We start from the raw sequence: 52,181 nt of genomic DNA, 5'->3' as shown, positions 1-52,181 counted from the left end.
AACTCTTTGTTGTAATAAATTTGTTAATTAATTGAACAAAAATTTATTCAGTTCCTACTATGTGCTATTTTGTTGGGAAGAGTTTTCTAAGCCTGACTTTAAGGAAGACCGTGGATTTAACCTGCAAGGTGTCCACTGCCAACCTTGATGAGGCCTTCTGGAGCAGAGTGAGGTGAGCGTTGGGAGCTTTTTTAGGCATCCATAGCCATGTGCTACTGTCCGTGGTCCTGAAACACCACCCTTGCTCTTTAGGACATGAATGCTTCTTCTAACACAAGAACATTGGTGACTTGTGTCCAGCATCTTTCAAAGATCCTGAAATAGGTAAGGAAGAAGAAGGTAGAGGAATATAGGATATGCGGGTGGGAAGAGAATATACAGAGGCTCTTAGAAGGCACAAACCCAAGAGAGTGTCAGGGAGTTCTTAGGCTTTGAAATATTAATATGTATTCACTTCCACCGTGAAGGAAACCACCTTAGACCTAGACCATGGCCAAAACACTGTAAAGTTGAAGAATAGGGAGAAATGTCTGCATGAGGCTAAGCAAAGGTGAGTGAGTATGAACAATATTGGGAGAGCAATATTAAGATGGCTCAAGTGAAATACTAGTTATTATATCAAAGAGTTCATAATAAAATTAAGCCATATGGAAAATTTTACATATTTATCACATATTCATTATATAATATGTATAACATAATATGTAAATTACATATTTTATGTCATATATAATACATTGTACATATTTTATATGTAATGATAATATACACTACATGTAATATTCCTTGTAACATATTCATTATAAAATTAAGCCATATGGAAAAGTTTAAAGAAGAAACAAACTACCCAGTTCTGCCACTCAGAAATATGATAGGTCAGTCTGGGCGTGGTGGCTCACACCTGTAATCCCAGCACTTTGGGAGGCCAAGGCAGGAGGATCACAAGGTCAGGAGTTCAAGATCAGCCTGACCAACATGGAGAAACCCTGTCTCTACTAAAAATACAAAAATTAGCTGGGCATAGTGGTGCTCGCCTGTAATCCCAGCTATTCAGGAGGCTGAGGCAGGAGAATCTCTTGAGCCTGGGAGGCAAAGATTGCAGTGAGCTGAGATTGTGCCACTGCACTCTAGCCTAGACAACATAGCAAGACTCCGCCTCAAAAAAACCCACTATAATAGTTCATCAAATCTAGGTTTTGATTATACTTCAAATCATTTTTTGTATCACCAAAAAATCTACCAATTAAATCATAGCAAAATGCTTTACATAACCTAGAATTTTTATTAAAAGAACTAAACTTGTATAAATATATATTTTATAGCATGTTACTCATATACAAATATAAAAGACAAATATAAGAAATAAATTGGTCCAATATATTTCTAAAACATCTTCACATTTAGCATTCAACTCTTCTGAATCACCTTTTTTTGACTCAGTCGTTTGTGCTTGTGTGTGTGTGTGTGAATACAATATCCTTTGTGCATCAAGAGTATCAGTGATGCAGCATTTCTTGAAAGAGTGCTCAGCTTCACGCCTGTAATCCCAGGCCTTGGGAGGCCGAGGCGGGCGGATCACGAGGTCAGGAGATCAATACCATCCTGGCTAACGCGGTGAAACCCTATCTCTACTAAAAATACAAAAGATTACCCAGACGTGGTGCCGGGCACCTGTAGTCCCAGCTACTGGGGAGGCTAAGGCAGGAGAATCGCTTGAACCAAGGAAGCAGAGGTTGCAGTGAGCCGAGATCACACCACTGCACTCCAGCCTGGGCAACAAGAGCGAAAATCCGTTTCAGAAAAAAACAAAAACCAAAACAAACAAACAAAAAAAAGTGCTCAGTTATTGTCTCTGGACTTTATTTCCAACGCACTGCTTGAAGTTTTGATGCTGGCACTTGCTTGATCTTACCAGAAGATGTCAGCAATGACAACTACCTGGCAGCCATTGTGTGGTCACTAGATTTCAGAGTTGTTTATATGTGAAAAAAAAAAAACAAAAAAACAAACAAACAATAAAACCAGTATTTTAGAATGGGTGAAGACAGTAACTGGTAAATATTATTTCAAATATCTTTCTATGCTTATAAACAAAAAGAAGAAGAGATGGATAGAAAGAGAAAGTTTTCGATAAAGTTAGACAAAAATGATTTTGTAAAAATTAATCCCTAGTCTACATTTTATCAAAAATACAAATTAAGCTTCTGAAAGTTTAATGAAATTCAACAGAAGAAAAATGAATTGAAGTAGATCTGAAGGAATGGCTATACTTTAAATAATGTTTCCACCCCAGGAGATATTAATTACTAAAAGAATTCCTGTAAGGTTAAGGACAAGTGGTTATGAAAACCATAAAATCATAAAGAGGCTGGAGTCACTGATTTTTCAAACCTCACACATTTCGATTTCTGACAGTATTGATTGATCCCCCGCTATATAAGGTGAGATGGTTAGCACGGTTACACTTCCTCCCTCCTCCCTTTGCCAATCTCCCAATTTTGTTATTTATGTTGATTTTTCTCTTGTTGGGATTTACATTATTTATACTCTGTTTTGTAATTGTAATTCCTAGCATTTATAGTTAGTGTCTAAAGCTGACTTCCCAATCTTTTTTGCACTGTCTTCATTCCTTTTTCTTTTCTTTTCTTTTTTTTTTTTTTTTCTTTTTTTTTGAGATGGAGTTTCGCTCTTGTTGCCCAGGCTGGAGTGCAATGGCGCGATCTCAGCTCACCACAACCTCCGCCTCCTGGGTTCAAGCGATTCTCCTGCCTCAGCCTCCCAAGTAGCTGGGATTACAGGCACGAACCACCAAGCCCGGCTAATTTTGAATTTTTTTTTAGAAGAGACAGGGTTTCTCCATGTTGGTCAGGTTGGTCTCGAACTCCTGACCTCAGGTGATCCACCTGCCTCGGCCGCCCAAAGTGCTGGGATTACAGGCGTGGGCCACCGCATCCGGCTCTTCTTCATTCTTAAGTCCTTTTGGCTTTGCAATGATATCTTTTCAAAGTAAGATATGCACATAGTTTAAAAAGTCAAGTTTTACCACTTGACCCTAAATGAAAAACTGCATTTCTCTGCTCCATATTTTCACTTATCCAAACCTCACAGCTCTGAGGGAGTAATTCCCACCTCTTACAACGATCTCCTTTGCTGTCATGTTCACAGCCCCCAAACAGTGACTTCTTGCTATGGCAGTTGAGCTTTTCGGATGATTTACTTGACCCCTCCTCACACACATATACATACGCTCAGCCTCCTCTCATCCTCCACATATAATTATCACCACTTTTCTTTAAATCAAGATCCAGAGCACAGCCTGCCAACATACGTGACACCTGTGCTGTATCACCTCCTAGGTGATAAAAAATGACAACTTTATAATAATCATGAAATAAAACAAATATGTAATAGTAAGGAAAAGAAACAGTGAACCTTTTTCTTTTATTGAACTTCATATAAATAATAACAACAGTAAAAAATAAAAAAAGAATATTGCAGTACTAAAAAAGAAAAAGCAATCATCCTAATATTGTGTTGTTTTTAGTGTAGGTGCTTTGGGTTCTCCAGCTTGTAATTCTTTAGCTTTCTCAGTAACTTTATGTAATGTTGAAGGTATTATATATTTCAAGATAGAGCCATACATTGCTTTTTTAAATTTTTTTCCTTACTGAAGTCCACTGGATTAATATTGTTTCATGTCAGTATGGTTTTCAAATTTCTTTATAAAATTCAGAGTAATTACAAACTGAATCAGTTGCTGGTTTCACAACAGTATTACAAATGACTGCAAGTTCTTCCAAGCCCCTGCAGAACAAAAAAGTACAACTATTTATTAAAGAATTCTACCTAACAGAATTTTTGTCCTTTAGTTACAATCTGATATATTAATATTTTAGGTAAGTAATTGTTCAATAACTATTAAGTGATCTTTACACATAAAACAAATGTCTCCAAAGGGTACCATTTAGGAAATTACTAATAATAACACCAATTATACATTAATTTTTTCTGGATTCATTCTTTAGTTTTAAAAACTAATAATTAACAGCCAGGCACGGTGGCTCACGCCTGTAATCCCAGCACTTTGGGAGGCCGAGGTGGGTGGATGAGGTCAGGAGATCGAGACCATCCTGGCTAACATGGTGAAACCCCGTCTCTACTAAAAATATTAAAAATTACCCGGGAGTGGTGGTGGGCGCCCGTAGTCCCAGCTACTCGGGAGACTGAGGCAGGAGAATGGCAAGAACCCGGGAGGCGGAGCTTGCAGTGAGGCGAGATCGCACCACTGCACTCCAGCCTGGGCGACAGAGTGAGACTCCGTCTCAAAACAAACAAACAAACAACAACAACAACAAAAAACCCTAATAATTAAAAAAAAAAAAAAAATTTTAGGTTGGGCATAGTGGCTCAGCCCTGTAATCCCAGCACTTTGGGAGGCCGAGGCGGGTGGATCACCTGAGGTCAGGAGTTCGAGACCTGCCTGAACAACGTGGCGAATTCCTGTCTCTACTGAAAATACAAAAATCAGCTGGGCGTGGTAGCAGATGCCTGTAGTTCTAGCTACTCAGGAGGCCGAAGCAGGAGAGTCACTTGAACCCGGGAGGGGGAGGTTGCAGTGAGCTGAGATGACACCATTGCACTCCAGCTGGGGCAATAAGAGCGAAACTCCGTCTCAAAAAATTTTTAAAAATTATTTAAATTAAGTAAAGCATATCATATATGAACAAAAACTGGCATTTACCAACAAAAAATATTATATTGTACCTTTTTGTTTGCACTGTTTCATGATTTTAAATTCCAAGTGATTTGCACAGAATGACAAGATGAAGTAACTCAAGTTCTGTTTCTTTGTCGTTACAGTACTGTGCTTGCATTGTTTTTAATCTACTGTTTAAAAGCAGGAATATGTGGAACCACAGGGGTGGAGACATAAACTGCACTAGAAATGAACCTGAACAATGATTCTGAACCATTATAAGTTTACTGTCAAACAATTGCCTGTAGCTGAATCTGTGTGTGTTGGAGATGGAATGTACAACTGGGAGTTGCTCAATTAGTTTTCATGTAAAATATAAAATGTTTATTAAAGGATAAATAAGAATGTGTTCATTCGAAGCTTGCAAATAAAATGTTAAAGCTCAACAGTAACTTCAGAAATTATTTATAAATTATAAATTAGACAAGAAATTTTCAGTGGGGGGAAAGAAGAATTTGATAATTGACATTATTTAGAATTGCTAGTGCACAGTGACAATGAAAACCAGACTGACTTCTAGTTTTTTTTTTTTTTTTTTTTTTTTTTTGAGACAGAGTCTCGCTCTGTTGCCCAGGCTGGGGTGCAGTGGCCGGATCTCAGCTCACTGCAAGCTCCGCCTCCCGGGTTTAGGCCATTCTCCTGCCTCAGCCTCCAGAGTAGCTGGGACTACAGGCGCCCGCCACCTCGCCCGGCTAGTTTTTTTTTTTTTTTTGGATTTTTTAGTAGAGACGGGGTTTCACCGTGTTAGCCAGGATGGTCTCGATCTCCTGACCTTGTGATCCGCCCGTCTCGGCCTCCCAAAGTGCTGGGATTACAGGCTTGAGCCACCGCACCCGGCCTATTTTATGATTGCTTTAAAGTTACCCTCAGTAGTGCACTTCTTATTGCCAGCACTTGAGGCAGACTGCTCTCACCATCCATCTTTGGCATGCCGTTGGTTCAGTGTTTATATTATCAAGACAATGCAATTAATATTGATAGGTGAGTCATATACTGTACTATAATTACATTCCAACTTTTTTTTTTTTTTTTTTTTTGAGACAGAGTCTGGCTCTGTCTCCCAGGCTGGAGTGCAGTGGCCAGATCTCAGCTCACTGCAAGCTCCGCCTCCCGGGTTTACACCATTCTCCTGCCTCAGCCTCCGGAGTAGCTGGGACCACAGGCGCCGCCACCTCGCCCGGCTAGTTTTTTGTATTTTTAGTAGAGACGGGGTTTCACCGTGTTAGCCAGGATGGTCTCGATCTCCTGACCTCGTGATCCGCCCGTCTCGGCCTCCCAAAGTGCTGGGATTACAGGCTTGAGCCACCGCGCCCGGCCACATTCCAACTTTTTAATTTCCTGAAGTTAATAATTGCCTCCTTTTTTTGTTTGTGTTGTCTTTATATACTAGTTCACTCTGAAATTTTCCACGAGAACTGAAAGTCTTCTTTGAATTTTTGTTCAGACACCCCAAATGATCTATCAATTCTGCTTTTCTCTTGATATCGGTTCTTTGGGAGTACTAGGTCATCCTACTACAAACTGGACAGGTTACTTCTTAGACACACTGTCTTCCTGGAAGTACAGCCATCTTCCTGGTACTTCTCTTCACCATTGCTCAAGAAATTTCCATCATTTTCCTTTTGTGTTGATTCTCATGTCTGGATCCCGTGTTTTTCTTCTTCTTGTTTATTCTCTTCATCATGCTGTCACAAAAGCACATCTTTCAGTAGCTTTTGGAGAAAGGGGATGTGGGAGGCAAATTTTTAAAACCTGGCATATCTGAAAATATCTTCGCCTTTACAGCTTTCTGTTTTAATTTTAATTTTGAATTAACATTCAGTAAAGTTGACTTTGTAGACAATTTTATAATTTTTTTTTTTTTTTTTTTTTTTTTTTTTTTTTTGAGATGAGGTGTTGCTATGTCACTGGAGTGCAGTAGCATGGTCACAGCTGACTGCAGCCTTGACCTCCCAGGCTCAAGCGATCGTCCCACCTCAGCCTCCCAAGTCACTGGGAGGCTGCCACCACACCTGGCTAATTAAAACATTTTTTAAAATTTTTGTAGAGACAGGGTCTCAGTATGTTGTCCAGGCTGGTCTCAAACTCCTGGACTCCAGCAATCCTCCTGCCTTGGCATTCCAAAGTGCTAGGATTACAGGTGTGAGCCACCATGACTGGTTGCAGTTTTACGAATTTTAATACACATTGATTTAGGTAAGCACCCCAAGATACAGAAGAGTTTCATTACCTCCGAAAACTCCCTCATGCTACCCCTTTGTAATCACACTGTCCTTCCCATCCCTAAGCCTTGGCAACCACCGATCTATTCTCTATCACTGTAGGCTTGTCTTTTTGAGAACGTCATATCAATGGAATCATACAGTATGTAACATTTTAGGACTAACTTCTTTCATTCAATAAGGCCTTTGAGATTCATCTAAGTGGTTGCATGTATCAATAGTTCATTGCCTTTTATCACTGAGGAATATTATGTTTATTCATTCACCATCGAAGGACATGGTTGTTTCCAGTTGTTCATTGTTGTTGTTTTGGAAATTATAAATGGAGTCATTACAACTATTTATTTACAGGTTCTGGTGCAAAAATAAGCTTTTAAGTTTTCTAGGGTAAATACCTAAGAATTGTTGCCATATTATAAAATATATTTAACTTTGTAAGACTGCCAAACTGTTTTCCAGAGTGGCAATATCATTCTGTAATCCCACCAGCAATGTCTGAGAGTTCCAGTTGCTTCTCATCCTAGTAAGCACTTGTTATTGTCAGTATTTTCATATTTTTAAGTATGTGTGTGTGGGTGTTTTTTTGTTTTTGTTTTTGTTTTTTTTTTGAGACATAGTCTCACTGTGTCACCCAGGCTGGAGTGCAGTGAACTCGGGGGGGCTCACTGCACTTCCGCCCCCCGAGTTCAAGCAATTCTCCTGCCTCAGCCTCCCATGTAGCTGAAATTACAGGTGTGTGCCATCACATTCAGCTAATTTTTGCACTTGTAGTAGAGACAGGGTTTTGCCATGCTGGCCAGACTGGTCTTGAACTCCTGGCCTCAAGTGATCTGCCTGCCTTGATCTCCCAAAGTGCTGGGATTATAGGCATGAGCCATTGTGCCTGGCCAAACTTTTATTTATTTAATTTAATTTTTACTTATTTATTTATTTATTTATTCAAGACGGAGTATCACTGTGTCACCCAGGCTGGAGTGCAGTGGCGTGATCTCGGCTCACTGCAACCTCTGCCTCCTGGGTTTAAGTGATTCTCCTGCCTCAGTCTCCCAAGTAGCTGGGACTACAGGCACCTGCCACCACACCTGGCTCATTTTTTGTATTTTTAGTAGAGACAGGGTTTCACTGTGTTAGGCAGGATGGTCTCCATCTCCTGACCTCGTGATCTGCCCACCTCGGCCTCCCAAAGTGCTGGGATTACAGGCATGAGCCATGACGCCCGGCCCTTTATTTTCATTTTTTGAGACAGAGCCTCACTCTGTTGCCCAGGCTGTAGTGCAGTGGCGTGATCTCAGCTCACTGCAACCTCTGTCTCCTGGGTTCAAGCAATTCTCCTGTCTCAGCCTCCTGAGTAGCTGGGATTACAGGCACACACCATCACACATGGCTACTTTTTTTTTTTTTTTTTTAATTTTTAGTGAAGAAGGGGCTTCACCATGTTGGCCAGACTGGTCTCGAACTCCTGACCTCAAGTGATCCACCTGCCTCGGCCTCCCAAAATGCTGGGACTACAATTACAGACATGAGCCACCAAGCCTGGCCTAGGCCAACCTTTTAAATACATGTGCATTTAAATCACATGAGTGCCCTCATTATGATTTAATTTACAATTCCTTAATGACTGATGGTGCTGAGCATCCTTTTGTGAGCTTATCGTTTATCTGTATGCTCTCTTTTTGTGAAATGTCTTTTGCCCATTTCAAAATTGGGTTTCTCTTACTGTAGAGTTTTGAAAGTTATTAATATATTCTGCATACAAATCCTTTGTTGGAAGTAACTTAGAAATATTTTTTTCCCAGTCTGAGGTTGTCTTTTTGTTTTTTCAACAGGGTTTTTCACAGAGCACACATTTTAATTTTTTTTTTTTTTTTTTTTAGATGGAGTCTCGCTCTGTTACCCAGTCTGCGGTGCAGTGGCATGATCTTGGCTCACTGCAACCTCTGCCTCCCAAGTTCAAGCAATTTTCCCACCTCAGCCTCCTGAGTAGCTGAGATTACAGGCATGTGCCACTGTGCCTGGCAATTTTTATATTTTTAGTAGAGATGGGGTTTCACCACGTTGGCCAGGTTGGTCTCGAACTCCTGGTCTCAAGTGATCCACCCACCTCCGCCTCCCAAAGTGCTGGGATTACAAGCAAGAGCTACCGCACCTGGCCCAAATTTTGATAAAGTTCAATTTGTAATTTTTTTTTTTCATGGCTTATGCTTTGGTGTCATATCTAACCTCAGGTCACAAGGACTTTCTTCTTTGTTTTCTTCTAAAAGTCTTACATTTAGATTTATAATTAATTTTAAATATATTTTTGTATAAAGTGTGAAGTGTGTGTGTGTGTTTCAGTTCATCTGTTTGTACATGAATGTTCACTTGTCCCAACATCATGTGTTTGGAAAATTGTCCTTTTTCCATTGAGTTACCTTCACACCTTTATCAAGAATCAATTGGCCACATTTACACTATGTGGGTCTATTTCTAGACTGTCTATTGTATTCAGCTGATTTGTTCATTCACCAATACCACACTGTATTGATTACTGTAGCTTTATAGTAAACCTTAAAACCAGGCAGTGTGATTCCTCCAACATTATTCTCTCAAAATTATGTTGGCTATTCCAGTTCTTTTGTCATTCCGCATATATTTTAGAATCCTCTTGTCAATACTTGCCAAAAAGCCCTGGAATTTTGATTGAGGATAAATAACATCTTAACATTGAGACTTCTGGTTCATGAACATGGTATGTCTTCCCATTTATTTAGGTCTTCTCTCGTTTCTTTGATCAACATTTTGCAGTTTTCAGCATACAGATCCAGTACACATTTTTGTCAGATTATATGCCCATGTTCATCACTTTTAGAGCTATTTTAAGTATTTTTCTCCATATTTTGGTATTCAGTTGTTCATTGCTAGTATCCTACCCTCTTGCTAAACTTATTAGTTGTTAGGAGTATTTTTGTAGATTGTTTGGGAATTGCTACCTAGATAATCATGTTGCTTGAGAATAAGGATAATTTATATACCTTTTGATAGGGTTTGGCTGTGTCCCCACCCAAGTCTCATCTTGAATTGTAGCTCCCATAATCCCCACGTGTCATGGGAGAGACCCAGTGGCAGGTGATTGAATCATGGGGGTGGATTTTTCCTGTGCTGTTTTCATGATAGTGAATAAGTCTCATGAGATCTGATTTGATTTTTTTTTTTTTTTTTTTTTTCTGAGACAGAGCCTTGCTCTATCACCCAGGCTGGAGTGCAGTGGTATGATCTCAGCTCACTGCAACCTCCACTTCCTGGGTTCAAGCGATTCTCCTGCCTCAACCTCCCAAGTAGCTGGGATTACAGGCGCCCCCCACCATGCCCAGCTAATTTTTGTATTTTTAGTAGAGATGGGGTTTCACCATATTGGCCAGGCTGGTCTCAAACTCCTGATCTCAGGTGATTTGCCCGCCTGGGCCTCCCAAAGTGCTGGGATTACAGGCATGAGCCACTGTGCCTGGCTCATCTGACGGTTTTATAAAGGACAATTCCCCTGCATACACTCTCTTGCCTGTTGCCATGTAAGATGTGCCTTTGCTCCTTTTCGCCTTCCACCATGATTGTGAGGCCTCCCCAGCCATGTGGAACTTGGTTTAATGAATCCATTAATCCTCTTTTTCTTTCTTTCTTTTTCCCTTCCTTCCCTCCCTCCCTCCCTCCCTCCCTCCCTCCTTTCTTTCTTTCTTTCTCTTTCTTTCTTTCTTTCTTTCTTTCTTTCTTTCTTTCTTTCTTTCTTTCTTTCTTTCTTTCTTTCTTTCTTTCTTTCTTTTCTTTCTTTTTTCTTTCTTGTTCTTGTTCTTTTTTTTTTTTTGAGACAGAGCCCCTGTCGCCCAGCAGGCTGGAGTGCAGTGGTGTGATCTCAGCTGACTGCAACCTCCACCTCCTGGGTTCAAGAGATTCTCCTCCCTCAGCCTCTCGAGTAGCTGGGATTACAGGTGTGTGCCACCACACCTGGCTAATTTTTGTTATTTTAGTAGAGACGGGGTTCCATGGTGGTGAGGCTGGTCTTGAACTCCTGATTTCAAATAATCCACCCACCTCAGCCTCCCAAAGTGCTATGACTACAGGCATGAGCCACTATGCCTGACCTTTTAAACCTCTTTTTCTTTATAAATTACCCAGTCTTGGGTATTTCTTCATAGCAGTATGAAAATGAACTAATACACCTTTTATTTCTTTTTATTACCTTAATTAACTGGCAGAGAATTCCAGTACGTTGTTGAATAGGAGTAGTGAGAGTAGCCATCCTTGCTTTTTTCAATCCTCACAGCATCTTACACATGAATGTTTATCCAGGGATCTTTACATATTTGAGGAAACCATCTGAAAAACAGGTCAATGGCAGTCCTTACATTATTCCCTCTCCCTTCCCCTTCTCCCTCCCTCCCTTCCTTCCTTCCTTCCTTCTCTCTATCTCTCTCTCAATAGGGTCTCACTCTGTTATTCAGGTTGAGGCGCAGTGGTGTGATCATAGACCACAGCAGCCTCAAACACATGGGCTTAAGCGATCCTCCCACTGTAGCCTCCCGCAGCTGGGACTACAGGCATACACCACCAAATCTGGCTGAAGGTATTTCTTAATTTCCCTTTAGCATCCAGTTTGTTCTTGAGTAGTCTGAAGCTGTTATGCTTCTTGTTATTTTGTGGGTGACCTATTCCTTATCTCTGGAGACTTTTAGGACCTTTTTATACATAATGTTTTGAAATTTTATGAAAAGTGTTTAGTGTGGATTTAATTTCTTCCGATGAAGTTTTTTTTTCAATCTGAGAGACTTTTATTTCTTTGATAATTTTTTCACCTTTGTATTTGCCATTCTTTTGGGAATTCCTATCGAAATAATTTCTAAGCCTCTTACGTATTTTCTTCAGTTGTTTACCTGATTTTTTATTCTACATTCAGAGGAGATTTCCTCAACTTGATTTTCCAATCCCTCTGTTGAAGTTTTAATTTCTGTAAACATACTTGAATTCCCAAAAGCTCTTTTTTTGTTTTCTAGTTTTTAAATATAATTCTATTCTTCATTTATAGGTATTATATCTTCTTGCTTCTCTCTAAAGATACTAATTACATGAACTAGCGGGTTTTTTGTCAAGGTTTCTTACAGTCTCTGTATCATTTTTGTTTTCTTCTCATCCATTTCTCTATTTATTTTGTTTTTGCTTTTTAACATTGAAGGCCTTTCTTAAATGCCTAGTAATCTTTGGTTGCCTGTATCCATTTAGGAGGAAGGCGCTAAAATTAGATTGGAACTTCTGTGTAGAGGCAGAGCTCTTATGCTGATGGACTTCACTTTAGGGGAGCAGGTGGAAAATTGGCAATTCACTGGAGGACCCCCAAGTGCCAATATATAGAGGCCTATTTTTCTGGGGTTGCTGTTTCTCCAGAGGGGGAAATACTGGTTTCCTGTCTTTAAGTTAGATGCTAGAGTTTTGCACTGGATTAAGAAAGAAGATGAAATTCAGTTTTCTTTTGGTCAGGGAAGTTCCCACCTATGTCCTTCAATCATTTACATTACCTACATTTGAGTCTGTGACCCTGATATTACAAAAATTTTTCCGTTCAAGACAGACTTGCATCATTCTTAAGGGTCTCCTGCTTTTGGCGTATCACATTCATTCCTGTTGTCAGGTACTTTACTATAACATGGTGGACACTGCAAGTTGTCTACTCAGCAGTCATGCCTAATTCCTTCTTCCTTGCCTGATTCCTGCTAAATTACCTGAAAAGGCTAGGTATTCGTGTTGCCAGACCATTTAGCAGCTAGTAGTCATGTGATAAATCCAGTAATTATCAGTAAGACATAGGGGCATCCACTGCGGAGTTTGGGGAAAAGATTTATTCTCCATGATTAAAGGCAAAAGATGCAGGAAGACACTGTCCACACTCCTTTCCTCACTTCTAGTATTGAATGAGATTGCATGAGGACATACATGATGATTTAAGCCATGGAAACCATCTTGGATCATGAGGGAAAAAAACAAGAGCATCACAGATACACTGAACTGGTATTTTGATATCATCGAGTCACTGGGTCACAGCTGGCTCATTGACTTTGATCCTCTGAATTTACCTAATTATTATTTTTTAAATCTTCTTTCTTCTTTGTAATTAAATATTCTGTCTCATTTTCTATTTCTCCCCTTTTTCTTCTCTCATTCTTTCAGATCTTTAAAGAGTCTGAAGCTTGGATGGGAACACAGGCAAAGTTGTAGCCCTTACCTGTTCTCATTAGGTCTTTTCTGAAACAAGATGGGACACGAATAAGCAAATGGGCTGCTCCCCATATGTCCAATAGAGATGTCCAAATGAGATTCTCTCGTCTTTCTTCTTCCTTGCTGCCATAGAGGCCTTCATCTGACTAATACAATATGGGACCAAGTTTTATTCCCTCCCCACCAAAAATGCTCATAAAAGTGACTTGGTGGCTGGGCACAGTGGCTCATGCCTGTAATCCCAGCACTTTGGGAGGCCGAGATGGGCAGATCACATTCATCAGAATGACATTCACTCATTCTGCTGAAAAGAGTTCTCATGGAGGAACTCACAGATTATTTGCAGAGTGATGGGATAAACACTGAAGAAGGGGTCAGAAAGCCTCGATTTCTCACCTTCACCTGCATAATGTCCTCCCCGGGGTTCCTCATGTCTTATAAGATAAAATCTATATTTATTAATCTAGTTCCTCAAAGCTCTGCATAATCTTCTCCCTGCCTGCTGTCTACCCTCAGCTCCCACCAACTCCCCTGTGCTCCAGCCTTACTAAGGCTCTCCAGGCTCCTGGATTATAAAGTGTATGCTGGGCCATTTCATCTCCGAGCCTTTGTACTTCTTGCCAGAAACACACTTCTCCCTCCTTTGTCTGCCTAACACACCTGAACTTCTCCTTTCTTCAAATGACACCTTACCTAGGAAGGTTTCCCCTGTCTCCCAAGCATGGCTAGTTGCCTTTAGCCTTTGAGCATTTTTCTAGGTGAGGCATTTCTGTCTTTAGTGCATTTATGTATTTCTGGGTCTCTCTCTCCAACCAGACTGTGAGTTCTCTGAGAGTAGAATGGATGTCTTGTTTTTGAATTCCCAGCATTGAGCATAGAGGTATATCTGGTCATGCCTCTTGCTGCTCTCCTACTCTTCAAGAAATTAAATTTTAAAGTATTGATTCCATCTTTAATAAAAATTTGCATAATATCCACAATGGGCCAGGTATTATACACCAAAAACAATAAATAACATTGTAATCAATTTGTAAAATAGAGGAAGAAGACAACCCATCTTCACCCCACATCCCTTAACACATTTGGTGTTGAGATCTGGGTATTTACTGCCAATATATTTGAGCAGAACAACTTTGAAAGTGGTTCCTATGAGCCTCATTAGCTTCAGCAGCCATGGCTGTCTGCTGTGTTGCCATTAAAAGTTTGCAGGCCCCAAGAGAGGTGGACGAGCCAGCCTAGACCTCCCTTGGGACTTGACCTTCCACTGGGGCACAGCAGCAAGTCAGTTTCCGGTGGGGATTGTCAGCAAAGTAAATAACCCCTCATTTGAATATTTTCTATTTTCCAAACTCCAACACCAGCATTAGCACATTTTATCTCATCTATAATTCTTACTGTGCCCATTTTGTAGACGAAATGGAGGGACTTGGTATGGGTTAACAGAAAGAGCATTATTATGATAGTCCTGTGTGTAAGACCCAACTATGCCATTAACCAATCTCATGACTTGGAACAAGTTATATCATGTCTCCAGGCACCAGTTTCTGCATATGTAAAAGTAGAGAGTTGGATTAGATGACCTCTTAAGGCTCCATAGAGTTTCAAACGTCTAAGATTTTATGTTCTGCTCAAGGTTACTTGGCTTGTTTGTGGCAGAACCATGGCAAGAATCGAGGTTTTATTCCATCACTCGGCAAATAATCTGTGAGTTCCTCCATGAGAACTCTTTTCAGCAGAATGAGTGGATGCCATGACCTCTACCTCTTTCTCTCTCTTCATTATTGGAATAGAAAGACTTTGCTAAAGAGGTAGAATAAGAAGGGAGCCGGGTGGGAGGAGAAGGTAGATGAAAACGAACAAACATGGTTGAAACATTTTGCACTTAAATCTGGGTCATAAGGAAGAATGATCCAGGGCATAAGTGATGATCTTGGGGAAAGTGACCGGGTCACTTTTTTTTTTTTTTTTTTTTTTTTTTTGAGACAGAGTCTCGCTCTGTTGCCCAGGCTGGAGTGCAGTGGTGTGATCTTGGCTCACTGCAACCTCCGCCTTCCAGGTTCAAGCGATTCTTCTGCCTTAGCCTCCTAAGCCTGAGTAGCTGGGATTATAGGCATGCGCCACCATGCCTGGCTAATTATTGTATTTTTAGTAGAGATGGGTTTCACCATGTTGGCCTGACTGGTCTCAGATCCTGACCTCAGGGGATCTACCTGCCTCGGCCTCAAAAAGTGCTGGGATTACAGCCATGAGTCACTGTGCCCAGCCACCAAATCACTTTTAAGAGCATTTTTGATGAGAAGAGAATAAAATTTGGTCCCGTATTGTATTAGTCCATTCTTGCATTGCTATACAAAATACCAGAGGCTGGGAAATTTATAAAGAAAGGAGATATCATTAGCTCACAGTTCTGCAGGCTGTACTGGAAGCATGGTGGTAACATCTGCTCAGCGTCTGCTAAGGGCCTCAGAGAGCTTGCAGTCATAGTGGAAGGTAAAGTGGGAGCCAGCATCTCACAAGGCAAAAGCAGGAGCAAGAGAGACAGAGGAGGGGAGGTCCCAGACTTTTAAACAACCAGATCTCCTGTCAACTGAGTGAGAACTCACTTATTACCCAGGGGATGGTGCCAAACTGTTCATTAGAAATTCGCCCCCATGATCCAATTACCTTCTGCCGTGATCCAGTCGCCTCCAACATTGGGAATCATATTTCAGCATGAGATTTGGAGGGGACACATATCCAAACTATGTCACATATTCACAACCTTGACAGAAGGCAGCTTTTTAAAAAGTGAGATAAGTCTGGGCATAGTGGCTCATGCCTATAATCCCAGCATTTTGGGAGGCTAAGGCAGGACTGCTTGAGCCCAGGAGTTAGAGACCAGCCTTGGCAACATAGTGAGACCTTATCCCTACACACACATGCGCGCGCGCACACACACACACACACACACATGAATAAATAAAGAAGCAGGAAGATCGCTTGAGCCTGGGAAGTTGAGGCTGCAATAAGCCATGATCATGCCACTGCATTCCTGCCTGGGCAACAAGAGTGATACTGTCTCAAAAAAAAAAAAAAAAAGAGTGCGATAAAAGTAAGTTTGATTCCATAAGCAGAGACGTCTCTGAAAGAGAATGTATGGGAAGGAGACAGGAGAGGCACCTAACCAAAGGCAGATACAAGAGCTTTGAGAACCTGTTAAATAACCTCAAGGTTAAACTTGGAATCAGCTGAGCCTTTGAATAAGGAAAAGTAATCTGGGACAATTACTCAGGGAAGCTAAGAGACCACAGAGCTCTTGAGATCCTGTTAACTCCCACTTATGCCAGCGAGAAGAGCGTGACAAAGTAGGAAAGGGAAGGGAACACACACACACGTGTGCACGCATGCACACACTCACAGAGGGGAGACCTGGAGAGATGGGGAGATGTTGAGTTCAGATCACCAGGAGACCCAGAAGCATCATCTCCCAGGTGAACTCCGAGCATGTGTGAATGTGTGAACCCAGCCCCGACTGTAATCTTTTTCCTCCCTGTTTCAGATTCAATCTTTTTTTTTTTCTTTAGAGTCAGGGTCTCACTCACCCAGGCTGGAGTGCAGTTGCATGATCATAGCTCACTACAGCCTCAAACTCCTGGACGTAAGCGAACTTCCCACCTCAGCCTCCTGAACAGCTGAGGCTACAGGTGCTCACTACTACACTGGTTAATTTTTTAATTTTTTGTGGAGATGGTCTTACTATGTTGCTAAGGCTGGTCTCAAAGTTCTGGGCTCAAGCTATCTTTCTGCCTCTGCCTTCCAACGTGATGAGACGATAGGTGTGAGCCACTGCTCCTGGCCCAGTTCTGCTGGTCTGTCTTCGAGTTCACTGACTCTTCCTCTGTCATCCCCATTTTGTTATTAAACCTCTTCAGTAAATTTTTAATTTCCATTCTTGTATTTTTCAGTTCTAAAATCTCTACCTGGTTTATTTTTGCAGATTTCATGTCTTTGCTGAGAGCTGCTATCTTTTGATGTTTCAAGGGTGTTTAGTTCTGCCTCATCCAGCATGGTTGTAATAGCTACTATTAAGTCTTTGATAATTTTAAAATCAGCATCATGTCAGGTTTTTTTAATTGTCTTTTCTCTTACAATTTGTTGGAGTTTTCCTGTTTTTTTTTTTTTAATGTTGCATAATTTTGGGTTGTGTCTTGGAATCTTATATTGTGAGACTTTGAATCCTGTCAATGTCCTCTGGAGAGTGTTGATTTTGTTTGTTTTAGCTGTCAATTAACCCTGTTAAATCCTGACCCGCCATGAGTGAGGTATGTGCTTCCAGCGTCCACACTTTTTGAAGCCTTCGCAGTGCCATTTGGGTCTGCGTCATGCGTGTGCCGCCTAGGAGTCAGTCTGCGACCCGGGGCTGGTTCACACCATATTTCAGTTCCCAAAGCCTTCGTGATGTTGCTTCAAGTCATTTCTACGCATGAAGGGCCCCTTTCTACAGCTGCTTCCTTTCTATGCTTTACTCGATACAGTCTGGCTCCTAGGGGCCCCTTTTCTTGGTGCTCTGGCTACAAAGCTGGGGTTTTATTTTTTTTTTTTTTTTTTTTTTATTTTTTTTTTATTTTTTTTTTTTTTGAGACGGAGTCTCGCTCTGTCGCCCAGGCTGGAGTGCAGTGGCCGGATCTCAGCTCACTGCAAGCTCCGCCTCCCGGGTTCATGCCATTCTCCTGCCTCAGCCTCCCGAGTAGCTGGGACTACAGCAAAGCTGGGGTTTTAGCTTCCCTTTACTGTCACAAACTTTTTATGACTGGGTCTGTCTCGGGGCAAAGTGGTGAAAGTAAAGAGAAAGAAAATATATTATGGACTTCCCTCACCCCCGCCCAGGGTCTAAGCCAGTAGCCACGGAAGGAAAAACGAAAATCAGAAAACTAACCACCATGTTGGTTACATTAAAGTGTTGACTTCCTTCCTCAAACTGCTGTTACTTACTTTCCAGAGTTCTTTAGTTTTTATTTATAATAGGTGGGAGAAATTGGGTGAAGTTTTAGAACCCCTAGGTTATAGCATTGATTTGTTTGGTGGACATGCCTTTCTGGTGTGATCTCATTGTCCTTGTGTCTTAGTCCATTTGGGCTGCTATAACAAAACACCTTAGATTGGGTCATTTAAAATGACATAAATTTATTGGCCACAGTTCTTGAGGCTGGGAAACAGAGACTCTGAAAGAAAATGAATGGCAAGAGACATGGTGAAAGGGTAAGACAGCTCTCTGGGGCCTCTTTTATAAGGGCATTGCTGTGGTTTGAATGCGTCCCCTCCAAAATTCACGTGTTGCCAACGTGACAGTATAAAAAGATAGGACCTTTAAGAGGTGGTTAGGCCATGAGAGCTCCTCCCTCGTGAATGGGCTCAGGTGTCCTTATAAAGGGGCTTGATGGGGGAAATTGATTTCTTTCTTACCTTCTGCCTTCCACCATGAGAGGACACAGTAAGAAGTCTCTCACCAGATGCTCATGCCTGATCTGGGACTTCTCAGCCTCCAGAACTGTGAGAATTAAATTTCTGTGTTTTTCAAAATAAACTACCCTGTCTCAGTTATTCTATTATAGCAGCATAAAATGAACTAAGAAAGGTATTAATTTCACTCATGGAGGTGGAGTGCTGATGACCTAATCACATTCCAAAGGCCCCACCTTCTAACACCATCACCTTTGTGATTAGGTTTTGACATATGAATGTTAGGGGGAGCCCAAACATTCAGACCATAGTATCTTCAGAAATTATTCTGCTGTTTAGTCTTTTATTCCTTGTAACAACCTTGTACGAAATTTTCCCTCCGTATTTTTTTGTGGCTCATTTTCATGTGAAAGTAGTTTTACTAAACTTTTAGAAGGGAACATGATTCACACATTTCCCTCATCAGTTGTTTTTATGTAGTATTCAAAAATATGGCTGGGTGCTATCATATGTGCCTGTAGTCCTAGCTACTGGGAAGGCTTAGACAGGAGGATTGCTTGAACCCAGGAGTTTGAGACTAGCCTGGGCAACATATACCAAGACCCCATCTCGAACAAAACAAAAAAAAATATGGTGACTTGCTTTCTGATATTTTTCTAGCTTTATCTGCCTCACCATTTTTTATGTATACCTTCTATTTGTACCTTCTTTGTCTTGGTAGTATGTCTCTGGATCAATTTTAATCCTCCCTCTTCAGTGTGGAGTTTGTGCTGAAAGGAGGCTCTGGCTTATCAGTTTCAAGAATTTCTGTGACTTAGACTCCTGCAGTCCTTCAGTTTCAACACCTGGCTACTTATCTTCCACTGAATTTGGAAGGACCACTACCATTTTTGAATTGGCCTGCCATGCATTTCAGAGAATACCTGTTGGCTATTTTTTATTTTATTATTTTCAGATGCATCAGGCACCCTGTTTCTTCCCTCTGCTGCTTCCACAGATGTTGGTACCACTGAGTAAGATTTTGTGCATGGATCTTCTCCACTTTCTTGTTGGGGCCCATGGGGATACCTTGTTATTTAGTTTTATTGTAAATGCTGCCCATGGATTTTAATTTTGCTATTTACTTCTCTGCTTGTTTTTTCTAGTTTAATTCTTTAGTTCTAGAGATTGTGCAATTGAAGTTGGGAAAGCTTAAGTGGTTTTCTAAAGGTCATACAGTTTTTTGTTTTTGTTTTTGTTTTGTTTTGAGACAGAGTCCTGCTCTGTCTCCCAGGCTGGAGTGCAATGGCGTGATCTTGGCTCACTGCAACCTCTGCCTCCCGGGTTCAAGCAATTCTCGTGCCTCAGCCTCCCAAGTAGCTGGGACTACAGGTGCCTGCCACCATGCCCGACTAATTTTCTGTATTTTTAGGAGAAACGGGGTTTCGCCATATTGTCCAGGCTGCTCTCGAACTCCTGAGCTCAGGCAATTCACCTGCCTCAGACTTCCAAAGTGCTAGGATTACAAATGTGAACAACCACACCCAGCCAGTCACACTGTTTATTTGTAGTAGAGCTGATACTTGCACATACATTTTCTGAATCCTGGTCCGGTGTTTGTTGTTGTTGTTGTTATTGTTGTTGCTGTTGTTAATTGAAACTTTTATTGAAATAATTATAGATTGACCTGCTGTTGTAAGACATAATAGAGACTTCTTGTATACTTTGCCTCATTTTCTCAAATGGTAACTATCTTAGTTCATTTTCTGTTGCTTACGATAGAATACCTGAAACTGGGGAATTCATAAAGAAAAGGAATTTCTTACACATATGAAAACTTGAGAAGTCCAAGGTTGAGGAGCCATATCTGGTGAGAGCCTTCATGCTGTTGGGGACTCGAGGAGTTCTGAGGTGGCACAGGGTATCACATGGTGATGGGACTGAGCATGCTAACCTGCTAGCTCAGGTCTCTCTTCTTTTTTTAAAGTCACCAGTTCTCTTCCCATGATAACCCATTAATCCATTTGTCTATCAATCCTTGAATGGATTAATCCATTAATGGGGGCAGAATTCTCATGATCCAATCACCTTTTAAAGGCCCAACCTTTTAATACTGCCACATTGGAGATTAAGTTTCTAACACATGAAATTAGGGGAACATGTTAAAACCATAGCCGTGATATTTTGTTAAATCATAGTGTAAGATTACACCCAGAATATTGCTGCTTTGCTGTTTTAACATGAGGATTCTGGGATAATAAGAGACTATACTGATGCCACCACTATTATGTCCCTAAAATAATCCCAGGGAAATCTGATGCAGACAGATCAAAAATAAAGTGAATCCCAGTAAAGGTTGAGAATTCCAAAGACAATGACAGGCTTTCGGGACATGCAGAAGAATCAAACCACCTTTAAGGACAAAAACATGACTGGATTTAGGCCTCCAACAATAACATTTAATCTTGTGATTTTTTTTTTTTTTTTTGTCACTAAAAAGCAATAAGATCTTGCTCTGTCACCCAGGCTGGAGTGCAGTCACGCAATCATAGCTCACTGCAGCCTTGAACTCTTGGGCTCAAGTGATCTCCCTCTTCAGCCTCCTGAGTAGCTGGAATTAAAGAAGCACTCCACCACAACTGGCTAAGATTTTTTGTTTTGTATTTTGTAGAGATGGGCGGAGGCATCTCACTATGTTGCCCAGACTGGTCTTGAACTCGTGGCCTCAAGTGGTCCTTCCCACCTCTGCCTCCCAAAGTGTAGGGATTACATGACTGGGCCACTATGCCTGGCCAACAATTAATATTATAAGACAATGAGGCAATGCCTATATTGTCCTCAGAAAAAGAGTGTGTTATGCTACGCTTGCATCCAGGCAAACTACCATTCAAAACTAAAGGAAACAGGTATTTTAAAATATGCAAGGATGTAGAGAATATGTTCCCAGTCAACTCCTTTAAAGAAAATATAGGAACAAACTTCAGTCTATCAAAAGATAAATAAGAGGCTATGCCAAAGGTATTGATGCTAAGCATTAAACCTATTTAAAGTAGATTTAAAGTCAAATACGTGAAGAAATTTTGGTTTCCAAATATAATGTAAATGTTACAAACCAGAAAGAGGTAGAATCAGTAAAAGTTGGAAGGTAGAAAAAAAATGAGAAGTAATCTAGGCATACTAATGTCTTCTTTTCTCATTGTTTAAAGCTAATGAATCAAGTAATGGAGGTATGAGTTTAACTTACATTTTATAAATAATTAATAGTAACACTAGACCAACTAATAAAAATTGTACAAACAGCTAAAGTTGGGGAATAAAACAGAGGAGAGGGAAGGGAGCTGAGAAAAGGGAACATTCTAATTTTTAAATTTTTAATATGGATAGTCAATAGATACTGTCTCAGTTGATTATATATATATATGTTTATAAATAGATAAGAAAACATAAAAAGAAAGATTTTTTTGTAAAAAATTAAATGCAAAAGAATCATTAAAGCTAGATAATTTTCATTAAATAAGATGATAGAAGTAAAACTAGATATAAGAGAAAAATAGACAAATCTACAATCATGGTAGGAAATTAAAAGAGGTCTTTCTCAGCTACTGATAGGATGAGAGAAATAAACAAACAAGAAGGATATAAAAGATTTGAGCAACATAATTAACAAATTTGACCTAATTAGCATGTATAGAACACTGCCTCCAGACATCAAAATCATTTTCAGATGCACATGAGACATTTACCAAAATAGACCATGTGCTAGGGCCAGAAATCAAATTTCAACAAATTCAAACACTGAAATCATACCAAGTGTATCCTTTGACCACAGCAGAATTAATTAGAAATCTATAACATAAAGATAGCTAATGGGATGACATCATGGAAGATAACTGAAGCAACTATTTTGGAACTCCTAAGTCTAGTCAAACACTTGCAGAATTCTGGAAAGTGCTTTATAAAAAAAAAGAGGTAGAAAAATTTTAGTAAATTTTTTGGGTTTACACGAATGGCTACCCTCCCCATCCCCACCCTGATGGCAGGCAGCTACGGGGTGGCAGCCTGCACTGTTGGTGTGACTTGCTTTTGTCAGGGTGGGTAATAAAAACATTGTTCTCCAGAACTTGGGGTTGTATATTTTGATTGCTGCTTGTTATCACTGAGGGGACAGAATAAAGGCTGGCCATTGTTTTAATCCCCATAGGCTGAAGTGGCTTCTCTAGTGACACTGGTTGGAGGGAATGGAAAAAGATAGACATTCTTTTTTTCTTCTTTTCTTATCTTTCTTATCTTATTGGATCCAGACATTTAAGGAAATCTCTGTAAGGTCACTGGCTGACTATGGAAATAATGGAACAGAGACTTCAGTGACCACACAAGACAAAGAATATGGTCTTTGCAAGATAGTTTGGAAAAATTACCAAAGAAATGGATGACTGTGGTCTTCATCAAGTAACAACAGAAATCTCTGCAAATGGATTTCCAGCATTATCACATACAATATTCAAAATGTCCAGTTCTCAACAAAAATTTACAAAGCATATAAGAAAATAGGAAAATATGGCTCATATAGAGGGGAAAAACAGAAATCAACAGAAATCATCCTTGAGGAAGTCCAGACATTGAGTTTTCCAGACAAAGACTTCAAATCAATTGTCTTAAACATGCTCAAATAAGCAGAAGGAAACCTTGGAAATGAACTATGTGAAATCAGAGGAACAATATATGAACAAGTAGGTAATACCAATAAAGAGGCAGAAATAATACAAACGAAGCCAGCCAGGCACAGTGGCTCATGCTTGTAATCCCAGCACTTTGGAACATTGAGGTGGGAGGATTGCTTGAGGCCAGGATTTGAGACCAGCTTGGGCAACATAGCAAGACCTCCTCTTTACAAACATTTAAAATTTAGCCAGGCATGATGCCACACACCTATAGTTCTTGTTATTCAGGAAAGAGATGAAAGATCACTTGAATCCAGGAGTTTGAGGTTATAGGTTAGAGTGAGCTATGACTGCACCACTATACTCCAGCTTGGGTGACAGAGTGAGGCCTTGTCTCACACACAAAAAAGGAACAAAATAGAAAATCTGGAGCTGAAAAACATAATAGCTGAAATTAAATATGTATTAGAGAGGTTCAATAGGAGTTTGATCAGGCAGACGAAAGAATTAGTGAACTCAAAGACAGGACAAATGATATTACCTAGTCTGAGGAGAAGAAAGAAAAAAATAATGAAGAAAAATGAACAAAGCCCGAGAGACCTATGGAGAGTCACCAGGCAGACTAACATACACATTCTGAGAGTCCCAGAGGAAGAAGAGAAAAAAGGGGCAAAAACTTTTTTTGAAGAAATAGTGGCCAAAAACTTCCCAAATTTGATAAAGGATATGAATCTACACATCTGAGATTAATGCATTCCAAATAGCATAAACTCGGAGATCCACATTAGGATCATTATAATCAAATTCTCAAAAGACAAAAGGAGAATCTTGAAAGGAGCCAGAGAGGAGTGACTCATCACATTCAAGGGATTCTCAATAGAATTAACATCCAGTTTCTCATGAGAAATCATGGAGGCCAAAATGCAGTGGGATGATATATTTAAAGTGCCGAAAGGAAAAAAAACTGTCAACCAAGAATTCTATCTTTCAAAAACGAAAAAGTAATAAACATATTCTGAGACAGACAAAAGCAAAAGAAGTTAATTGCTAATAGACTTGCCCTAGGAGAAGTGCTAAAGGGAGCCTTACAGGCTGAAACAAAAGGATAATAGATGGTAATTCAAAGCCACACAAAGATATAACGATCACTTTTACTAGTATATCTATTTACTAGCTTTGAGTTATGCAAATGTCAAAGTCTTTTATATTTATACCAGTAAATATAAATGCCAGTAGTATTGTATTTTGGTATATAAGTCCTCTTTTGTTTCCTATGTGGTTTCAAAGATGAATGCATAAAATAATAATTATAAGTTTATGTTAAAATGCACACATATATAAAAAAGTAATTTGTGAAAGTAACAACATAAAGGTGGAGGGGAGGAGTGAAATATAGGCAGTGTTAATGTATGTTATTGAAGCTAAGTTGTTATTAAACTAGATTCAGACTAGCTTCAAAGTAGATTGTCATCAATTTAAGGTGTTAACTGTAGTCCCCATGATAACCACTAAGAAAATAACTTAAACAAATAAAGAGAAGGAAAAAAGAGAAAATCAAAATACTGCACTTGAATAAAGAAAGCCAAAACACCTGAATGTAAGTTTTGCCTTAAATAAAGGCAATATTGACAGAATTGAGGAGGAAAAATGTAAGACATATAGGAAGCAAATAGCATAGCACAATGGCAGAAGCAAGTCCTTTATTATCAGTAATCACTTGAAATACAAATGGATTAAGCTTGTCAAAAGATGGAGATTGAAAGACTGTATTAAAACAACATAATCCAATTATATGCTGCTTACAAGAGACTTATTTTAGATCCAAAGACAAAAATAGGTTTAAAGTAAAAGGATGGAAAGAGATAGTCTGTGCAAATAGTAGCCAAAAGAAAACTGGAGTGGGATCAATAAAAAAATACAGGACTTGAAAAATATTATAAACTGACTAGACTTAAAAGAGATTTACAGAACACCCAAAGACAACAGAATGTACATCATTCTCAAGTGCACATGAAACAATCTTCAGGATTGACTATACGTTAGGTCATAACAAATTTTCAATAAATATTCGAAGATTTAAATTATACAGAGTATCTTCTCTGACTACAATGGGATGAAGGAATCTATAACAAAGGAAAAACTTGAAATATTGCAAATATGTGGAAATTAAACAACACACTCTCCAACAACAAATGGGCCAAAGAATAAATCACTAGTGAAATCAGAAAATACTTTGAAGTAAATGCAAACAAAAACACAACACAACATATACAGGGTACAGTGAAAGCAATACTTAGAATTTTATAGCTGTAAAATCCTACATGAAAAAGGAAAAAGGTCTCAAATCAATGATCTAACTTTACACTTTAAGAAACTAAAAAAAGAAGAGCAAACTAAAACCAAAGCCAATAGAAGGAAAGAAATAATAAAGATTAGAGCAGAGATAAATGAAATAGAGAATAGAAAAATAATAGATACAATCAATGTAACCAAAAGTTAGTTCTTGAAAAGATAAATGAAATTTATAAATCTTTAGCTAAACTAAGAAAAAAGAGAAGAAGCAAATAAATAAAATCAGAATAAAATCAGAAACATTTCTACCAACCTTACAAAAATTAACAGGATTATGAGAGAGTACTGTGAGCAATATATGCCAACAAATTGGCTAATTTAGATTAAATGGGAAAATTCCTGGAAACACAAATTACCAAAACTGATTTCAAAAGAAATAGAAAGTCTCAACAGACCTATAACAAGTAAATATTGAATCAGCGTTTAAAAAACCTTCCAACCAAGAAAAGTCCAGTACCAGATGGCTTTTGTGGTAAATTCTGCCAAACATTTAAAGGAGTATTAACAGCAATACTATGCAAGCTCTTGTAAAACAAATAAAAATAGAAGCAAAGGGAATACTTTCTAACACATTCTATGAGGCCAGCATTATCCTGATACCAAAGCCAGACAAAGATACAAGAAAAGAACTACAGACCATATTCTTTATAAATATAAATGCGAAAATTCTCAACAAAATACTAGCAATCCAAATCTAACAGCACATTAAAAGGATTATACATCATTACCACCTGGGATTTATCTCAGAAATGCTAGGGTGGTTTGACATAAGAAAATCAATCAATCAATCAATCAATCTAATACTCCATATTAATAAAACAAATGAAAAAGTCACATGGTCATCTCAATAGAAGCAGAAGAAGCATTTGAAAAAAAAATTAACACTCTTTTACGATAAAAACACTCTGCACATTAGGAATCAAAAGGAGGCTTTGTGAAAAACCCACAGCTCATAGTGAAAGACTCTATAGTGAAAGACTGAAAGTTTTTCTCTATTCCCTTAAGATCAGAAACAAGACAAGAATGCCCCTTTAACCACTCCTATTCAACAACTGTACTGGAAGTCCTTACCAGAGCAATTAAGCAAGAAAAAAAGACATCCCCATTATAAAGGAAAAGGTAAAACTACCTCTATTTGCAGATGACATGATTCTATATATGGAAATCCCATAGAATTCACAAAAATTTTTAGAGCTAATAAATTTAGCAAAGTTGCAGGGTCTACGATCAACACACAAAATCAGTTATGTTTCTACATGCTGGTAAAAACAATCAGAGAAGGAAGGTAAATCATCAATTTCATTTACAGTAACATTGAAAAGAATAAAATATCTAGGAAAAAATTTAACCAAGGGGTGAAAGACTTGTACATTCAAAACTACAAAACACTAATGAAAGAAGACCTGAATAAATGAAAAGACACCCCACATTCATGGATTGAAAAGCTTGATATTGTTAAGATGGAAATATTTCCCAAAGTAATCTACAGTCAATAGAATTTTTATCAAAATTCTATTTTTTTTCAGACATTAGTAAGCCAATTCTCAAATTTATATGCAATTGCAAGGAGCCCCAACTAGCCAAAACAACACTGACAAAGAAAAACAAAGTAGGAAGACTTGTACTTCCCAATTTCAAAATTTACTGCAAAGCTATAATAATCAAAACAATGTGTTACTAGCATAAGAATAAATGTAGAGGCCAATGGAATATAATTCGGTGTCTGGAAATGAACCAAAACATATCTGGCCAATTGATTTTTCACAATGGTGCTAAGGCCATTTAATGAATAAATAATAGTCTCTTCAACAAACAGTGAGGAAATAATTGGATAATCACATGCAAACAAACAACAAAAAAATGAAGTTGGACTTCTATCTCACTTCATATACAAAAATTAACTCAAAATGAGTCAATGACCTAAATATAAGTGCTAAAATCATAAAACTCTTAGAAAAGAAATTCTTCATCAATTCATATTTGGCAATGGATTCTTAAATTTGACACCGAAAGCCTGAGCAACAACAACAAAATAAATATATTGGACCTCATAAAAATTAAATTCTTCCATACCTCAAAGCAAATTATTAATAATATCAAAAGATAATCTTCAGAATTGAAGAAAATATTTGTAAATCATACACCTTATAAGAGTGTAATATCCAAAATGTAGAAAGAACGGTGGCAACTCAACCAAAAAAACCAAATAACTCAATTAAAATATGGACAAAGGATTTGAATAGACATTTCTCCAAAGAAGATATACAAATGTCCAATAAGCACATGAAAAGATGTTCAGCATCATTGATCATTAAGGAAATGCAAGTTACAATCATGAGATGCTACTTCACTCTCACTATTCTAAGTAAGATGGTTATTCCTCAAAAGATTAGGCACAGTTGCTATAAAATCCAGCAATTCCACATCTAGCTATATACCAAAGAGAAATGAAAGAATACATCCACACACACAACCTGTACATGAATATTCCTAGCAGCTTTATTCATAATAGTTAAAAAGTGGAAAGAACTCAAATGTCCAAGAGCTGATTGATTTACAAAAGTTGTATATCCATACAGTGTCATATTATCCAGTCATAAAAAGGAATGACTTGTATATGACTCGTACTGGTACATGTTATAATACAGATGAAACTTAAAAACATAAGTGAAAGAAGCAGGACACAAAAACCATATATCATCATACATGTGTTATATGATTCAATTTTTAGGAAATGTCCAGAACAAGCAAATCCAGAGACAAAAAGTAGATTAGTGGTTTCCAGAGACTGAGGAGAGAACAGAATGGGTAGTGACTGCTAAAGGATATGAAATTTCTTTTCAGAATGAAGAAAATGTTCCGGAATTAGATAGTGGTGATGGTTACGCAAACTTGCAAATATACTAAAAACCACTGAATGGTTAAAATCACTTAATAATTGTGAAGCTTATGGTATTTGAATTATATCTTGAGGATGAACTTAGCCAGTTTACATTGAGAAGTTCACTTTGGCTAAGAGAAGAGCAGATCAGAGATTGGGATGAGAGATGGTACCTTAATGACTGTACATATGAAAAAGGCTTTGGTGTTTATAGAGGGGCTGACCTGAACTGTGTCCTAGGACATAACTCACTTTTCCAACTACAGTAATGATAGGAGAGGGTGGAGGCCTTGCACTGCCCATGGTGCTGACCTCGAGGGATTTGGTTCTTGTAAATCTCCCTGGGAGTTCATTTCTCTTTAGGGTTCTTATCCTTCTTCCTCTTGGTCCTGTGATCAGTACCTCCGAAATGTTGGCCCCAAGACAGTCTCCCAGCAATTACATGTATCTGATGCAACATCTCACAAACTTTTTAATAACTCCCATTGCTCATTTGCCCTCAGCAGCCTGAGCCAGGCTTCATCTTATGAATTAAGCCTAAGTTTTACTCCCCAAGGAATTTCCCTTTCCTTAAGGCCAATCCTATATGTGTTCCTGGTCTGAGAGAGGCCAGGAGAAGAATGGAGCTACAGGAGAAGAGTGACCTGGGAGATGGGGGCCTCTAAGCCCTCTTGGCCACTGTGGGCGGGAGGAAGGTGATGGCCCCAGTGTCCTTCCCATGGACAAGTCAGCACTGAGGAGGCTCCCAACAAAGCCTATTGTGAGATAAACACGGAGTGGAGGGAAGGCATGGGGGAAGTCATTGGGCATTAATGCAAGGGGAATGGGATTTGGGAAACATTGATTTTATCTAGCTTTAAGACTTTTGTCTGTATTGGCTTATGTGCTGGGTGGAATTTAGAACACAGGGTGGGAGGGAGAGCGGAATATAGACATACACTGTTCTCTCCCCCACCTCCCACATACATACCACAGCTTCTTCCCACACCTAGGAGAAAACACAAACAGGTCTTGCTCTCACACTTTCCACCCTCTACTGTTCCTTTTTAAGTCTCATCTTCCTCCATCTTCCCCCTTCTCCTGTCTGCTGCTCTCTCACTCCAGATTTTCATCCCTTCTCTGTTGCTCTCCCTCCATCTTATCCTCTCTTTTCTTAAACCTTGCGTTTAATAATACATATTAATGCTCCCTGGATGACCACAGACTAGATTCTCCCCCAATTTGGGAACCCACTTATTCCTTCTCCCCTCGTCTCTCCTAGTCCTGTGTGGGCTGATTTTCTAAGAGCAAAGGCAGATGGGATAGAAGATTGAGTAACAACAGAAGAGGTCTAGAATCCTCCCCTTTCCCCATACAGATCCATGTCCCTCCCTATGTCTATTTTCTTTCTTGTCTAGAATCCCTCTAAATCTATTTTCTATGCATGTAGAGGGAGGAAGCATTTGCAAAGATTCTGATGGGTTTGTGGAAAGAATTGGGCCATGCTAAGATGATGCTTCTAGGATTGTAAATCTGATGATGCTGGGAATTAGGATTCTTGGATTCTCTCTGAGGTCCTTTAAACTGCATTGTATCCAGTGGCTACTCTCTCTTTCTTCCCAGCTCTCACAGCGGTCTGGCCCATCCCAGCGCCCTGTCCACCATTAAGCAATCACACATTCTTTTGGGAACCAACTATGAGAAAGGGTCTGTGTGTACCACGTACTGTATAATACTTAACTTATTGGATTTGCACTGAAATTACAACACATGTGAGGAGACAGAGTCATCCTCATGAAAAAGTACCAAGGCATAGCAACATTATGGAAGAGATAGTTAGTCTTAAACCTTGAAGGAAGGGTAGAATTCAGACAGGTGAACAGGACAGAAAAGCAATTGAGGTGAGATGCTGGCTGGATGAAGGCACTGAGACCTGAGGGACCAAGGAAGGGATAAGTTTGGTCGAAGCTGAATCTTCTTAGAGGGGAGCAGGTAGAAGGAGAATAGTGGTTAGGAGTACAAATTCTGGGTCCATCAGACCTGGCTCAGAATTCCAGCTCTGCTTCTTATTTTCCATGTGATCTGGGACAAATTATTTAACCTATTTAAGCCACAATTTACTTCTCTGTAACATGGAGATAATTTATAGTACTTACTATACTTATAAACATGGGAATAATATATGAGAGTAAAAAGGATAATGCCAGCAAAATATTTAGTATAGTGTCTATCACATAGTAAGCACTCAAAGAATGTTTACTCTGATGACAATTACTTCTATTACAACAATAAATGCTTACTACCATAGTTATTACTATTACTATAATTACAATAAATGCTTACTACTGCTACTATTAAGTGGCAGATGGACCTGGAAAGAAAGGTAGGAGCCTGTTTCTGTGGAAACCCCTGAAGCCCTAACTAAATGCAAATTCCTTCCTGTAGACAATAAAGAGCCATGGAAAATTTTTGAAAACCTCTTGAAATAGAGGGGGAAGATGTTGTTGAGGAAGTTTATGTATTTACTATGTTGCACCATGTGGATTAAAATGGAGCAAAACCTGGAGGCAAGAACCCACTTGGAGGCCCACAGCAATAAGCCAGATAGGAAAAATAATTTGCCAGTAATTTCAAAGGAAGAACACATACGCCTTGGTGACAATACATGTGGAATGCAAGGGAGAAGTCTAGCTGGGTGAGGGGATAATGGACAGAAATAGGAGAGCCAGAGAGGTATTTGGGTTTAGAGTAAAGAAGTAGCAAGAATGATTTCATAATAATGACAGGCAGCTCACAGTGCCAGATGGAGCTGAAAGAACCCATGGTTACTGACTGGATTTAGCCATTACAGTGACACTCGAACTGTGAAGGAGAACTGGTTATGATGAGGGGAGGGATCGGGTGGTTCTGCAACAGTCCTGGGAATCACAGTCTCCTTCTCTCCTCTCTTTTACAGGAGAGCATTCCCTTTTCCCACACTGCATCTCCTCCTCTTTTTCTCTCTCCCTTTTCCTCAGTGTTCTGAGGTTTCTCCTTCCCCAAACCCTTCCTCTTGCACACCTGGGGTCGTCTTTTGCCCCGACAGTGCTCATGCTAAGAAGTTTTTCAGCTCTTACCTTTTCTCTTTCTTGGTCTCATTATAATACTTCTTTTGCTTTTCTTTTTCTTTTTCTTTTTTTTTTTTTTTTGATTAACATTTTATGGCAATTTATAAATTACAAGAAATAAACAAAATTTGTAAAGAAGAAAAAATATATGTTCCATCAATCCCATCAACCAGAGATAACCACTATTCATACCTGGTAACATCTTGATTTTTCATGTCCATTTTATCAAAATATTTTGTAATTCTCTCTTTAAAACAACAATACTTTGAGTCTTAAAACCCCTCACTGATCATTTTGGAGATAATCCTGTTTATATTTGTCTGTAGAGGTTGATGGAGATGTTTTTTTCTTCAACTTTTATTTTAAGTTCAGGGGTAGGATGAAGGATGTGCAGGTTTGTTACATAGGTAAACGTGTGCCATGGTGGTTTGCTGCACAGATCAACCCATCGCCTAACTATTAAGTACAGCATCCATTAGCTATTCTTCCTGATGCTCTCCCTCCCCTCGCCACTCCCCTGAGAGGCCCCAGTGTGTTGTTTCCCCTTGTGTCCATGTGTTCTTATCGTTCAGCTCCCATTTATAAGTGAGAACACGTTGTGTTTGGTTTTCTGTTCCTGCGTTAGTTTGCTGAGGATAATGACTTCCAGCTCCATTCAGGTCCCGGCAAAGGACATGATCAATACAGCTATCTTTTCACTTGTATCCATTCAAATCCCTTATAAGAGCATCAGTGCAATCACTGCTGCCCTTCCCACATGTCACGGTAAAATAAAATCCCATATAGTTAAACATCCTTTTAGGATATATGTTTATTCTTAACTAGTATTTCATCACATGGAGGAGCCATATTTTATTTAACCAATGTCTCATAGTCATGCATTTAAGTTGTTTCTAGTTAATCAATATTATAATAATATGATGAATATCCTTAAACATACATTTTTAAAAATTAGTTTTCATTGTTTCTTTAAAACAAATCCCTAAGACAGAAATTACTGGGTCAGGGAGTATAAATAATGTATGGATTTGGCACATATTTTCAAATTGCCTTCTAGAAAGATTGTACCCCCAGTTATTTATCTATTGCCCTAAATTCTCAATAATGCTGAGTCTTACAAGTTTTTAAAAGATCATTGTTAATATAATTTAAAAAATTATTCCTTACTATATTTTATCTTTAACTTTTTGGATAGTTAGTGAATTCTAGATAAATTTGAATTATTATTATATTATTACAGGTGCTCGCCACCACGCCTAGCTAATTTTTGTATTTTTAGTAGAGATGGGGTTTCACCATGTTTGCCAGGCTGTTCTCGAACTCCCGACCTCAAGTGATCTGGCCACCTCGGCCTCTCAAAGTGCTGAGATTAAGGCATGAGCCACTGCACACGGCCATGTTATTTTATTTTAAAATTCCTTCCTTCCATCATGATTTATACATAGTTCATTCAAAGTAAAAATATCCAAATAACACGAAGACATCAGGATCAAAACTAGAGTATCTCTGAGAGTTTTCATCTTATGTTTTATCACGGAAATTTGTATATATTTACAAAGTAGAGAGAATCACCATTTTCAGAACTACCACTATTACTAACAGTTTGCCAGTCTTACTTCACATACTCCTCTTCCCTTTAATAAAGTATTTTAAGGCAAGACCAAGACATTTTTTCTTTATATCCATAAAAACTTCAGTGTTCATCTCTGACTGATAAAAGCATATAAAAATGTATGGGGGTGGTAGGCTGGGTGCAGTGGCTCCCACCTGTAATCCTAGCACTTTGGGAGGTAGAGGAAGGTGGATTGCTTGAGCTCAGGAGTTTGAGACCAGCCTGGGCAACATGACAGACCCTGTCTCTACTAAAAATACAAAAAAATAGCCAGGCATGGTGATGTGTGCTTGTGGTCCCAGCTACTTGGGGGGCTGAGGTGGGTGCATTGCTTGAGTCTGGCTGTTGGAGGTTGTAGTGAGCTGAGATCGTACCACTGCACGCCAGCCTTGGGGACAGAGCGAGACCCTGTCTGAAAAAAAGAAAAAGTATGGTGGGTGTAATCTTAGTAGGGATAAAGATCTTAAGATAAAATAATGAAGTATGCTGTTAACATTTCAGGAATCAGTAATCAGGTGTGAGAGTTGGAGCTGGGGATGAAGGATTAGGGGTCAGGGGCTTTCCCAGAGAGGTCAAACCGTGCCATTTAAATGGCTGCCCATGCAGTCTAACCTCGACACCATGTGGTAGAGAAAGGACACAAAGTCAGAGACCAAAATGTGTTACCCTCTGTTGTGGTTGCTGCAACAATGCTCCAGGAAAGGTGTGTACTACCCTTGCCTGTCTCAGAGCCTCCTGCCCTGGTGCACTGCGATAAGCCCATTCTAACTCTGTTTTATCACATCATTTCCTGTTGAAGAGCTTGCCAGGGTTCTCAGTTGCCCATGGGGACATTTTTCAAACAGTCCTAGGCTGGGAGTTGGTGAAGCCACAGAACAAACATAGCACATCTTCCTGGAGTATCATTTTTGCACAAATATCTGAGGATAAATGTGAATTTTAAGAGAAGACAAATATGACAATATTTTGAGTATTGAAATCCCTCATAGATAATTTTTGAGATAATCCTGTTACATTTGTCCATAGAGGTTTATCGAGATTTTTCCAAATATATTCATTCAATTCCTGTGTAAGAGCATCAGTGTAATTGCTGCTACCCTGCCCATGTGCCAGATGGGAATCAGGGAAAAGAGATCTTTTTATGTTCTATTGTCTTTACAGGATGGAGCCTTGGGACAAATGTTTCTGAACAATTAGAAAAAATACTTGTGGAAAGATATAACCCAAAAGAATGGGTTTTAACACCAAGAACTCAGTTTATTTTTCAAGCTAATGTCTTCTAGAACTTTCACTTACTAAAGAATCATGTCTCCCTCCATGCTCTAATTTTTTTTTCTTTTTAGAGATAAGATCAGCTGGAGTGCAATGGCCATCATAGCTCACTGCAGCCTTGATTTCCTGGGCTCAAGCAATCCTTCCAGCTCAGCCTCCTGAATAGCTGAGACTACAGGTATGCACTACCATGCCCAGGTAATTTTTAAAATTTTTGTAGAGATGGGTTCACACTATGTTGCCCAGGCTTGTCTCAAACTTCTGGCCTCAAACTATCCTCCCACCTCAGCCTCCCGAATAGCTGGGGATTACAGCTGCATGCCATCACACCTGGGTAATTTTTAAATTTTTTATAGAGATGGGAGTCTAGCTATGTTGCCCAGGCTGGTCTCAAACTCCTGGCCTCAAGTGATCCTCCTGCCTTGGCTTCCCAAAGCAGTGGGATTACAGGCATGAGCCACTGCATCCAGCCAACACTTTTTTTTTTTTTTTTAATAACGCTTTGGTCTCGTCAAAGTTTTATGAACCATAATGGTTACATTTTAAAAGCTCTGCCAAAGATTGTCTAGGGATATGTGTATAACAGAAAATTTGCATAAATTTTAAAAGTTAAAACATGAGAGTTCAAGGAGATAGTGCATTTGTCCTGGGCTTCTTTGAATTGCCCCCAGAGATGGCCCATGGCAACAAATGCTGCTAGAGAAGTACCTACGGGGAAACGTTTGAGAAACACTAATCATCCCAGCTTCACTACAACCAAGATTATCTGCTTGTTTTTCTTCACATTTACCTCTGATTTTGTACATAACAATTTTCTTCTAATGCAACCTCTCTTTCTCCAGCAATTAACAGCCTCTCAAATTCCCACCATAAAGAAGCATCTATTTGTTTATCTAAAATCATTATTCTCAACTGTATATCCTATCAAGATTTATGCACATAGGTTGATGGTGTTTGTGGTCACAGGTACTTGCTGACATGTTTATTTATTCACTGATTGATTCAACTAGCTTTACGGAACCTATGGTTCACAAGACACTATGTTGGGCATAGCAGGTATGAAAAAGAACCAGACATGAAACCTGTGGATGAGGACAGTATGGCCAAAGGGAAAAAAGACCCAGATTCCTTTAATACACTATAGGGTATGGTCAGGGAAATAAGTCTGTGGAACCATTGAAAACATATGGAACATCCTCCCCATGGAGGGCTTTCCTAAGCTACATCTTGGATTGGCACTCAACAATGACTTTAATCAACTCAGTCCTGACTGTCCAAGGAAAATGATTGAATTTTCTTTTTTGTTTGTTTGTTTCAATGGTTTCTCTGTAGGCATGTGGGGGAAGATCCTATGGAACCACAGAACACCACACAGGTATCAATGTTTGTCCTCTTAGGGTTTTCACAGACCAAGGAGCTCCAGAAATTCCTGTTCCTTCTCTTCCTATTTGTCTATGTCACCACCATTGTGGGAAACCTCCTTATCATGGTCACAGTGACTTTTGACTGCCAGCTCCACACACCCATGTATTTTCTGCTCCGAAATCTAGCTCTCATAGACCTCTGCTATTCCACAGTCACCACTCCAAAGATGCTGGTGGACTTCCTCCATGAGACCAAGACAATCTCCTACCAGGGCTGCATGACCCAGATCTTCTTCTTCCGCCTTTTGGGAGGTGGGACAGTCTTTTTTTCTCTCAGTCATGGCCTATGACCGCTACATAGCCATCTCCCAGCCCCTCCACTATGTCACCATCATGAACACTCAACTGTGTGTGGGGCTGGTGGTAGCCACCTGGGTGGGGGGCTTTGTCCAATCCATTGTCCGACTGGCTCTGATACTTCCACTGCCCTTCTGTGGCCCCAACATCCTAGATAACTTCTACTGTTATGTTCCCCAAGTACTGAGACTTGCCTGCACTGATACCTCCCTCCTGGAGTTCCTCATGATCTCCAACAGTGGGCTGCTAGTTATCATCTGGTTCCTCCTCCTTCTGATCTCTTATACTGTCATCCTGGTGATGCTGAGGTCCCACTCAAGAAAGGCAAAGAGGAAGGCAGCTTCCACCTGCACCACCCACATCATCGTAGTGTCCATGATCTTCATTCCCTGTATCTATATCTACGCCCGGCCCTTCACCCCATTCCCCATGGACAAGGCTGTGTCCATCAGCTACACGGTCATGATCCCCATGTTCAACCCCGTGATCTACACTCTGAGAAACCAGGACATGAAAGCAACCATGAGGAGATTAGGAAAGTGCCTATTGATTTGCAGGGAGTAAACTTTAAGTAAGTTGACTTCAAATGACAAATTTCTCTGGATTTTTGTTTTCCCACGTGAAAAATGGAGGAAAGTCTTTACAAAGCATAACAAATCAGATTACACTTATATTTCTTGAGGACCTACTGCTGTGTCAAGTACTGTGTTAACCACTTCCACGCTTTTTTTTTTTTTTTTTTTTTTTTTTTTTTTTTGATGGAGTCTTGCTCTGTCACCGAGGCTGGAGTGCAGTGGTGCAATCTCGGCTCAGTGCAACCTCCACCTCCTGGGTTCAAGTGATTCTCCTGCCTCAGCCTCCCGAGCAGCTGGGATTACAGGCACCCACCACCATGCCCGGCTAATTTTTGTATTTTTAGTAAGAGACGGGGTTTCACTACATTGACCAGCCTGGTCTCGAACTCCTGACCTCAGGTGATCCACCCGCCTTGGCCTCCCAAAGTGCTGGAATTACAGGCGTGAGCCACAGTGCCCGGCCTAACACTTCCACACTTTTATCTCATTCTTTTAATGAAACCGACAGTAGATATATTATTATTGTTGTTAAACAGTTTTTACAAATGAGAAAACTCAGAGAGAAGTGACTTGCTCAAAGGTGAACAGTAAGTGAGTGGCAGAGCTTGCCCTGGAACCTGGTTCTTCTGACTCCAAGTTTAGAGGCAAGAAATAGGAATGGGATTTGAAACTCAGAGTTCCCTGCAACCACAAGAGAAAACCTAGAGAGGTCTTCATCTATAGAGAAGTATCTGTGATGAATGGTCAACTGCTTCACCTTAACTCTGGAACAGTTACATTCTTTTCTACTCCCCACCTCCCTGCCTCATTCCCCACTGTGGAATTTAGAAAGTTATCTCGCCCTCCCGTCTCCCTCGCAAAAAAGTTTGAGTCGCCGCTCCCGGGTTGCCCGCGGAGTCGCGCGTCGGGAGCTACGTAGGGCAGGGAAGGCATGGCTTCTGTTTTCGTCGGATGAGGAGGGCCCAGCGGTGGAGGTCGGGCCGGGTCCGGGGCCTGGGGACGCCCAAGCGGCCGCGGAGGAGCGCCGCGTCAAGGTCTCCAGCCTGCCCTACAGCGTGGACGCGCTGGTGTCCGACAAGAAGCTGCCCAAGGAGGCATCCCCAATGCCAGCCGAAAGCGCCTCGGCCGGGGCCACCCTGCGGCCACTGCTGCTACTGGGGCACCGCGCTGGGGAAGCGCACAGCCCGGGGCAGCCTATGAAGCCCTTCGAGACCGCCTAGGTCAAGTCGGAAAACTCCCTAAGACGCAGCGGCGTGGATACAGGAACCCGGTCGATATTCGCCCCGCCAAGACATATGAGCCCTACCACCTGCACGCTGAGAAAACTCAAGACCAATCCGAAGCCGCGCACAGCTTTACCAAGTCCCAGCTCCTCGCTCTGGAGCTCAAGTTCCGCCGGAAACAGTACCTCTCCATTGCAGAGGGTGCGGAGTTCTCCAGCTCTCCGAACCTCACAGAGACTCAAGTCAAAATCTAGTTCCGGAACCGAACACTGCCGGAGTCAGAATTGGAAAAGCTGAAAATGACTGCAAAACCCATGCTACCCTCCAGCTTCAGTCTCCCTTTCCCCATCAGCTCGCCCCCGCAGGCAGCGTCCATATACGGAGCATCCTACCCGTTCCATAGACCTGTGCTTCCCATCTCGCCCGTGGGACTCTATGCCACGCCAGTAGGATATAGCATGTACCACCTGTCCTAAGGAAGACCAGATCAATAGATTCCGTGATGGATGTTTGTTTCAAAGGGTTTCCTCTCCCTCTCCAAGAAGGCAGGACCAGCCAATACTCCTGCTCTGCACACCCTGCGTGCACCACCCTAAGCGGCTAGGCCGACAGGGCCACACGACATAGTTGAAATTTGTTCTTTAGGCGGAGGCACCAAGCCTTGTTTTCTTGGTGTAATCTTCCAGATGCCCCCTTCTCCTTTCACAAAGAAAGGCTCTGATGGTTTTTATGTATAAATGTATATAATAAAATATAATACATTTTTATACAGTAGATGTAAAAATTCAAATTATTTTAAAAGGCAACATTTATATACATATGTGCTTTTTTTCTATATATCACCTTCTTAAAGAGACTGGGTAAGTCCATTTGTTGTATTTTCTTAAAGAGGGAGACAAATTATTTGCAAAATTTGATAAAGTCAATGATTTTGATGGGATTATTGACTTCTGTTTATGGAGAACAAATATTAGAATTGGACACAATGCACATAGAAAGTATTAGATATGGAGAGATTATTCAAAGTGAAGGTGACACATCACATTTCTGCATTTTGCTTGCGTTAAAAGAAACCTTTTTATGTACTACCATGTTTGTTCCTATCTCTCCCCATCCTCACCCCACCACACATACATTTTCACAGTTTTACCTTTTTAAAGAATTTTTTTGTAAGACCAATAATTGGGATGAGAAGAATCCTGAGAATGCCTAGAGGTGACGTAGAAAATTAGAAATATTTCCTAATTCTTCTCAAGGCTGTTGCTTTACTTCATTTCAGATAATTGGAGAGTAAAAAGTTAAAGCCTGCTGGTAGGAATTGATGGTTTCTGAGAAACAGTAGGTACACTTCATCCTCACAGATTGCAAAGGTGATTTGGGTGCAGGGGTATAGTAATTTTCTGCTTAAAAAATGAGTACCTTGTAATCATTACCTATGTGCTAAATATTCTTGAACAATTAGTAGATCCAGAAAGAAAAAAAAATATGCTTTGTCTGTGTGTGTACCTGTTGTGTGTGCTAAACTTATTAGAAACTTTGAAATAATTTTTAACATGTTGGGGGCAGAAAATAAAGCCATGTTTTGACTTGGTGAAAATGGAGATGCCAAACAGCCCATTAAGCTCCCTGATATTTCACCGTCCTCTCCATGTCTCCCCTCCCTCTAGTATGCCTTTACCCCTTTGAAAGGATGCCTTGTACAATTTTATATATTTTATTGAAGAGTTATTATCTCTTATTCTGAATTAAATTAAACATTTGTTTTATTGCAAAAAGAAAAGAAAAGTTATCTCATTTTTAGCGTTGTCTAAATAGTTCCCCAAAAGGCATTTGCCCTTTGTTTTTGTTCCTTCTTTACTAAATACTCCTTGGATAATCTTCACACTGTGCTACTTAACTGAAATGGCTTAAATACGTCCCCTTCAGAATTCAGGTATTGAAATTTAATGGTCAATGTAATGGTGTTAAGAGGCGAAGCCTTTAAGAGATGATTAAGCCATGAGGCTTCCTCCCTTATTAATGGGATTAAGGCCTTTTATAAAAGAGATTTCATGCAGCATTAGGCTCGCTAGCCCTTTGGTCTTCTGCCATATGAGGACACAGCATTCTTCCACTCTGGAGGATGCAACAACAAGGAAGCAGAGAACAGTCCTCACCAGACAACCGGACCTGTTGGCACCTTAATCTTGGACTGTCCAGCCTCCAGAACTGCAAGAGAATAAATTTCTGTTATTCACAAATCATGCAGTCTGTGGTATTTCATTATAACCACACAAACAGAATAAGACATTACCCAACACAATCTTTCCATCATTTGTATAGTATGGCGGAGAGGAGGATGGCATAGTATAATTGAGTAACCAAGGCCAGAGAGGGCAGGGCCATGCCTACTAGTGTTCCAAATCTGGGGTAGTGAATTCAGTGCCAAGGCTACTACTTCATGTGTTTCTGCTTTTCTCTTTAAGTGGAATGAGAGCTTCTTGAGGGCAGGTGCCATGCATTATTCATCTTTAAATCCTCCCAGCACCTGAAGGGTGCCTGACAGAGAGAGGAAGCATTTTTACTTTTTCCTTTTTTTAACATTTTTCCAGCTTCCTATACTTTCCCTCTGTCAATTTCTGTATGTTTATTTCTTCCATCTTCCTTAGGGTGTGCATCATTTTGTAAAAGTCTCAGGCAATGTGTAATATGGACCCAAAGTTAAGAAGATAATGCAGAAGCTTTTTGTTCCCCCTTCTCTCCCAACAACCATCCCATCCAAGAAATGAAAGTCAGAGACCAGGTGAGGTGACTCACGCCTGTAATCCCAGCACTTTGGGAGGCTGAGGCGGGTGGATCATTTGAAGTCAAGAGTTTGAGATCAGACTGACCAACATGGTGAAACCCATCTCTACTAAAAATACAAAACATTAGCCAGGCATGGTGGTGGATGCCTGTAATCCCAGCTACCCAGGAGGCTAAGGGTGGAGAATCACTTGAACCCAGGAAGCGGAGGTTTCAGCCAAGATCATGCCACTGCACTCCAGCCTGGGCAACAAGAGCGAAACTCTGCCTCAAAAAAAAAAAAAAAAAAAAAAAAAAAAAAAAAAAAAAAAAAAAAGAAAGTCAGAGGCTCTTCCTGGTTTCACTTGAAGCCATCATGGGGACTCTGAGTTTATCCTTTCACTTCTTCCTCCTTGTTTCCATTTCACACATTTCTCCATATTCACACTCAACTTTTGGAAATGAGGGGAGGGTAAAATGGACTCTGTTTTATTTGATCTCTGTGGCCTCTTAGAATGGCATTTTCCTCTTTCACGTTAAGATCCTTTAAATATCAAATGATACTTTTCACATCCTCCAATTTGTCTCTTCTCCACGTGCAATGTCTGCCTTCCTATAGTTGTTCCTCTTGTGACAGGTTTGCTGATTCCACCACCCCGGGCATCTCTTCTGTATTTTTTTTTTTTTTTTTTTCTGAGATGGAGTCTCGCTCTGTCGCCCGGGCTGGAGTGCAGTGGCTGAATCTCAGCTCACTGCAAGCTCCGCCTCCCGGATTTATGCCATTCTCCTGCCTCAGCCTCCCGAGTAGCTGGGACTACAGGCGCCTGTCACCTCGCCAGGCTAGTTTTTTGTATTTTTTAGTAGAAACGGGGTTTCACCGTGTTAGCCAGGATGGTCTCGATCTCCTGACCTCGTGATCCGCCCGTCTCGGCCTCCCAAAGTGCTGGGATTACAGGCTTGAGCCACCGCGCGCGGCCATCTCTTCTGTATTTACTCTTAAATGGCAACATCCCTCTTAAGGTGTGATGCTCACCATATGACACTGCTGCACTGGGCTGTAATTTGTCTGGGAAAAAATTATTTTCTCCTCTGAAACATACATCCATAACAATGCTTTTAGCTGCAAGTAGCATAATAACCAAGGGACAGTGGCTTAAATAGAGAGGAAATCATCTCATTTAAATAGAAAACTAAAGGATAAACAATTCCAGAGTTGGTTAATTCAGTAACTTAAACATTTTAGGGCTCTGGGTTGGCTGCTCTTCAATTCCTTGCCTTTTCTTTCATGGTAGCCATATGGCTGTCAAAGCTTCAGGCATCACACCTTTATTTCAAATAATTCAGCAAGAAGGATAACAAAAGGCATCCATGTGCTGTTTTTTCTTTTTACCAGGGGAGAAAAGAACCACACCAGCAGAATTATCATATGACCCAGTTGACCAGAACTGCATCATATTGTCACCCCAGTCTGCAAAAAGGAATGGGAAGGTGAATGTCTGGTTTCTTCAGCCAGGAAAAGGGGATTGGGAATGACAGTCAACAGTGTCTGCCATGTAGGTGTAAGCCCCTGGCAGCACGAAGACACACAATTGGCTTGAGTGAAAAATCTTGTTGATAAGAAAACTCTGTCATGGGCAGTGATCATAAAATCAAATGACTAGAGGAGGTGACAAGTAACATGAATAAGTTAAGTGGGCCCAGGGCAAACTAAGGGGAACTGGAGGTGCTCATCCAGATAAAAGAGGATATCCTACTTCAAGTCTTCTCTTCGACCCTAATGCAGAATTCCAATACTTAAGTCCTTACAGAAAAATTGGAAGGATTTTACTTGGAGATACTAAACAGCCCCAAATAAATAGTCCCAGGCTATTTTCTCCAACTGACAAAACAGCTGACATGATAGTCCTAGGAGAGGCCTTCGAGTTCTCAAGCCCTACTCAGGTACATAGTGCTTCCAATCAGCATTTTAGTGGTTTGATTTCAAATACCAATGTTTAGCTGGAGACCACTAGGCAGATGAAGAAAATTTCCCATATAGAAGGCAGACACAAAAACAAAACAAAACTGAAAAAAAGAGAAGTCCAAGTAAACAGAAGAAATTCAAGTAATAGAAGAAAACTTTCTAAGTTTTTACAAATTTAACTTTATATTTTGAGATAACTGTAGCTTTACTTGAAGCTGTAAGAAATAATAGAGATCTCATGTACTCTTTACCCACGTTCTTTCAATGGTAACTGCCATGTGCTAAATGTTTATATCTCCCCAAAATTCATGTGTTGAAACCTAATCCCCAGTGGAATGGCATTTGGAGGTGGAGCCTTTGGTAGACGATTAGGTCATGAGGGCAGGGGCCTTATGAATGGGATTAGTGCCCTTATAAAAGAGTCCCTGGAGAGCTCCCTTGCTCCTTTGCCATGTGAGGACAGTGAGAAGACTGCTGTCCATAAACTAGAAAGTGGACTTTGATAAGACACCAAATCAGCCAGCATCTTGTCTTGGACTTCCAAGCCTTCAAAACTGTGAGAAATAAATTTCTGTTGTGTATAAGCCACCCAGTCTATGGTGGGCTGTTATAGCAGTGCAAACAGGCTAAGGTAGAAATAGCTTACAAAACAATAGTATGATATCACAAGGGTATTAACATTGATACAGTCAAGACACAGAACAGGAAATGTTTTAAAATCCTATCATTAATATCCAGAAAAGATAAGTCATTGTATTCACAAGACAAGATTAGGATGCTATTTTAGAAAGGTACAATAAGAGGATGAGAAAAAAATTCTTGGAAATTAAAGATATGTTTGTGGTATATTGTATTTTTCTAAGATGACCACATCAATATCTTCCATTTCACATGCTCTTCGTGACAATATGAATTTCACATTTTTTAAATTGAGAAGTGGGATCTTTGTTTCCTACCCTTGAATCTGGAAGGGCTTGTGATCTTGGTGAAAGTGTCACCATGTAATCTCTGAGGACACGTTGTAGAAGGCAATACAGACTCCAATTAATTCTCTTTGGAATGCCCACTCTTGGGAGCAAGCTACTATGCTAGGAAAAAACCCAAGTAACCACATGGAGAGGCCATTTGCATTTCTATTAATATCTTGATGGACCGGCATTTGTCCCCAGGTAGGTTTTTCAAGAAAGATTTATGAGAACTATATTTTCTGAATTAAATGTTTCAAACTATTTATCTGTTGTCTTTACATATAAATGACAATTTCACTGAATAAGCATCTGTGGATAATACTTTTTATTTTTCTCAGGTCCTTGTAGCTGTCGTTCTTCTGTTTTCTAGGGCTATTGAGAAGTTGAAGCCAGACTTCTTCTTATAGACGGGTTCATCTTTTACCATGGCAGCTTTTAGGATTCTTTATCTTTGGAGTTCTGTAACTTTATTCAGTTCTGTTGTAGCATTGGTTGACATTTATCACATTTCCTGGCTCACAATCTGCCTTTTCAATCTATTGATTCCATTTATTTCATTTTCAGGAATATTTTCTTGAATTAACGTCTTTGGATATTTTTTGCTCTAATTATTTATATGTCTTCTTCAAGGACATCCAAGTATTAATTAAACTGATATTCTTTGTCTATATTTCATGTACAAACATATATACACACACTTCTTACTGATCCTTTTAAACATTTACCCTTTTCCATTCATTTTGTTTAGTTCTCTTAAACCCGTCTTTCAGATATCTTACTGTATTTTAAGCAGTGACTATTCTCATTTTCACTGTTTCCATTTTTTTGTGATGATTTTATTTTCTTCCTATTCTTTTTTTCCTAATCTCTGCCAGTTAAATTTTCCATTTCTGTTTTCATATTGTCATTTATTTCTTAAGATTTAATTATTCTGCTCTGAGTTCTTAATAGATAGAAGTTTGGTTCATTTTTTTTTCTGAGTTATCTACATTCTTGAAAAACTCGTCAATAAAAATTTTCTTCTCTATTCTGTTCTGTGCTCTTCACCTGCCTTCTTTCCTCCTTTTTGACTTATTTTTTATAGACTCTGCAAGTTGCTTTTTAATTGTTACACATTCTTAAAGAAGCAATTTGTTTAACTAGTTATGTGTTAAAATAAAAAGTGGTGGTGATGGTAGTGAAGACAGGCCAGGGAGTGCTCTGGTTAATTGTCCTGGGCTCACAGCGCAGCGCTGAACACTGAATGATAGAGGCGTGTGTGTGTGTGTCTGTGTCTGTGTGTGTCTGTGTGTCTGTGTGTGTGTGTGTGCGAATTTAGCCTATCTCTTCAGCTGGTAAAGATCAGCAGCTGCAGGGGTGCCCATAGCCCAGAGTTTCTCTATCTTAGTGGATAGTGCAGTTATGAATGTGGCATAAGCCCAGCCTCTCAATCCCTTTTTGGTGTTAAATATCACTTAAGGAAGCTCTTCCAGCCAGCCTGTGTGCCCGGATCTGGTCCATCCACACAAAGGTGGTTGTTTTATCTTTCATTGTATACCACCTGCTTAGGAGCCAACTCTGCCAGCATTGTCCAGGAGTTGTCGTGGGCAGAAGCCTCTCTCTCTTCACAGTACTTGATAGTCCTTCACGGTTCATTTTGGGTTTTGTTGTCATCTGAGTTGTAAACATGTCTTAATTTTATTGCAGGTGGGATTTCTGTTTCCAGTGAGGAAGAGAAAAAGAAAAACCTTTGTTTTCTTACAACCAGAAGTCATTTATTCATTTAATTTTTTTAAAGTTGTCTTGGGCCACTTTTTAGTTTATAAAAATCTTACTTTCATATGATTCAGAATATCAATTCTAAAGGTAATAAGCCACACAGAAAAGCTGCTTATAATCTACAACACTGACACAAAGGGAAGGAATATAAGTAAAATTTCTTCCAGATTTATCTTACACATGGTTATTCCACAACACCAGGTGCTTAATTGAATTTGTTGAATATGCACCCATTAAAATGAATGTGGCTATATTTATGAGAATTTATGCCTTTAAGGCATCTCTTGCTGAGGCTATGTTCTCTGAGAGAGAGAGAGAGAGAGAGAGAGAGAGAGAGAGAGAGAGAGAGAGAGAGAGAGAGGCATTTATTGCAAAGACTTGGCTTACATGATATGAAACTGGCTAGGCAAGTATGTAATCTGTAGGGCAGGCCATCAGCTGAAGTTGCTGTCTACGTGCAGAATTTTCCTCCTTCAAGGAAACCTCAGTTCTTCTCTTTAGTTCTTTCAACTGATCGAATCAAGCACACCCAGATTATCTAGGACAACCTCCTTTACTTAAAGTCAACTGATTATAGACATCAATTATATCTACAAAATACCTTCACAGCAACACCTAGATTAGAGTTTGATTGAATAACTGGGAACTATCGCCTAATCAAGTTGACACATAACACTGACCATCACAAAGGGAGAATGATTAATTATCAATGATGCTGGGCTTCCTGCATGAGAATTTACATGATGTTTCTTCTACATGTGTCCTATATCCATTTAATGGCTTGACATTATAATAGTAGCTAAGTCTGACAAACATTTATTTTCTTAAGAATGTGATACATACAGAAACAATTTTCTCAGCTCAATTTTCCATGACTGAGTCTTTAGCATAATTACTCCATCCAGGCCATTCATACACTGGCAATCATTATATTGGCTAGTGGTTGCAGTAAAGATGAGCTTTGATGGACCTTTTACACACCTACATGTACCTTGACTGGGGAAATACATAAACTGGAATCTACCAGGTCTTTATTACTGAAAGCTAAATCGGAATCATAAAGAATTAATCCAGGTAATTCAGAATCACCCATCTGAGAGTCAATAACATTAACAAGGCCTGCCCATTCCCACCATCAATCTAGACTACTTTTCTGAGTAGCTCAATTTTAAAGTGGACTAAAGCTCCAAATAATGGGAAGAATTTGTGTTTTTTAAAAATTGACGTCTCTTGTATGTATAAGAACTTCACATCATGCTCTTATCCCCAGAGGCAGATTCTTTATTTTGCCAAGTATAAACATTTACAATGAAAGAATTCAGATCAACCTGAGAACCTCATGTGGATCAGAGAGCTGTAAGAAATCACACAGATTTTATAACACATCAAGGTTACAATGTTGGTTAATTCCAATTTTTAATCAGTTTCTCATAATTAGAAAATATATGGGTTTCTTGTGCCAATCCTTGTATTAAAGGGCGTAATAATTGACATGTGAAGAATGCAAGCACTTTGTAGATGGTGTGAGTATAGTTGATATGGGTAGTGAATCAAATGTGAGGGCATGGTTGACAAGATGAAGAACAAGATCTATGGGGTAATTAAGTTTTCATTTTAGTATACAAACATTTTCCCATCCATGACATTGCCTGTGTAAACATCAATTCAGTTTTAAAGGAGAAGAAATCAAACCAGTTACCTTAATGACGCCACAAAAGAGAACTGTCCGTTGTGCTGATGAGCAAGTCATTGGTTCTCAATGTCTGGTCCCTGGAACAGATGCATCAGCATTATCCGAGAACTTGTTACACATGCAAATTCTTGGTCTTACCATTGATGTACTGTATGAGGAATTCCGGGCTGGGAACACAAGTCTGCCTTTTAACAAGGCCTTCAGGTAATTCTCTCAAGGGTAAGAGTCACTGGTCTAAGAAATAGGTTCCTCTAAAACTTTCAGAGTCTCCCTTTTTTTGAAGACCCTCTTGACCTTTTGGATCTTGGCCTGAATATTATCCATTTCTCAAATCTCTAAAATGTTCGATGTGCTTGGTACTTTGGGCCCCCAAGGAAGACCTCTCAAAGAGTGTGTGCTTTTGAGACATTTAGAAACTTTTTAACAACTCCCATTGCTCCCTTGGCCCCAGTGATAATGAGCACAGCTCAGCTTCCTGAGCCCTGTCCAATAGTTTCTCCCCAAGGATATTCCCCCTTCCCCTGGGGTCTCACTCATGGCATTATACATGAAGTAAGGGTAGGGGCTAGGAAACTGTGAGGCTGAAGCAGAGGGTCTCCAAGAAGATGTAGGCTGAAGCCCCATTCTGGGCTAAAGGGAGGTGAGAGACCAGTGTTTCCTCAGCTGCACATAGATCAGCTGTAAGAAAGATCTTGCAACACCTGCTAGAGGGTGGGAGTAATAAACAAGTGACATAGACCTGATGGTAGTAAGTCTAAAGGATCAGCAGAGACTCAAGAAAAACTGCAGGGGGAATGTGATGTTGAAAACAGATGCCTCTGGTTACGTATGAAAACAACAAAGCACAGAATTTTCCCTATGAGACTTAGAGGGAGGATGCTCACAGCAAAGGATATCAAGGATGAGGAAAATCACAAGATTCTCAACATTGTCATATAAAACAAAGTCACATTTACCTGCTAATATATTAAGTTGGTGAACATTTCTGAGCAAGTGCTAAATCAGAGATGCTGTCATAGACTCTGGGATTACTAAGTTATTTAATTTGCAATCTAGTTAAATGGAGCAATAGAAAAAATGATAAATGCTATAATGGAGGTATTTATCAAATACTGTTGGAACACAGAGAAATGAGGAATTAATTCTGCATGAGAGAAATGGGGGGAGGAGTCAAAGGGAAAGTGATATTTCTCTTACTGCCTCTAGGTTGAGAAGGTAGCAAAAGCCATTTCAGGAAACAGGATTTATTACCAAAGATATGAAAATAATGAAATAGACTGCCTACACAGAAGCTATGAATTCTTTGAACAGCAGTCGGTTCCTAGGTTACAGCGATACTGATTAGAAAGGTATAGGGAGGCTATATTTTACAGTCTTGTATGAAATGCTGAGAGAGAGTTGCATGCACATATGCAGGTATGTTCTTCCACCCTGAGTTTATCCACAAAGCATTTTAGGTGGCTTCTGAGAGTTTGAGTTTTAAACTGTGAGCCAATCAAATATTATAACTAGGAGGAATATGACCACGTCTGAGTCAGAGAGGTCTCATGGACAGCTGTGTAGAAGGTGTCCTGGAGTGGAAGTAAACTGAAGGAGCAGAATGAGATTAGAACAACCTCTAATACTGTAGATAATAGATTGCAATAGGCCAGGTAAGAGAGGGTAGAAGAGATTGAGACAGGGCAGGGGGAGGGAGGAGACCACTGACCCCCTACCCTGTCACCCTCCATCTTCTTCTTTTCTTTCCTTTTTTTTTTTTTTTTTTTTTTTGGTTTTTGTTTGTTTGTTTGTTTGAGACAGAGTCTCACCCTGTTGCCCAGGCTGGAGTGCAGTGGCATGATCTCTACTCACTGCAATCTCCAACTCCCAGCTTCAAGCAATTCTCTTGCCTCAGCCTCCCAAGTAGCTGGGATTACAGGTGAGTGCCGCCATGCCCAGTTAATTTTTTTGTATTTTTAGTAGAGATGGAGTTTCACCATGTTGACCAGGCTGGTCTCAAACTTCTGACTTCAAGTGATCCACCTGCCTCAGCCTCCCAAAGTTCTGGGACTACAGGCATAAGCCACTTCGCCCAGCTCCTCCATCTTCTTCTGTCCCTTTAGTCCCATTTTCTCCATCTCCCCAGCACTTTTCCACTTCCCCTACGTTCACTTGCTCTATTTCTTCATTTCCCTTTATTCCTTTGTCTATTTCTATTTGTTTTCTTTCAATAACTTCCTTTGTCTCCCACCCTTGGATTCAGTAACATCTTGTAAAATTCCTGTTTCATTCAGAAGCTGAGTCCCCTTAATACAATATTCATCATCTGTTTCTCAATCCAATGACTCTCCCTCCATTTTCTCCCTCTTGTCTCAGCATACACACCACATATGCCTCACTCATAAGGGGCTGCCCACTGTGATGGGCAGAAGAACTACTGGATGTCTCAGGCATCCAGCTGCATCCAATGTCTTCCTTGTGCTGAACTTGTACACCCGATAGCTATTCACCCACCCAGCAGTCAACACCACGTGCTTTTTAAGGTTGACTATCATTAAGAATGGGTACTGCAGGGCGCAAATAAATTGTGAGATCCAGATATAGCCTCTGGACTTAATAGTTGAATTGTGGAGGGAAAAAATAGACACAGGAAAATCCATTAACATGATGATGTGTTAAATGTCATGTGAAAAATAATTGGCAAAGAATCTTAGTGGAGACTGGAAGAGAGGGTATCTTTAGATTAAGAGAGTTCACAGAGGTGAGTAATTGCCATTGATTATTCCATGCACCGTTTTAGGAACTTTTTATCTATCATTCTACTTAAGCCCTCAGAAAATTCTATAAAGCAGGTATTTTTATTTCTACCTTAGAAATGTGAAAACTGAGGCCCAGAAAGATTAAGTAAGTTACTCATGGTCAAATCACAATGAAACAAAAGACCTGAAATTTAACTTCAGATGTATCTGACTCCAAGTGTCTTCCCACCACTATATGAATCTTTGAAAGGCAGGTTGCATATATTTCTGGATAACGTCAAGATTTCAGGAATGTGTATCCCAGCACCCACCTGTAAACTCCCCAGAGACAGCACCTACATACTAGGACGGCACCTAGTATCATAGTCTACACATAGGATGCTCATGATATGGGCCCAAAACCTTGGTTCTGAGCCCCTGAGCCCTGAAAGGGAAAGTAGTGACTTCATGGATCTGTGTCTGTGGTTCATTTTCTTTAGGAGTATGGAGAAAACACGATGGAACAAGGAAACCTCACATGGGCATCAGATTTTGTCTTCCTGGGGCTCTCGCAGACTTGGGAGGTCCAGCGTTTCCTGTTTTTAATGTTCCTGTTTGTCTACATCACCACTGTTATGGGAAACATCCTTATCATCATCACAGTGACCTCTGATTCCCAGCTCCACACACCCATGTACTTTCTGCTCCAAAACCTGGCTGTCCTAGACCTCTGTTTCTCTTCAGTCACTGCGCCCAAAATGCTAGTGGACCTCCTCTCTGAGAAGAAAACCATCTCCTACCAGGGCTGCATGGGCCAGATCTTCTTCTTCCACTTTTTGGGAGGTGCCATGGTCTTCTTCCTCTCAGTGCTGGCCTTTGACCGCCTCATTGCCATCTCCTGGCCCCTCCACTATGTCACCATCATGAACACTCAGCTCTGTGTGGGGCTGGTGGTGGCTGCCTGGGTGGGAGGCTTTGTCCACTCCATTGTCCAGCTGGCTCTGATGCTCCCACTACCCTTCTGTGGCCCCAACATTTTGGATAACTTCTACTGTGATGTTCCCCAAGTACTGAGACTTGCCTGCACTGACACCTCCCTCCTGGAGTTCCTCATGATCTCCAACAGTGGGCTGCTGGATATCATCTTGTTCTTCCTCCTCCTGACCTCCTACTTGTTCATCCTGGTGATGCTGAGGTCACATCCAGGGGAGGCAAGAAGGAAGGCAGCTTCCACCTGCACCACCCACATCATTGTGGTTTCCATGATCTTTGTTCCAAGCATTTACCTCTACGCCCGGCCCTTCACCCCATTCCCTATGGACAAGGTTGTGTCCATCGGCCACACAGTCATGACCCCCATGCTCAATCCCATGATCTATACCCTGAGGAACCAGGACATGCAGGCAGCAGTGAGAAGATTAGGGAGACACCGGCTGGTTTGACAGTGACAAGGGTAGGTTGCTTCTCTTTGGCTTTGTCTTCCCTTTGTGGAGTGGAGAGGGAGCTACTACATCTGCTGTCTTCATAGTGTGTTGAGAGTCATCGTAGCAGGGAATGAATTTTGAAACTAAGCAACTTCGTGTTTTAGGAAAAAAGAAAGGATCCTCTTTGGTGGTTAAGGTTTGTGATAAAGAGTTTTAACACACGCGCAACAATGAAAATTGTTCACACGGCCCCTGAAAACCACGCCCTCCTTTTCCCCTTCTTGGTAGAGAGTTTCCTGTTGACAGCATTTCCCCTGTGAGAACATTTCTATTTTCAGTATTTTGAGCTGTCTTCCCAATACTCCCTTTTGGTGTGAGTCTGGGTTGTTAGGAACAGCGCAGAATTTGGAGGCTTAAGCTCTAAATTAGAGGCCCTGACCCATCATTGACCCAACTGATGACTGAATAAGCCGCCCAGCTTCTCTTGGCCTCATGGTTTCTCCCTTACCAAACTTTCTTAAATTAGTATCTGTCCCTAAAATATTCTAGGTTTGTTATGAGATTCAAAACAAAAAGTTTTATGATAAAATGAGTAAATCATATAACTATATGTTATCTTCCAAGCTTTTAAAAATGATTGTATTTTATTTTCAAATATGAAATTATTGAGTATTCAAGCTTTTTGTCTCTATATTTACATTTTAATATAATATACTAATTGTAAATAAAAGATCATGGGGAATGCATGCACATTATGAAACATTATGTCATTATGTATGAATGCTCATGTATACACTACACAACTCAAGAACCAGAAGTTACCAATAACTTGCATTTACCTGTATTGTCCTCTCTATTACGTTCACCTGGATTCCTATC

General features: G+C 40.1%; 2 protein-coding genes and 1 pseudogene across 2 annotated transcripts; all 3 read left to right on the top strand.

Moving 5' to 3' along the window:
- The first annotated feature begins 35,848 nt into the window (after positions 1–35,848).
- LOC104669820 (olfactory receptor 4D1) lies at positions 35,849–36,782 on the top strand. The gene is given in 2 exon segments (XM_010372922.2): positions 35,849–36,184; positions 36,186–36,782. Coding segments are annotated over 2 exon segments (933 nt in total).
- Positions 36,783–37,533: 751 nt separating this feature from the next.
- Positions 37,534–39,761, top strand: LOC104669832 (annotated as a pseudogene).
- A 10,635-nt stretch (positions 39,762–50,396) lies between these two features.
- On the top strand, positions 50,397–51,320 carry LOC104669821 (olfactory receptor 4D2). The gene has a single exon (XM_010372923.1). The coding sequence runs from the start codon at positions 50,397–50,399 to the stop codon at positions 51,318–51,320; it is 924 nt and encodes a 307-aa protein (XP_010371225.1).
- The last annotated feature ends 861 nt before the right edge of the window (positions 51,321–52,181 follow it).

This window comes from Rhinopithecus roxellana, chromosome 19 (assembly GCF_007565055.1).
Source record: "Rhinopithecus roxellana isolate Shanxi Qingling chromosome 19, ASM756505v1, whole genome shotgun sequence".
Taxonomy (NCBI): Eukaryota; Metazoa; Chordata; class Mammalia; order Primates; family Cercopithecidae; genus Rhinopithecus; species Rhinopithecus roxellana.
This window is presented reverse-complemented; position numbering and strand designations above follow the sequence as displayed.

What these genes read in the sequence shown, in the direction of transcription:
- LOC104669821 (XM_010372923.1), top strand. Translation starts at nt 50,397, where the DNA reads ATGGAACAAGGAAACCTCACATGGGCATCAGATTTTGTCTTCCTGGGG.